This window comes from Ostrea edulis, chromosome 6 (assembly GCF_947568905.1).
Source record: "Ostrea edulis chromosome 6, xbOstEdul1.1, whole genome shotgun sequence".
NCBI lineage: Eukaryota > Metazoa > Mollusca > Bivalvia > Ostreida > Ostreidae > Ostrea > Ostrea edulis.
The window spans coordinates 21285770-21357858 of NC_079169.1; the positions used below are offsets into that span (position 1 = coordinate 21285770).

Consider the following 72089-nt stretch of genomic DNA (forward strand, 5'->3'; position numbering starts at 1 on the left):
TGGGACGTTACAGTATGACTATGAAATCACAGATGCTTGGGTTAGGACCCCTCTGAATAAGCTACATGAGTTGATTTAATTTTATTGTTATTTGCTGAAAATATTTCTAATGCATGTCAACAACGTCTTGCATATCCCTTAAGTCCAAAATAATTCAAAATAACCCTATTAAAAAAATACCCTCACTGTTATAATAACCAGTGAGGGTATTTTTTAAAGGGGCTTATTTTGAATTATTTTGGACTTTATGGGTATGCAAGACGTTGTTGACATGCATTAGAAATATTTTCAACAACAAAAATAATTAAATCAACTCATGTAGCTTATTCGGAGGGGTGGGTGGGTCCTGAGCCCAAGCACCGGTGTATGAAACATGCCAGACAGTATTCGACCTAATGAAGGAATCTGGATCGGTATATTATGAAATGTGTATTTGTTTTTAATCTTGCAATTCTTTCAGCTTCTTTAACAAGTTCTATAAAACTTATGTATCAATTTTACGCAAAAACACATAACAATCTCTCCAATTTAAGCATCATTTACTTGTAGCTTATGTACAAGTGGATTTTACCCCCTTATACGTTCAATAACGATGAGATTTTCATCAGATGACAAATCCGCGGATTCCTGGGCTCTAGAAATTTATATTTTTAAATCTGTGAAATATTGATAGAAGAAATCCACTTTATGCATTTTGATTGTCTTCACACATTTTACATGTAGTAATAAAAGGTAATTAAAATTCTGAACTTTGATGTCGAATTCAATTTCTTGGAATATTTTTCTTTTACTTCTAGTGTGATCTACATAGTGCATTAGACTTGTTGATAAACAGCTAGTAATCATGTATCACTTTACTATTATTAGTACATCCCTTATCGTATTATAATCGTATTACCGTAAAGGAGAAGGTTTCTGGAGAGCCCGAATCTGCTGCCTAATCTTAATTGTGTATCTAATCTAGATGATGAAAGGTGAAGATGACGAACAGTGACCAATCTCATAACTCCTATAAACATTACAAAATAGTTAATAACGCAGGTTAAATGAATAGCTCGCAACCACGAATTTGTTCTAGCGCCTTTGGTGTACAAAGACATATACATGGATAAATTGGACATTGATCACAGCAGCTTAACATCACATGATTGTAATATCTAGCAATCTGATCAATATTGTGTTGGGATTTTTGAAAATAATTATTACTATAATTTGGAGATAATTTGCGAATTGTATTTGCTTTACTTCAAGTCTTGATGTGTAAATGACTTTAACTTTTGATGATTGATATTTAAATTATGACTTTTCGTCACACTCTGATTCAACGAACAAGATACTGTTTTAACAATGCTTTGAATGAGCGTCCCCATTCTCCAACTGCGCACAATAACATTAACAATCCGAACTTACGGAGATTGGGTTCTGTTTTTTTAACATATTTTATCAAACGATTTTTGAATTGTAACAAAATCACGATAAACAGATTGTGACGAGTGAAGGCATTCAGAAATATGATCATGATATCCTCTGCTTTTCATCACGTCATGCAATAATAAAAAGGGATCACGTGATCATATATTAGATAGCCGTGTAAGACCATAGTCCCCTCCGCATGTTGCTGTTCGGAATTGTCATGGAATCCCTGATTGCATCCTGGTTTGTTGACAATCACAGTAATGGCATACACGAAAACAATTTACGGAGAGCCTTTTTACGATCCTGTTGCCATTGTTAGGTTACTATGTGTAGAGAGACCCAGAGAGTCTTTCACAAACTGTACATACGCAATGAGGAACAGTTGGTAATGACCGAAATTTTTATTGGGTCAAACTTTCTAAGGATATTAAATGACATCATTTGTTAAGATTCGTGGTAGGAATCGGTGAATTACCGCCTTTTCTCTGCAGGATTTTCTCATTCAGTGATTCTTCACACTTGTGGATTTCTAATGAAAACTGATTACGTAGATAGTGACCTTATGGGCGAGAACAGTTCCTCTTCAGGTACCTTTGTTATAGTTCATGGGAGACATTGGTTTTTAGTGGTAATAGTAAGACCTTAAACTTCAGACGAAATTATATCCAGTATCTAGAAGCTCTATGCACCAGGTTTTGGTCTGTTACGCGAATTGCAAAATGTAACTAGAATGATAATTTCTTATGGTAGAATATACAATGTATGTACGGGAATTAATAATAAAATATGTTACTTGAACTTGAAACCAAATGAAAATAAACATTGCCTTTTTAGTGTTGATTTATGTATTATATTATGTAAATAAATGCTAAAATTTTGTTGATTTTTTTAAGGATACATGTATTTTATTTTGTGGTTTTGTTTAAAGTTTGTAAAAGACAATGCTGTTGTCTGTTTTACTTGATCATTCAACTCTCCTGTTTAAAGACAGCATTTTGCAAATTGTATGGTTATAACGATCAAAACAGATATAGCTTGTTATTGCGTTGAATGCTTTCTAATATGTTTGATATCAATTATCAGACACCCTAATTATGACTACGGATAACTCCGTTTACCTGATAAAAGCATGGGGCTCAGGATGGGTGTGACTGGTCAACAGGGGAAACTGACTCCTCTTGGGCACCTGGTCTCACCTCTGGTGTGTTCAGGGGTCCGTGTTTATCATACTCTCTAAATATGTACTATTGATGGGATTGATCACTGTTCGTTATCTTCATTTTTCCATCTTTCACATTCATAGATCGACAAGAAAAAATGTACCAATAGCAGTAAGGGGAGAAAGAAACAATCTTATTTTTTTATTTACTTTAGGAATGGCACAGAACTCGGATCTGCTGCCCCCTATACCCCTACGGTATATACCCTATGCGGCTTTGAATAAACTTGCAGAAACATTTGACTCGCCTGCTGTGGATGGGCAGCGGACACTAGAAGGTCTCGCAGAAGCTATCTTCAAATTGAGTGGCTACGAAATTCAAGTCGATCACCACACAGTATCGGTATGTTGAAACACACAATATAGTAATACCCAGACACCTTTTTCAAAGAAAATTCTAGAATAGTCGTCAATGATATCTTCTTGTTTCTTTTCAGAGATTAAGGGATCGTTGTAAATCTGGCGAAAGCCCAACTGTGAAATTCATTGATGACTTAGCCAAATTTAAACATGCCAATCTTCGGATTCTACAAATGGCAATTTGTTCCCTTGAAACCCGTGCGGACGATGTGTTGCCGAGAGCTTTGGGAGGTAAGTAATTATTGCTGGGGGAAAATTCCTGAAGATATTTTGCATCAGGTTTTATTACATACTACATTATGATATATTCAACATGTCTTTTTTTATACAGAAATTATGCGTAGACACAGAAATGAACAGAGTCCCAGGGTAGAAATACCGTCTGACAGATGTTCACAACATGCCTGCAGTTGTAATGATTGTTATTATCCCAATAACGGAGCTTCCCTAGCACACTCTGAATACAACATTCACAATGTACAATATCGACAGTCACACTGTGACAAACCAGACTGTGCTCATAATCACAGAGGCCAGCCCAAGTACAAACGCCAAACGTCATATCCGGTTCACAATAGTCCACGAACACCGTCTCGTAACAATTTTGGAAGCCACAGTGTCTCCCAGAATATCTCAACCTTAAGTAAGATTAAAAATGATGCGGAGAAAACACAAATTACTAGAGATTTTGAATCATATACACATACAATGGAACTGTTTAGAAACGACTTCGAACCCCCTGATGATTTTAATCCTTATCCTCCAAGTGGATCTGAAGGAGATGACGAAGAAGATCAGGAAACTAATCTTTCTTTAAGAGACACACAAAGTGAAACAATCAACAGACCGAGACTGAATGAGTCAACAAGGCGAGTGCATTCAATGCCTGATGGTCCAGCAAGTCCATGTCATGTTAACAATGATCCAACACGGAGACATTCTGATCCACAACCCAAGCAAAGAGGTCCCGCGCGAAAGGACTGTGAAAGTGATGGTGACATTCCCAATATTCCAGACGCTTGCACTTGCTACAGAACTCCAATTATTCGCATAGGTAACTAATATTGATATTGACCCTCTCTCTCTCTCTCTCTCTCTCTCTCTCTCTCTGTACATTTCATTGGATGACAATTGAGAAATGGTAATTAGTTGCATTTCTATCCTTCAGGGCCAAAGACAGTCTTTGTTTCCCTAGCGGATGATTCTAAACCTCACATCAAGGAGGTACTAACCATGTGTACCAAACTCCAAGAAAAAGGTTTTGAGGTTAAATGTGATATGATGGAGTCTTTATTTACGGAACAGAACATCAACGTGAACGAATGGCTGGACCAGTGCTTCAAAAAAGCCATCTTTGTGATATTTTGCATATCTCCCAAATATCACAAATACATTCGCGCTGACAACATTGCAGAAGCTCATGCAAGTGATAACAAATTCCACACGAGATACATTTTTGATAGAGCACGAAGTGAATTCATTCGAAATAACAGTTTGAACAGACGTTTTCTACCCGTCCTATTCCGGAACTCTGGCGCGGAACAAAAACATATTCCGGATTTCTTGGGATCAACATTAAGGTACGTGTTTCCGGAAACTTTCAACCATTTAACGACATTCATGCAGAGACATGGTAAAAATGAATAATTGTGGTGGTCCGTTTTCCGGAAGGCAATAAGGAGACTGATGCTTTGCCGAAATGTGTGTAAGAATTTAAGTGATTTGGTAGTTTTGATTTACATTATTGATGTAAATATTGTAAATACACATAGATATATATATATATATATATATATAAAAAAAAAATACCACAAAGCCGATTAAGTATACTCAACTAGTTCCATCAATTCTCCATGAATAAATAAAGGATATACTTCTAAAGAATAGCAGAAACTAGTCGAGGATACTCTCTCGGCTGTGTGATATTTCTATAATACCACTAATTGTGTAGATGTTTCTATACTTACGTATATTTCTGAAATATTTGTATTACATATACATGCATATTTGTAACAGCTGTGCAGTATAAGACAATATATATAGATATATTACCGTTATTGATTTTTAAAGTTTATAATACTTTAGATACATCTTATTCTATGTCTGAATTAACTTATTAAAATTCAGGAGTTTATGAATTTTTGGTTGTTATTTTATCATCATTCTAATGACTGTAACATATTTCATGTTTAATTCTGAAAGTCGGTAGTTTACTTTTGATACTAAAATCTCAAAAAGAAGAAAGCAATCCATAGACTCTCATAGGAGGCGGGTGTGTTTTAATCGGGGTGATTTATATATAAACGTTGCAGTGGAGTGTACAATTGTATATTGTAACACGGTATTTTAGACGTGTTTACAATGACAAAACACAGGTGAAGAGACACCTTTAAGTACAACTGTACCGGATTTAAATACGATATCTCTTTTGTGAAAATTTTAGGGAGATGAGAGGAATTTAACATGCCCTCTGACATTGTTTTGCTCACTTTGTGACAATGGATCAAATTACTTCTATGACAATAGGGAGGGTATCGGTGGAAGGCGTATCGTGCGAATTTCAAATTTTTATGTTCCTTTAGAATTATTCTCTCTCTCTCTCTCTCTCTCTCTCTCTCTCTCTCTCTCTCAAATACTGATTAATATTATTACATATATCTGTGCATGATTTACAATTTTACACTTTGGTCGAGTTCAATTTATTCTGTCAAAACCATATAGATGGTTCAAGAAGTTCATTTATAAAACATATATACATTGTGCATTGCAAATATGTGCGAACAAACAGTTTGTGAAATTAATTAAAATGCGTACAATGGACCACTGTTTGGTAAAGTTATTAAAGTTAACCTATGGGCCATTGACAGTCTTAAAAAAATTTAAACAACCGTGGTTAGTAAATTGAGCTCTCTAGTCTAAACTGTTTTAGGTTGCTTTGCATATTCAGTGACTTTAACCTTGGTTTTTCTCCGATTCCCTTGTAGATGCATTACATCACCTATTTTAAATGCATCTTTTTCAATCACACAACATAGCCTGGAGACATTTTTAAGTACAATCATATCGGATTTTAAAATGTCACGATAAGGTAACACCGTATCTCATGAATATTAATTAGAGGAATATCACATGTTCTTTGACATTGTAATATGAATAAGCAGTTTGTAGACATAGTTAAAGCTGTATAATCCATGCTCATCTATTCTGTTTTTGTACAAAATTGTTTTAAAGCAGATTAGTTTTTAAATTTATTAACTTTCCCTTAATCATATGCTTGAAAACATTTGCATGTAAAAGAAAAAAGAGAGAAGAATATCTAAAAAGAAATTATAGCGGGTACCCATAAATTACATTTGCCGCTCGTAAAGGGGTTTATAAATAGCCCCACTCGCATCAATCCAAGTCTGAACTGGACACGTGACAGTCACTTGATTCGTACATTAAAATGGCCGAGTGACAGTTGTTTGTGAACACCGATTTAAAATCAAATAATTCTAGTTAAAACTGTTGATATGATATGTCGTGTAGCCTCATAAATGCGTGCGTATGGTGATATACAATGTAGCAGCGTTTTATAAGGTGAAAAAAATGTCGAAATTCGGACCATACAACTTTTAAAAAGTATCAGGTTGACCATTGATTAGTGTAAAGTTGTAACCTCACTTAAAGGTCATTGACAGTCCAAAAGATATTGAGACACTTAATATAAAGAAAATATGGATGCATGGATTTGTATACACTGTACAGTTTGGGTTTTATTTGGTTGTAATAATTATGAATATAAAATTCCTAAAAAAAAAATAAGGGACTTTTAAATTTTCCATGATATTCAAAACTAGAAATATATGTTACCTTTCCCAGGACTTTATTTAACTTAATCTCTCTGTTTTGGTCCTAATTTTTAAAACTCATGGGAATAAATTACATTCCATACGATATATTGTATTCATTTTACTTATAAAAACATAAGGTTAGTTTTCATTTTTAAAAAAGTTAGTTAGCCAGTGTCAAACAACTATATGTAAAATATAAAACAATGATCTATGGTCTATCACTTTTTCAGGTTGTTTAGTCTCTACAGGTGCGTTACCTTTGTGGCAATCTCTAGCACTTGGCAAACACAACACAAAAGGTGGCTTTCTCGCTTACCGCCGATTATTGTCCCTTATCTGTATGAAATTGTTATCTTTACCCGTGGTAGTCCAGTCTGATTTAAACAAGATGTTAGATCCGCTTGTATATATGTATGCGGGTGGATCCAATATCTAATTGTTATTAAATTGTGCGGTAGTCTAGTGGTTAGATTGTTCGCTTATCAACCGGCAGACCTGGGTTCGATCCCGGCGCTAGTCAAACGAAGACAGTGATTGTTCCTTCACTAGCGCCGCTTCAAACGTCAGACGTTAAACATAGATAGTGACTGTTTCTTCTCCAGCATTACATTAAACGTCAGGCGTTAAACATAGGTAGTGACCGTTTCTTCTCCAGCACTACATTAAACCCAAAACGTTTAACATAGATAGTGACCGTTTCTTCGCAAAGAGCCCGGCATTAGAAGTGGAAATTACGGGAATGGCTCTAAAAACGGAAGACCTTAAAAATTTACCTGTCAAATATAATCTACAATGTCCATTAACCAAGCATTTTGGATTTACTATGAAGTTCATTTTGACAATATTTTTCTAAATTTCTATAGTATTTAAACAAATTAATTGCATCCGACAATTTGGGCTTTGAGCCCTGTGATCTGGAGTAATAAATATGCTTTTGTGCTAACAAAAGAAGAAAACTTTCCAAACAACTTCCATCAATATTGCCTAGCAACAAATTCTTTTTGTGATTTTATCTTCTTTTTTTAGAACAAAAGTGTTAGCGTGATAAAGAACCCTCACAGCTATGGTCCTGGCCTCAAGACCATAAACTGAGAATATTCTCAAGTCTAAATTTCAAATCCTGCTAACTTTTGAAATAATTTTCATTAACATATCAAATTTTCAGGATATGTGATTTTTTAAAAATAAACCTGAAATTTTTTAAACATCTGTACTAGATATAAGATATACAAAGTAATAAAACTTTTGAGCACAACTGCGCTACAACTAAGTATTTACTGGTTCAATACTGATCCCATTGGTGGAAACATATTACACATCAATTACTGAACCATATCCAATTGGGGTGAAAATTAATCAACTGAAATTTTGAAAGGGTTTTGCAAGGACTATATTTTGTGGTGGAAAGTTCTAAATCTGCGTGATATTACAGTTTCTATTTCATCCAATACATCTTCTATTTTTATACTCCTATATGTGTATTTCAGTTTATAATTTATGATACAAGTAGTTGAGACTTGGAACTTGATCAAGTGTTGTAATTTATCAATTTGGTTGATATATTTTTCCAAGTACAACACCAATTCTTCAAAAGGTTTAAACTAATTTACTCGAAATTTTGTATAAAAATTTAATTTTTTGCCAATAATTAAAAAATTTGGTCTTCAACCCTCTCTTTTTTTAGTTCCATTTTGAATTTTAAGACAAGATCATGAAAATTGTGAAATTTTAGAAATTGACATTACTCCTAATATGTCTCTTTAAACTCCCAAATTCGATATCATTAATTTTTTCATATATCAAGTGTAAAATGGTCATTATTTATTTCCCTTAATTGTATTAAACTTTTTTGTTATCTGTATTGTTAGAAAACATGATTATGTATCTATTTTATGTAATGATTGATTTCTGTCGCTTATATTGTGTTGACACGAACATACATATCATTTAATTGAATGAATCTTAAGTGCAAAAAGGCCATGTTTAGAACACTGTAGCTCAATAACAAGCATTGCGACCCCAGTTTTTCTTTTCATTTTCTAATTCTTCTTCAACGTAGAAATTAAAATACACTTCCCAATAAATTGACATTACTCTAAATGCCAGGTGCGAACCTCTTTAATTCTATTCTCAGTTTATGGTCTTGGGTCCAGAGCGCTAAGCATAGATACATATTTATGCCACTTCGGCTATTGACATGTATAGCGGGTGACGTCACTACACGAGTAAACAGTTCTGGAATAAATAGTATACATTATTAAAAGGAGTTCACTATTTCATATAGGTAGATAAATTGTCGTGATAACACGGCATCGAGAGAAAAAAATCTGTCACCTTTTCAGATTTTACAAAAACGATTTTGACTTGTTATCTGATCACGGAGATTGAGAACATCGTTCTGAATTCAACAAACCATGTCGATTTAGTGATATAATTCATATGGTATTATGTGAAAAGTTCTTCTATTCAGTCTAATAAACGTATCAGCTTATATTTGATATTTTGTTTTTATTTAAGACTTCACATATCGGTGTAAACCAACTTATGTTTACACACCATTCCTCAGGACAATTTAAAAACTAGACTGTTTGATATCATAGACAGTTGCTTATCAATATAGAATTCGGAAATACACAGATCTTGTCATCAGTCATCCAGAGATTACTTTATTAAACTCCATTCGGATTCTACGCACGCGTACTCTGAAATTGTTATTAGAAAGATGCTGGAGTTCGTCATTGTCAACACCTACGTAGTCCTTTGAGAGCCTGATGGAATTCTAAAGGTCACAAATCAAATACTCTATCATTAGCTGACCTGTTTTACTTTTGCTTAGACCTTTAGATATATCTACCTTTTATATAATACAACATTACCTTTCATTCATATATCTGGTAAATCCACTCAAACCTCCTACCCTAGAACAAAAATACTAAAGTTTATTGACATTGAGTCATCAACAAGTAAACTCAAATTCACTAGATTGAATCGTCTTAATCAACTAGGTGACCTTCATACAGAGGTAAGAAGGATTGTGCAAGATTGGTTTCGTTTTATTTTACCTTGAAAATCGGATAATTATTCAATCGCCACTTTTCACAGGAACTTCAGTATATGTTCATTCATTATGCTGTATGTGACGATTTGAGAGCATTTGTTCTCTCTTTATTACTATGCCTTGAAAAGGTACATATTTATGACATAATGTAATTGATCATGAGTAATTACAAATTAATTTCGTTCGTATACTCTTTGTTTTTGGAAACTGAGATTTGTACTCAGGTTTTCTACCGTACCCATGAGATGTTTCATTGTCAGCTTTGAATCTGCAGAATTAACTTTCTCGCAAAGTCTTTCTATTATAGATGAAAGCCTTTTAATAGTAGGAACTGTGTTTAGACTAATATTGAATTGAATAGTTTGGGATTTTCCAAATCTATTGGTTGAAAATAATCTACTTATATCCTATTAAAAAAAATTAAAGTGACGTCATGGATGTTTACATTTGTTGGCTTAATTATGCATGGTCGTAAGAATAGTACTGACATCGGGCGACACATATTGTCAATGTTTATTTATGATACAATTGAAACAGTTGGTATATCGTTTTTCATATTGCTTACATTTTACTCTGAAAGTTGAATTGATACTAAATATTTCACGTTTTAACATCACGATCGGTGGCAGCTTGAAGTTACCTGGATATCATATTCTTTGAACAGTGTGTAGAACGCTAATCGATGGAAAAATCCTGGTACGAGTTGTATACATGTAGAAAGCAAATAAGGGTAAACAATGTAGGTAGCAGGGGATAGGTTCGCACTATAGACAAAGTTTTTTAAAGGGACTGATTCACGATTTTCTCCAAAATTTTGTTTTTCACTTTTGATGATCAGAATCTACTGCCAAATGTGTTTAAAAAGGTTTCACATAAAAATTTGGGTTATACGTTATCACAGAAGCTCATGTTAGAGAGTTCATTTTTTGTTTTGTAAACAAAGATTGCGGTATGTTTTTGTTTACGAAATTTTCAAAAGAAATGGTTATCAATCTAAGTTTATTATATCTTTCACATTTCAAGCATTCCTCAAGTAAAATGTATCATCTAAAAGTTAAAAATTGTGACTATGCAAAATTTAGATGCTTTGTATTACAAAATTAACATTTCACTGGTGTGTTTGTATACATGAAAATACTCGAGGTTTTGTTTACATAACACAGATTTAAGGCTAAAATATTGCTTTTATTTTTGCATTCAGAAGGTCAAAATGTTGGTCATCAACATTAAATGAGTTATATTCTTAATGTTTCACATAAAAACAGCTGAGAGAGAGAGAGAGAGAGAGAGAGAGAGAGAGAGAGAGAGAGAGTGGATGACCCCAGATGAAAGGTAGATTTTTAGAAGGACAGACAGGGTTTTTGATAGTGCACAGTGTCTAAATCCCCTTGCTCTAGTGGGGTTTGGGTGGTCCCGAATGAGAGAAAATCAAAGCGAGAAAGATTCGCCTGCTCAGAGCATGTTTTGTGTACCAGCACCAGTAGTTATAGATTATATGTAATTTAGGGTCATAATGTATTAGCAATACCAATATGAAATACAAGTATTGAAATAAAAGGGAAATATGATGTTTCATTACTCTGTTATACACTGACTTTGATGTCTACCCATATGTTACAGAACCCCCCAAAAAATGACACTTTGGATTTGGAACAAATTCTTACCATTAGAGCTCGTTACGCGAGCAGTCATGGCTGTTAAATCACTTTAAAATGATGCATGTTTATAATATAAATTTACTATGCATTAAGAGTTTTCAGGACACGGATTTGTAAATGGTGTTTTCAAATTGTTTAGATTGATTGAATTTATATTGTTTAACGTCCTTCTCGAGAATATTTCACTCATATGGAGATGTCACCACTGCCGGTGAAGGGCTACAAAATTTAGGCGCTTACGGCCTTTGAGCACAGAGGGATCGTTATCGTGCCACACCTACTGTGATATGGGGCCTCGGAGTTTGAGGTCTCATCCGAAGGACCGCCCCATTTAGTCGCCTCTTACGACAAGCAAGAGGTATTAAGGACCTAGTCTGACCCGGATCCCCGCGGGACCAAATTGTTTAGATATAATGCCGGAAATATATTACCTTCTATCTTGCTCACATGTTTATAATGAACTATCACTTTATGTTCAATAATATGAATTGTAAAAGAAGTAAATCTGCTGCTGATATTGCGGTAATGTGAAGCTTTATTCACTGCAGTATGAGAAGATCGGGGTCTGATACATTACAGGTGACGTCAATCAATGTATCCTTAGAAGTGCAGACTTGATAAGGTTTATATAGATAATTAAGGTTTTCTCAGCAGAGATCATATTATTTTTTATACATTGTAGATTTATTTCGTCAACAGTGCATGGTTTTCCCTCAACGAAAGTAGTATCTGTAATGCACCTATTAACACTGTACAGGTTAGGTTTAAGGACAGGGTACACTTTTTGACATGTTTCAGTAGTCATATATACATGTCATCTCTCAATAAGAGTGCCAGTTAGACAACTAACAAGAATAGATATGGGTTACCCCATATCCAAGATATTCGACTTTTAATTTACTTGAATTTTCACTATGCACAGCTGATCTCTAAGAAAAGACTGCACTTGTTATGAAACTGGTGTATAGTCCTTCATGTCCGTAGCAAATACCGTCACCAGTCTTTTGTCACTAGCAAACAGTGCACACACCGGTGCTTGCAAGACATATGAAAAAATGGATAGATGGCACAAATACGGTACAAAGATATTTATGTTTTTTTTGTCGAAGAAGGAAATCAAGGAAATTGGGGAATAGCAAATTTATTGTGTTTCATACCGATTGTTAAGCCGTTCTTGGTACACTGATTTTGACTGCGGATAACTTCGTTTACCTGATCAGGATATGGGGCTCACGGCGGGTGTGACCGGTCAACAGGGGATGCTTACTCCTCCTAGGCACCTGATCCCACCTCTGGTGTGTCCAGGGGTCCGTGTTTGCCCAACTATCTATTTTGTATTGCTTGTAGGAGTTATGAGATTGATCACTGTTCGTTATCTTCACCTTGCATACAGCAGAAAAGTATAGCTTTAAAAATACTACATGAGAATGCGTATACCTATTAATACAACTTATTGGGGCACATACTTTGTGCAGGCTTAATTTTTGCTAAAAATGATCATTTTTATCACAAAATTTCCCCCATCAAACCAGTCTTATTTCATAATTCTTCCCAAATGTTTCCTTTTATATTTGTATGGAAATTCAAAGCAAAGACATGAAAAAATTGAAATCTCTCGGAATAAATACAATCGTACTCTAATTTGTACCACGTAACAAATTAATGTGAACTTTAGAATGGCAAAAACAAGAAGGATTGATGTAATCTACACTTTCTCCAAATTTTGTGTATGGTATAACCTTAACAGCAAAGAAACCCTTAAAAAATAAATAGACATGTATATGTCACACTGAATACATAGCAAATATCTTCAGACTGGTGACCTTCACCTTTTAATTGTGGTCCGAATCCAAGTGTTGAGTGTTGTATACGCATTCCGTCATTCCGTCGGTGGCCGAGTGGTTAGGCCGTCAGACTCTCGACCGAAAGGTCGTGGGTTCGAGTCCTGGCCGCGGCAGGGCTGACGTTGTGTCCTTGGGAAAGGCACTTTACATGAATTTCCTCACTCCACCCAAGTGTAAAAGGGGTACCCGGCTATAGACAGTGAAAGATATTGTTAAAATGTTAGTGCTCTAGCACTTGTAACGGCAGCTTGCACTGTATGCTTCCTAGGAGGCTGAGAAAGTTCTAGATTGATATAAGGTCTGCCGGGGTAATAATGTACATTGATAATTGTAAAGCGCTTTGAGCAGCATACGCTGGATAAGGCGCTATATAAAACCAATTATTATTATTATTATTAAACAACGGGAAAACCCCACATAAATTAATGATTAACATTCTCTCTCAGAAGAAATCGTATGATAATTAACGAACACTATTCATCAAAGTAATATAATTGTTGCAATAGTATAATCAATGTGAAAAAAATTTCAATCGAAGAATGACCTATATTTCGTGAAAAGACTGAGGAGGCAGCTAGCGTAGGAATATGAACACTTCTTATATACATTTCTGGGGGGGAAAGTTATTTTTCTTAAAAACATTTGACTTTAATTTTGTTTTCTCCCACGTATTACATACTCATCGATATTCTATACATTTGTTGTAATCCTGTATCTGCTGATCATGAATGAAACTATATTTTTTCAGAGCAATTGTGTGAAGAGTACCTGAATCCAGTAATATATCTTCAATAGATAGTATGCACTGATCGAATGTATTAAAAACTGTCACCTGGGTGTGATTAGAAAACACAAACTTGCCAAGAGGTGCAGTAGCCTACGTGCGCTGTTAACAATGCTCAATGACAAACGAGAGATAACGTGCAAGATCTGGGACAGTGTGAAGTCTATACTGCGTGACTTTGCAGTCTTGGAATTCCAAAAGGTATCACAGCCTATGTATTGGTCTACAGCTCAAATTCGTTGTATAAAAAATTAAGTCGATACGTCATAAACAGTGGTGATAACTGTTAACTGTATCAATTAAACACAGCTTACAAGTATGTGTTCAATGGTAACTGTTTTAAAGATTTTTTAGGTATGTCGGACATGAGAATGTATTTCAGATTACTCTTTTTAAAAATGGCTAAAGTTGGCGCTTTTTATGATAATGTTGGTTAGGCTAGTTCTAGTTATTGTCCTCCAATGAAATCTACCTACTAGACTAATTAGAATCCCTGAGTTGCACTGTGCTATGTTCGGATGTACACCTTCGCTTAACGTGGACGTTTACCAATACTGGGCGTCAGCATAAAGGCTTTCAACATTCTACACTAGCCTAGTATATCGTTTACTTGGGCTTTTGCCATACGCAGCAGAGGATGTCTAAAGATAGGCATTGATACAGTGAACTCCCAATATAAGATATACATGGATGCAGTGGAGACCCCGATATAAGACAGACATGGATACAGTGGAAACCCCGATATAAGACAGACATGGATACAGAATAGCTTCTACGATACCACACATTTTGATATAGAGAAACCTAAGACACAAAACCACCTTCATACATACAAAAAAGAACCCTTAAGATAGGACACATATTGATGCAACAGAAAACTTAAGATACAACGGACATTGACACAAGAGACACCTTAAGATAAGACACTAGAAAATTCCTCAATAGGGCAGACATTGCTACAAGAGAAAGCCTAACACAGAAGACATTGCTACAGGAAAATAAGACACAGAAGACATTGTTACAGGAAAATAAGACACAGAAGACATTGTTAGAGGAAAATAAGACACAGAAGACATTGTTACAGGAAAATAAGACACAGAAGACATTGTTACAGGAAAATAAGACACAGAAGACATTGTTATAGGAAAATAAGACACAGAAGACATTGTTACAGGAAAATAAGGCACAGAAGACATTGTTACAGGAAAATAAGACACAGAAGACATTGTTACAGGAAAATAAGACACAGAAGACATTGTTAGAGGAAAATAAGACACAGAAGACATTGTTAGAGGAAAATAAGGCACAGAAGACATTGTTACAGGAAAATAAGGCACAGAAGACATTGTTACAGGAAAATAAGACACAGAAGACATTATTACAGGAAAATAAGACACAGAAGACATTCTTACAGGAAAATAAGACACAGAAGACATTGTTACAGGAAAATAAGACACAGAAGACATCGCAACAAGAGAAAGCTAAAGACACCACAGGCAACGCTTTGAGATACGACAAACATTGCTAATGTTGAACCAAGAAATACCACATACATTATTACTTTAGAACCCCAAAAATCTTATAGGCATTTGTATGATACACGTTGGTATTGTAGGACCTCTAAGGGTACATAATCTGTACGATAGTTATCGATACAGAAGACATGCGTTAGGGACACTTGTAATAATAAATCCTCTCAGTGTCATGATTTGAAGAAAATAACCCACAATCCTATATGTAAATACAGTACACTGTCGATTGAGCACTTCTGATACATCTACAGGAACTGAAGTGGATTTTTTTTTACCTCAACAGAAAATTCATCTTTGCCAAATTGGTAGATCATTACCCATAGTTTGAATACGTTTTTGGTTTAAGGAATGCCACGATGTTTTATTGCCCAAGGAGTTTTGATATTTCTTTCATGGATTTTAGCCCCCATGGGAAGTTGTTTTATGAGAAGAAATTAAAAACTCCTGTAGAAAATTGTTGTTCCCATGAATTATGGATGTCAATATTTAATCTATCATTTGAGAGAAGGGTATTTAACACTGTGGGTGATGGTCTACTCATTTTACAGAACATATTTACGCAATAAGGTAGACTATAAATAATACTACCGAATATTTAGTCATATCATATCTTAATATATGTATCAATGCAATGATTACAGCAGCATAGATTATTAAAGATATACCATGATACAATGTACGTTTGCATTAATGAGTAGCACTATGTACCAGGTAATCCTAAATATTTAGCACATTATCAAATAAATCTGTCAGAAGTGACATTTTTATTCCAACCATATTTATCTGAGAACATGCGAAATATTTTTATTGTGTGTACAATCACACTCAGGGGCCTCCGTGGCCGAGTGGTTAGAGCATCGCGCTCAAAATCACACGGCCTCTCACCTCCGGTCGGCGCGGGTTCGAATCCCGCTCGCGACGGTAAGTGAGAAAGTTTCCCAGTTTACTTTCGGAAGCTCGATGGTCTCTTCCCAGGTACATTGTATCTGGCTTCTCTCTTCCACCAATAAAAACTGGGCTCCACCATATAACTGAAAAATTGTTGAGTATGGCGGAAAACAGCAAAACACAAACAAACAAACAATCACACTCATTGATACAATGCATAAGAAATCATTATATATTTATATATATATATATATATAATGTATTTATAATACAGTGCAAGTACTGTTACAGAACAGTACCTGTGTTTATAGTAATCTGTTTGAGTACAGTACATGTGTCTCATATTAGTTTGTTGTTTAATTTTACATCCCGTCGAGAAATTTCCCCTCTTATTGAGACGTCACCAGTCGTAGGTGAAGCACCACATTTAGATTTATACTTAGCGCTTACAGTCGTAGCAGTAAGGGTTATTCATAGTATCAAAGCCTGTCGTGACCTCCGTTTTAAGGTATGTTGGAATTCTCATGGGCATGACTTGTGCTCCTTTATAAGCTTACCTCTTTTTACATTCTTACGAGGCAAAATTTCTTCAAAAGCTACTACATGTGAAGAAAAAATATCTTGCTGTGGCCTTTAACTCGACATAAAGATATATCGATGTTTCATCTATTAACAATAGTTATTTTCATTGGTATGTCGACTAGATATATCCCCGTAGATTCGAAATAAAAGACACCAAAGAGTTTTCCACATCAGCCTCGTACAGATATTTTATTGAACATGGATGTTGACGGCAAACTAACGACAAACGGGATGATTTCAGCTTCTCCATCGTCAACTTCCCATATACAGTATATGTATAGCAATGTGCAATTGTCACCTGCATGTGGTGTTTATGTCTCTCAATTGATTCGATACGCAAGAGCTTGTCCCGCGGATGATCAGTTTTAAATCGAGTCAGACTACTGACAAACACGTTGATGTTACAGGGTTTGAAACATCTGGTTTAAAGTCGACATTTCGTAGATTCTCTGGATGTTATAACGATCTAGTTTGCCTATACACCTTGTCATTTGGGTCAAATGCTGTCTGATGTGTTTATCTAACTCTGTTTACCTGATCAAGATATAGGGCTCACATCGGGTGTGATCGGTCATGAGAGAATGCTTACTGCTCCTAGACACCTGATCCCACTTCTGGTATATCCTGAGACAGTATTTACATGTATGTATATTATCTTAATCAGCACCCTACAGCTACAGAAACGTATAGTTCAAAAGTTTGATGTGATCTTCCGACCACCGGCGTGCACGGACAACTGACGTCGTCTTTTGTGTAGAACGCATATCCTTACAAAACAGTTTAAGACTAAGAGATGCAAGGATAAACCGTTTAAGAAAAAAGAGATAAAAATACAATTCTATTTTTGAAACTTGGAGCTGAAACACATACATAATTGCCTAGCAAATGTTCTCAGGACTTGTTTTGAAATGGAAATAATAGGACCTTTAATTTCATTCACAAAACTCTATTGGCATGCATTCAACTATTTCAGCATGCTGTAAACAACTGATTCTGGTATGAGGTGGATTTCAAAATAGACTAGTATCAAGTAACTGAGATCTATATTTAGTCAGCGCAAACATGAATCGTAGACCAGAAGGTAGGCTTGTGCAAAGCTTTGTATTTATAAGTAAATTATAGTTATGATTAAACTCTCATGTAGTCTTAGGACTTTGTTCCCCTGGGTCTTACCCAGGACAAGAATTTGAAACCCAGCAGTAAAGCTCATCTCTCATGAATTTTTTTTACCAATACATGTCATAATAATGGCTCAGTTAGTAATACTCATAAACTAAAGTTTCAGTGTTTTAATCATGTTATTAGTCTGTGGTTGCATAATTGATTGACGACTTCTCGTAAAGCTTTCGATGACAATAATGCTACCTAAATTTTCCATGTGCGATGTTTCAATTAATGGCTAAGTCAGAGAAGCAATTGCAAGTTAATCTTAACAACCAACTGGACAAATCTTTATCTCCATCTTGTAGAGTGTTCACAATAGTGTGCATAACTTTATAAAGATAAGATAAATGTAATCCTCTGGGTTGTTGGAGAATCAATACCGCCACAGGCACAGCTCAACATGTTCACAGAATTCCAGAGGAGCTTATACTCACTGTGTAACTCTACATTCTAACAGCGTTAGATGATGGATTGTATTTTGTTTAACGTCCCTCTCGAGAATTTTTCACTCATATGGAGACGTTACTATTGCTGGCAAAGGACTGCAAAATTTAGACCTATGTTTTATGCGCTTAAGGCCAATAAACAGGGGAGGGGTCTTTTTCGTGCCACACCTACTGTGACATGGGGGTTCGGTTTTTGCGGCCTCATTCAAAGGACCGTCCCATGCATAAAGTCGCCTTTTACGACAAGCATGGGGTAATAAGGACTGTGAAAGTGACGGCGACATTCCCAATATTCCAGACGCTTGCACTTGCTACAGAACTCCAATTATTCGCATAGGTAACTAATATTGATATTGACCCCCCCCCTCTCTCTCTCTCTCTCTCTCTCTCTCTCTCTCTCTCTCTCTCTCTCTCTGTATATCCCATTGGATGACAATTGAGAAATGGTAATTAGTTGCATTTCTATCCTTCAGGGCCAAACACAGTCTTTGTTTCCCTAGCGGATGATTCTAAACCTCACATCAAGGAGGTACTAACCATGTGTAATAAACTTCAAGAAAAGGGTTTTGAGGTTAAATGTGATACGATGGAATCTTTATTTACGGATCAGAACATCAACGTGAACGAATGGCTGGACTGGTGCTTCAAAAAAGCCATCTTTGTGATATTTTGCATATCTCCCAAATATTTCAAATGCATTCGCGCTGACAACATTGCAGAAGCTCATGCAAGTGATAACAAATTCCACACGAGATACATTTTTGATAGAGCACGAAGTGAATTCATTCGAAATAACAATTTGAACAGACGTTTCCTGACCGTCCTATTCCAGAACTCTGGCGCGGAACAAAGACATATTCCGGAATTCTTGGGATCAACATTAAGGTACGTGTTTCCGGAAACTTTCGACCATTTAACGAATTTCATGCAGAGACATGGTTGTAGTGTTCCGTGTTCCGGAGGGCAATAAGGAGACTGATGCTTTGCCGAAATGTGTGTAAGAATTTAAGTGATTTGGTAGTTTTTATTTACATAATTCATGTAAATATTGTAAACACACACACACACACACACACACACACACACACACACACACACACACACAGATATATATATATATATATATACCGCAAAGCCGATTGAGTATACTCGTCGACTAGTTTCATCAATTCTCCATGAATAAATGAAGGATATACTCCTAAAGAATAGCAGAAACTAGTCGAGTATACTCTCTCGGCTGTGTGATATTTTTATTATACTACTAATTGTGTAGATTTTTCTATACTTACAAATATTTCTGATTTATATTATATATACATGCATATTTGTAACAGCTGTGCAGTTTAACACAATATATATATATATATATATATATATATATACAGAGAGAGAGAGAGAGAGAGAGAGAGAGAGAGAGAGAGAGAGAGAGAGATTACCGTTATTGATTTTTAAAGTTTATATTACTTGAGATACATCTTATTCTATGTCTGAATTAACTTATTAAAATTCAGGAGTTTATGAATTTTTGGTTATTTTTATCATCATTCTAATGACTGTAACATATTTCACGTTTATTTCTAAAAGTCGATAGTTTACTTTTGATACTGAAATCTCAGAAAGAAGAAAGCAACTCAAAATATCATGGGAGGCGGTGGGTGTTTTAATCGGGGTGATTTATATATAAACGTTGCAGTAGAGTATACAATTGTATATTGTAACACGGTATTTTAGACGTGTTTACAATGACAATAGAGACACCTTTAAGTACAACTGTACCGGATTTAAATACGTCGCATCGATGTAATACGATATCTCTGTTTTGTGAATATTTTAGGGAGATGAGAGGAATTTAACATGCCCTCTGACATTGTTCTTGCTCACTTTGTGACAATGGATCAAATTAATTCTATGACAATAGGGAGTGCATCGGTGGAAGGTCTATCGTGCAAATTTCATATTTTCATGTTCATTTAGAATTATTCTCTCTCTCTCTCTCTCTCTCTCTCTCTCTCTCTCTCTCTCAGTTTAAATACTTTAATACTATTACATATACCTGTTCATTATTTACAATTTTACACTTTGGTCGAGTTCAATTTATTCTGTCAAAACCATGTAGATGGTTCAAGAAGTTCATTTATAAAACATATATACATCGTACATTGCAAATATTATACATGTACCATACGAACAAACAGTTTGTGAAAGTAATTAAAAAGCGTACGATAGACCACTGTTTGGTAAAGTTATTAAAGTTAACCCATGGGCCATTGACAGTCTAAAAGAAATTAAACAACCATGGTTAGTAAACTCTCTAGTCTAAACTGTTTTAGGTTGCTTTGCATATTCAGTGACTTTAACCTTGGTTTTTCTCTGATTCCCTTGTAGATCATTACATCACGCTATTTTAAATGCATCTTTTTCAATCACAAAACACAGCCTGGAGATATTTTTAAGTACAATCATACCGAATTTTAAAATGTCACGGTAAGGTAACGCCGTATCTCATGAATATTAATTAGAGGAATATCACATGTTCTTTGACATTGTAATATGAATAAGCAGTTTGTGGACATAGTTAAAGCTGTATAATCCATGCTCATCTATTCTGTTTTTGTACAAAATTGTTTTAAAGCAGATTAATTTTTAAAGTTATTAACTTTCCCTTAATCATATGCTTGAAAACATTTGCATGTAAAAGAAAACAGAGAGAAGAATATCTAAAAAGAAATTATAGCGGGTACCCATAAATTACATTTGCCGCTCGTAAAGGGGTTTATAAATAGCCCCACTCGCATCAAGGGAATCCCATTATGATGTAAGTGTATATAACGTAGGCGTAACTGTATAAATTTCTGATAGAGCAACGAATTCTTAAGAGGTATTTGACATTTTTATTCTAACTTGAGGCACGGTACTGTAGTAACAAAATACACAGCTTTACATATACAAGACTACCGATGATCCAAGTATGAACTGGACACGTGACAGTCACTTGATTCGTACATTAAAATGGCCGAGTGACAGTTGTTTGTGAACACCGATTTAAAATCAAATAATTCTAGTTAAAACTGTTGATATGATGTATGATATGTCGTGTAGCCTCATAAATGCGTGCGTGTGGTGATATACAATGTAGCAGCGTTTTATAAGGTGGGGAAAAAAATGTCGAAATTCGGACCATACAACTTTTAAAAAGTATCAGGTTGTATACACTGTACAGTTTGGGTTTTGTTTGGTTATAATAATTATGAACATAAAATTCTTAAAATATAAGGGACTTTTAAATTTTCCATGATATTCAAAACTAAAAATATGTTACCTTTCCCAGGACTTTATTTAACTTAATCTCCCTCTGTTTTGGTCCTAATTTTTAAAAATCATGGGAATAAATTACATTCCATACGATATATTGTATTAATTTTACTTATAAAACATAAGGTTAGTTTTCATTTTTAAAAAAGTTAGTAGCCAGTGTCAAACAACTATATGTAAAATATAAAACAATGATCTATGGTCTATCACTTTTTAAGGTTGTTTAGCCTCTACAAGTGCGTTACCTTTGTGGTAATCTCTAGCACTTGGCAAACACAACACAAAAGGTGTCTATCTCGCTTACCGCCGATTATTGTCCCTTATCTGTATGAAATTGTTATCTTTACCCGTGGTAGTCCAGTCTGATTTAAACAAGATGTTAGATCCGCTTGTATATATGTATGCGGGTGGATCCAATATCTAATTGTTATTAAATTGTGCGGTAGTCTAGTGGTTAGATTGTTTGCTTCACAACCGGCAGACCTGGGTTCGATCCCGGCGCTGGTCAAACGAAGACAGTGATTGTTCCTTCACTAGCGCCGCTTCAAACGTCAGACGTTAAACATAGATAGTGACTGTTTCTTCTCCAGCACTACATTAAACGTCAGGCGTTAAACATAGATAGTGACTGTTTCTTCTCTAGCACTACATTAAACCCTAAACGTTTAACATAGGTAGTGACCGGTTCTTCTCCAGCACTACATTAAACCCAAAACGTTAAACATAGATAGTGACTGTTTCTTCTCCAGCACTACATTAAACCCAAAACGTTTAACATAGATAGTGACCGTTTCTTCTCCAGCACTACATTAAACGTCAGGCGTTAAACATAGGTAGTGACCGGTTCTTCTCCAGCACTACATTAAACCCAAAACGTTTAACATAGATAGTGACTGTTTCTTCTCCAGCACTACATTAAACCCAAAACGTTTAACATAGATAGTGACCGTTTCTTCTCCAGCACTACATTAAACCCAAAACGTTTAACATAGATAGTGACCGTTTCTTCGCTAACAGCCCGGCATTAGAAGTGGAAATTACGGGAATGGCTCTAAAAACGGAAGACCTTAAAAATTTTACCTGTCAAATATAATCTACAATGTCCATTAACCAAGCATTTTGAATTTGCTATGAAGTTCATTTTGACAATATTTTTTCTACATTTCTATAGAATTTAAACAAATTAATTGCATCCGACAATTTGGGTTTTGAGCCCTGTGATCTGGAGTAATAAATATGCTTTTGTGCTAACAAAAGAAGAAAACTTTCCAAACAACTTCCATCAATATTGCGTAGCAACAAATTCTTTTTGTGATTTTATCTTTCTTTTTTTTTTTTTTTTTTTAGAAAAAAAGTGTTAGCGTGATAAGGAACCCTCACTGCTACGGCCCTGACCTCAAGACCATAAACTGAGAATATTCTCAAGTCTAAATTTCAAATCCAGCTAACTTTTGAAATAATTTTCATTAACATATAAAATTGTCAGTATGTGTTTGCATTTGATTTTTTAAAAATAAACCTGAAGTTTTTTAAACATCTGTGCTAGATGTAAAACTTATACGGTACCAATTTTGATGCACCAGATGCGCATTTCGACAAATAATGCTCAACCGAAATGTTTGAAATCCGAAATAACTATGAAGTTTTAGATCTAAATATAACCAAAAACAGCGTGCCAAACAAGTGGAGCCAAATTCGTCCAAGGATAAGAGCTATGCATGAGGGAGATAATCCTTAATTTTGAAATGAATTTCTAAATTTTATAACAGCAATTAAATATACATTCCTATTTTCAAGCTAGTAACGAAGTACTTAGCTACTGGGCTGTAGAGACCTTCGGGGACTAACAGTCCACCAGCAGAGGCCTCGACCCAGGGGTGATAATGTAAAACTTATACGGTACCAATTTTGATGCACCAGATGCACATTTCGACAAATAATGTCTCTTCAGTGATGCTCAACCGAAATGTTTGAATCTTAAGATATATAAAGTAATAAAACTATTGAGTACAACTGCGCAGGATGCTACAACTAAGCATTTACTGGTTCAATACTGATCACAGTGGTGCAAACATATTACACACCAATTATTGAACCATATCCAATTGAAAAAAAAATGTGTCAACTGAAATTTTGAAAGGGTTTTGCAAGGACTATATTTTGTGGTAGAAGGGTATATCAATCAAAAAGTTCTAAATCTGCTTGATGCAAGGTGAAGATAACGAACAGTGATCAATCTCATAACTCCTCTAAGCAATAAAAAAATAGATAGTTGGAAAAACACGGACACCTGGACACACCAGAGGTGGGATCAGGTGCCTAGGAGGAGTAAGGATCCCCTGTTGACCGGTCACACCCGCCGTGAGCCCTATATCCTGATTAGGTAAACGGAGTTATCCGCAGTCAAAATCAGTGTGCCAAGAACGGCTTAACAATCGGTATGAAACACGTCAGACAGAATTTGACCCAATGCGAGGTTGTACTGATGAAGTAGATCGTTGTAACGACCATATAATTTGCGAAATGCTGACTTCAATCGAGACTGTTGAAATCCCTGTACCATCAACTTGTTTGTCAGTAGCTTACCTCGATTTAAAAACTGCCTATACGCAGAAGAAGCTCAGCATATCGAATCAGTTGAGATATATAAACACCATATGCAGGTGATAATGGAATATTGCTACATAAATATGGAAAGTTGACAATGGAGAAGCTGAAACCATCCCGTTTGTCATACAGTTGAGTTGTCAGTTTGCCGTTAATGTCTACTTTCAATAAAATATCTAAGTATGAAGCAGAAGTGGACGACTCTGTGGTGTCCTTTATTTCGAGCTCACAGGGATATATCAAATCGACATAAGAATGAAAGCTATTACCTTACAGTTTCTATTTCATCCAATACATCTTCTATTTCTATACTCCTATACGTGTATTTCAGTTTTATAATTTATGATACAGGTAGTAGAGACTTGGAACTAGTTCAAATGTTGTAATTTATTAGTTTGGTTAATATATTTTTCCAAATAGAACACCGATTCTTTAAAAGGTTTAAACTAATTTACTCGAAATTTTGTATAAAAGTTTAAATATTTTTGCCAATAATTCAAAAATTTGGTCTTCAACCCCCTCTTTTTTTGTCCCATTCTAAATCTTAAGACAAGATCATGAAAATTATGTGAAATTTTAGAAATTGACATTACTCCTAATATGTCTCTTTAAACTCCCAAATTCGATATCATTAATTTTTTCATATATCAAGTGCAAAATGGTCATTATTTATTTCCCTTAATTGTATTAAACTTTTTTGTTATCTGTATTGTTAGAAAACATGATTATGTATCTATTTTATGTATTGATTGATTTATGTCGCTTATATTATGTTGACACCAACATACATATCATTTAAATGAATGAATCTTAAGTGCAAAAAGGCCATGTTTAGAGCACTGCAGCTCTATAACAAGCATTGCGACCCCAGTTTTTCTTTTCAATTTCCTAATTCTCCTTCAACGTAAAAATTAAAATACACTTCCCAAAAAATTGACATTACTCTAAATGCCAGGTGCGAACCTCTTTAATTCTATTCTCAGTTTAAGGTCTTGGGTCCAGAGCACTAAGCAGAGATACAAATTTATGACACTTTGGCTATAGACATGTATAGCGGGTGACGTCACTACACGAGTGAACAATTATGGAATAAATAGTATACATTATTAAAAGGAGTTCAATATTTCATAAAGGTAGATAAATTGTCTTGAGAACACGGCATCGAGAGAACAAAATCTGTCACCTTTTCAGATTTTACAAAAACGATTTTAACTTGTTATCTGATCACGGAGATTGAGAGCATCGTTCTGAATTCAACAAACCATGTCGATTTAGTGATATAATTCATATGGTATTATGTGAAAAGTCCTTCTATTCAGTCTAACAAACGTATCAGATGATATTTGATATTTTGTATTATTTAAGACTTCGCATACCGGCGTAAACCAACTTACGTCTACACACCATTCCTCAGGACAAATTAAACACTAGGTTTTTTGACATCATATACAGTTCCTTCATCGATAGAGAATTCGGAAATACACAGATCTTGTCATCAGTCATCCAGAGATTACTTTATTAAACTCCATTCGGATTCTACGCACATCTATGTAGTCCTTTGAGAGCCTGTTGGAATTCCAAAGGTCACAAATTATATACACTTCATTAGCTGACCAGTATTACTTTTGCTTAGACCTTCAACTCGACATTTAGAGATATTTTCACCTTGCATCTACGACCTTTTATATAATACAACATTACCTTTCATTCATATATCTGGTGAATCCACTCAAACCTCCTACCCTAGAACAAAAATACTAAAGTTTATTGATATTGAGTCATCAACAAGTAAACTCAAATTCACTAGATTGAATCGTCTTAATCAACTAGGTGACCTTCATACAGAGGTAAGAAGGATTGTGCAAAAATGGCTTCGTTTTATTTTACCTTGAAAATCAGATAATTATTCAATCGCCACTTTTCACAGGAACTTCAGTATATGTTCATTGTACATGCTGTATGTGAGGATTTGAGAGCATTTTCTCCCTCTTTATTACCGTGCCTTGAAAAGGTACATATTTATGACATAGCGTAATTGATCATGAGTAATTACAGATTAATTTCATTCATATACTCTTTGTTTGGAAACACGAGATTTGTCCACGGGTTTTCTACCGTACCCATAAGATATTTCATTTTCAGCTCTGAATCTGCAGAATTAAGTTTCTCGCAAAGTCTTTCTAATATAGATGAAAGCCTTTAACTGTAAGAACTGTGTTTTGACTTATATTGAATTGAATAGTTTGGGATTTTCCAAATCTATTGGTTGATAATAATCTACTTACATGTATATCGTAATGGAATTTTTCAAAGTGACGTCATGGATGTTTACATCTTTTTGGCCTAATTATTTATGGTCGTAAGAAGAGTACTGACATCGGGCGACACATATTGTCAATGTCTATTTATGAAAATTGAAACAGTTGGTATATCGTTATTCATATTGCTTACATTTTACTCTGAAAGTTAAATTGATACTAAAATATTTCACGTTTTAACATCACGATCGGTGGCAGCTTGAAGTCACCTGGATATCATATTCTTTGAACAGTGTGAAGAACGCTTGTCGAAGGAAAAATTCTGGTACGAGTTGTATACATGTAGAAAGCAAATAAGGGTAAACAATGTAGGTAGCAGGGGATAGGTTCGCACTATAGTCAAAGTTCTTTAAAAATAGAAATGGTTCATATTGAAGCAATGTTACATATATAAGAATGTGTAAAATAATTTTAGGATATATGTCAAGCGTAGCCGAGTGCTTAATGAAAACAAATCATTTGCAACAAGTAAGTGTCACCATGATTCCTAGCAAATAGATGGGTGCAAATACGATAGTAAGACACGTGGTCAATAGATTAAAACCTACTGAGTCCAGCAAAAGATCTGTAGCTGAGAGAAAGTGTGGATGACCCCAGATGAAAGGTAGATTTTTAGAAGGACAGACAGGGTTCTTGATAGTGCACAGTTTCTAAATCCCCTTGCTCTAGTGGGGTGGGGGTGGAGCGGATTTAACCCGAATAAGAGAAAATCAAAGCGAGAAAGAGTCGCCTGCTCAGAACATGGTTTGTGTACCAGCACCAGTAGTTATTATACCCCCCGCAACAAGTTGTGGGGGGGAGTATACTGGAATCGGGTTGTCCGTCTGTCTGTCCGTCCGTCCGTCCGTCCGTCTGTAGACGCAATGGTTTCCGGGTTCTAAAGCATTATCCTTTCCACCTACCGTCACCATAACATATATATGGACTACCCATGGGATGAAGATGTTCCCTATCGATTTTGGGGTCAAAAGGTCAAAGGTCAAGCGCACTGGACATCGAAGTAGCAATATGGTTTCCGGGCTCTAAAGCGTTATCCTTTCCACCTACAGTCATCATATCATACATATGGACTACCTATGGGATGAAGATGTTCCCTATCGATTTTGGGGTCAATCACTGGACATCGAAGTAGCAATATGGTTCGGTTTGTCATGCCATTTGTTTTTTACACACAGAAAAGAGGTAGTTTATACCTATTACCAACACCCTTTGGGAGATTGGGGTAAGCGGGGGGTATTCTTAGTGAGCATTGCTCACAGTACCTCTTGTAGATTACATGTAATTTAGGGTCATAATGTATTAGCAATACCAATATGAAATAGAAGTATTGAAATAAAAGGGAGATATGACGTTTCATTACTCTGTTATACACTGACTTTGATGTCTACCCATATGTTACAGAACCCCCCAAAAATTGACACTTTGGATTTTGAACAAGTTCTTACCATTAGAGCTTGCTACGCGAGCATTTCTGGCTGTTAAATCACTTTAAAATGATGCATGTTTATAATATAAATTTATTATGCATTAAGAGTTTTCAGGACAAGGATTTGTAAATTGTGTTTTCAAATTATTTCGATTGATTGAGTTTGTATTGTTTAACGTCCCTCTCGAGAATATTTCGCTCATATGGAGACGTCACCATTGCCGGTGAAGGGCTTCAAAATTTAGGCGCTTACGGCCTTTGAGCACGGAGGGATCTTTATCGTGCCACACCTGCTGTGACATGGGGCCTCGGTTTTTGCGGTCTCATCCGACGGACCGCCCCATTTAGTCGCCTACTGACGACCTATTCTGACCCGGATCCCCACGGGATCATAGTAGGTTAGATATAACGCCGGAAATATATTACCTTCTATCTTCCTCATATGTTTATAATGAACAATCACTTTATGTTCGATAATATGAATTGTAAAAGAAGTAAAACTGCTGTTGATATTGCGGTAATGTGTAGCTTTATTCATTCACTGCAGTATGAGAAGATCAAGGTAAGTTTTCGTATTAGGTTCGGGGTCTGATATATTACAGGTGACGTCAACCAATGTATCCTTAGAAATGCAGACTTGATAAGGTTTATATAGATAATTAAGGTTTTCTCAGCAGCAATCATATTATTTTTTATACATTGTAGATTTATTTTGTCAACAGTGCATGGTTTACCCTCAGCGAAAGTAGTATCTGTAATGCCCCTATTAACACTGTACAGGTTAGGTTTAAGGACAGGGTACACTTTTTGACATGTTTCAGTAGTCATATATACATGTCATCTCTCAATAAGAGTGCCAGCTAGACAACTAAAAACTGCCACCTGGGTGTGATTAGAAACACAAGCCTGCGAAGAGGTGCAGTGGCCTACGTGCGCTGTTAACAATGCGCAATGACAAACGAGAGATAACGAGCAAGATATGGGACTGTGTGAAGTCTATACTGCGTGACTTTGCAGTCTTGGAATTCCAGAAGGTTTCACAGCCTATATATTGGTCTACAGCTCAAATTCGTTGTATAAAAAATTAAGTCGATTCATCATAAACAATGGTGTTAACTGTTAATTGTATCAATTAAACACAGCTTACAAGTATGTGTTCAATGGTAACTGTTTTAAAGATTTTTGAGGTATGTCGGACATGAGAATGTATTTCAGAGTACCCTTTTTAAAAATGGGTAAAGTTGGCGCTTTTTATGATAATGTTGGTTAGCTAGTTCTAGTTATTGTTCTCCAATGAAATCTACCTACTAGACTAATTAAAATCCCTGAGTTGCACTGTACTTTGAACGGGTGAACACATATATTTATAAAAGTGACAGTGAAAAACGTGTGTTTGTTTTGAATTCGGGTGGGTGTTTTGGGAATCGGTAGAACGATTGGCTATTTTTGAAAAGTGTTTACGGGTGAATAGGGTGAGTCCGTGCTACGCATAAGGTAGTCACGTATAAGGTAGAATCTCGGGCGTTTACAAATCATTCGAAGTTCGCTGCTACTTTGCAACAGACTACACCCCCCCCCCCCCACCCCCACCCTCCACCCCTCCCATTATTGATGCATATCGTTTTAACTTTAAGAATTGTTGATTTACTTGTTCTATTTTCTTTTGTAGAACGGGTTTTTTGAAGTCAAATGAAAGATTGATTTTGTACATATGTATTTATTAGAAAAGTATGTTGCACTAGTGCATGCGAGTTCATCCTACATACAGATGTTTGTGTTTTATTTTATAAATGATTTAAGTTCGGTTGAACTGGTGAATAAGAACATAACTTCGTTAAACTTGGACGTTTACCAATACTGGGCGTAAGCACAAAGGCAATATATTTCAAACATTCTACACTAGCCTAGTATATCGTTTACTTGAGCTTTTGCCATAAGCAGTAAAGGATCCTTGCGGTGGATGTCTAAAGATAGGCACTGATACAGTGGAAACCCCGATACAGTTTTTTTTTGTATAAGACAGACATGGATACAGTGGAAACCCCGATATAAGATAGACATGTAAATATTCTCTTTAGAGAAGTCGAGAGACATATGCTTCATCCACTTCTCTTCGCAAGCATTCATATTTTGATTCTGTAAAACGTGTAAATGCCGGAGTCGGTGACGGTTTATGCCTCGACCGACGTTTCGACTCAGATGTGCCTGGATTTACGCAATAGACAAGTTGTTTTCAAACATTTAACAGTAATGCACAGAACTGTCACAAGGAAATCAACACTTACTTGCTTTTAATCCATTTTCAACATGTCCCCCGTCCCGGGTTTACGTTAACTGGTCTCGGGAGCTGTCACAACAGGGGACCAGTTAAGAATAAAGCAGGCTGACGTAATCAGGGTTGTGATTTAAATCCGGGACAGGGACATGCTGAAAATGGATTAGAAGCAAGTAAGTTTTGATTTCCTTGTGATAGTTTTGTGCATTGCTGTTAAATGTTTGAAAACAACTTGGGTATTGCGTAAATCCAGGCACATCTGAGTCGAAACGTCGGTCGAAGCATAAACCGTCATCGACACGTTTTCCAGAATCAAAACATGAATGCTTGCGAAGAGAAGTCGATGAAGGCTATGCCTCTCGACTTCTCTAAAGAGAATAGACATGGATACAGTGGAAACCCCGATATAATACAGACATGGATACAGTGGAAACCCCAATATAAGATAGACATGGATACAGAAGAGCTTCTACGATACCACACATTTTGATAAGGAGAAACCTAAGATACAAAAACACCTAATATTAGAATTGAACCACACTGGAATATTATGAAACTTATTTTTAATATTTGGAAGATTTTGACTAGTCTTCAAATAAAACAACCAAGCATTAAAAACATCCTTCCAAAAAACATTGCTTTTAACACGTAATTGTTCCACAATAAAACTATCTCCAAAGTCATATAATTTCTTTAAAATATCATTTCCATACATGGCCAAAAAAATATTCATCCATGGTTTCTGACAGTTGGACCTAGTAAGCCTTTTAATCCAAGAGCATTTCAATGATGTAATAAAGTTGCTTATATCAACCATCTTGATACCACCCGATTAATAGTCTTGTGTTATCACATACCTCTTAACTTTATCTACACTAGATTTCCATAGGAATTCAAAAATAATGTTGTATAAATAAGAAATTGTTTCTTTCTTTGGAGTAGGAAGTGATATAAACAAATGATTCAATTTTGGAATAAGCAAGGTTTTAATGACAGAAGCCCGCCCAACGGGAGTAAGGATCCTTCTTTCCCACTGTTCAATAAGAGCAACGATTTTTGGTATTTGAATTCCGAAATTTATATCTTCAATTTCTGTAAGGTCAACTGAAAAATTAATACCCAATAAATTAAAAGTTGTTGATCCCCAATCTAATTTCCATCTTGTATGGTGAAAAACTTGATCTGAAAATTTCTTTGAACCAATCCAAACAATTTTTGTTTTAGAAGAATTAATCCTTAGACCAGAAAAAACTGGGGGGAAATTCTATCGTATCTAGAGCTGCAAAAAGCAATTCAGGTGAACCGTCAAGGGCTAGTGAAGAATCATCTGCATATTGCGATATTTTGTGTTCTGTGTTTTCTATACATATGCCTTTTATACTTTTGTTTTGTTTAATTAATATTGCAAAAATTTCTGCACATAGAATGAATAAATAAAGTGCAATGGGATCCTCCTGCCTACATCCCCTTTGTGTATCAAACTGTTCAGATAAAAAGCCACTCTGTAAAACTGAGGCTCTGACATTTGTGTTTAAGATCTTTATCCATTGAATAAAGTTTTCCCCAAAACCAAAATAGTTTAAAACTTTATATATGAATGACCATGACATTGAATCGAAGGCCTTTTCAAAATCAATGAGAACTAGAAGGCCTGGGATATTATTTCTTTCAGTGTATGACATAATATCATAGATAAATCGAGTATTCTCCCCTATATATCTACCTTTTAGAAAACCATACTGTGTATCGGATATTATATAATCCAAAGCTTGTTTAATTCTAAAGCTGAGACAACCAGATATAATTTTGTATAATACATTTAAAAGTGTAATTGGTCGCTAGTTTTTTTTAAAAACTGTCTTGGTTTATCCCCTTTAGGTAAGCATGAAATGATTCCTAGTCTTTGCGAAATAGGGAGTTCCCTCTTATGATATATACAATTAATAGCTCTAACAACATACTATTTAATGTCATTCCAATTTTTTTTTTAAAGAATTCAGTTGTATAACCATCGCTACCAGGGGATTTGTTGTTTTTCATATTTTTTAATACTTTAAGAACCTCTGCTTCTTCAATATCATCCTCCAGTTTTTTGGTTGCATGTATATCTAACTTAGGAGAATTGTAATCTGAGATGATGCTTTCCAGGTCGACATTAATTAAGTTAAAATCATTATTAGTATATAAGGCTTCATAATATTTCTTGACACCTTCTAATATATCTGACTGTTTGTAAATTGTACCAGTATCCAACTGAATTTTTTTGATAGTTTTATTTAAATAATTTCGGGATTCTAAATTACAAAAGTATTTTGAAGGTTTTTTTCCTTCCTCTATCCAACGTGCACGAGACCTTATCATGTGACCTTGTAGCTTTTCTTTTCTAATGTTTTCAAGAGCTTCTCTCTTTTCATCTAGAATATTCAAATCAATAGGAGAGTCAGACTCTAAAATTTCAATTTCATCTAAAAGTTTCTTTTCTTTGATGTCTTTTTCTCTTTTCTTAAATGCTGAGTACAATATAGTAATTCCCCTAATTTCCATCATTAAAACCTTCAGAAATAAACTTTCATTAATACCGTTTTTGCACTGAAAATTTATATTATCTATGTTATCCAAATATTGGCTAGTAACAGATTGAATAGTTTCTTTGACCTTCATAACATATTTTTTGTCTGTTAATAAATTGTTATTAAATTTCCAATGGTCACACCCTCTTGTAAAGGGATTAAATTTTAATCCAAGAATAACAACTGAATGATCAGATCTATATCCTGGCTTTATGGTACAGTTTTCAACCAAATTTGACAAACTATCAGATATAAGAAAGTAGTCAAGGTGACTTTGTTTTAAGGGATTTTTTCCGCCATGTATAAGCTTTTTTTTATCTGGATTTAGCACTCTGTAGTAATCTAAAAGTTGTAGATCGTCCATGATTTCTAGAACTTTAGCACGTGCTTTGGGATTATTAATTCCACAATAGTTATAAGTATCCAGTGAAGGGTTTAATGTGAGGTTAAAGTCACCACATAGAATAAAATATTCATTGTCAAATTCCAAAAAAAATATTTCGTACATTTTCGTAAAATTGAGGGTTATCAGTATTAGGCCCGTATATATTAATAAGAGTTACTTTGTTCTCTTCAATTGTCATATCAAGTGCAAGTAAATTACCTTCACAATCCCTTTTTACACCATTATTTTTAAACTCAAAGTTATTATTGAACAAGATGCACACACCCATGAGTTTGACATATAAGAATTAAAAACACACTTGTATCCCCACTGTGATTCAATATATGGTTTGCATTCAGAAATAAAATGACTATCTTGTAGACATATAATAGAAAAACGCTTTTGTTTCAAGTAGTTAATAACATCTTTACGTTTAGATGGAGTTGCCAGCCCCTGACAGTTCACTGTGGCTATTGAAATATTTTCAGACAACGACATCGAAGAAAAATAAGTAAAACAACTAAACATCTAGGCATTTTCAGCAAGTAACTTACCCGTCCATCGTTTACCCATTCACACACACTAATACTCACATAATAACACAAACACATGTAAACAATTCGTATCAGTTCGATGGTCCGCAGTTGTGTTAAGTAGGGTCATAGAAATATGTCAGGGGAAAAAAGCATTAATAAACAGATCAATTTTTGACAAATTCTATACACACAACCCTTTTAATACAAAGACAATATAGTATATATAATTAAGTGTATATTGACCTCCCATACATCTTCCACCAGACCGACAGTCTCTACATCAGTTTCATATCACGTGATCAAATATCAAGATAAAATCGTACCGTGTATGTATAAATCGTTCCATTGGCACGATATCTAGATATCAATGCAAGTTGAAGTTAATATAACTTCAAAGCATATTAATTTCTTAAATTGAAAAGTGATGAGGGCAAGTTTATAGTGACTTGTAACATGTCTAATTTTTACATTGAATATGCGAGATGCAACGATTTTTGCATATACGAAGTTGAATCTAGCCTGAAAAACATGTTTTCTGTTGAAGACACAACTTGTTCCCCTAACTTACCTTTTGCACTGAAGTTCACATGTCACATAAATCAAATATCTTTCACCTAAAAACCTCGGGGTGTCGTGCCAATGATGAAATTTTTATGCACGGAAACCCTGTTTATGCAAATGATTCCATATAGGGTCGGAAAGTCTCGTTTACTTTCACTTTCGATTTACTACTTCCGGGCAGCAGTCGAAAAATGTCACTTTGTTTTGCTTTGGTTATGCTCAGATGACAGCGTTAAAATGAACCTACAGCCTATATAGATTCCCTACTTATGCAAAGAGAGGAAGAAGTGGATTTATAGATGCAGGTAAACAAGTCATAATACATATATTTTTACAGTTAAATCGCCGATTGAGAACTCAGAAGCAGTGAGCTCTACCCACGACCGGGTGATTGATCTAAAACATATTTTACTGAATATTTTCGATAATAAACAGCTGTCAAGTTGAAGGGTTTAGTTTTTGATGAGTTAGAACTAACATTACATGACACAATTATGCAGTATGTTACTTTTGATAAAGGAGACAGACTGAATGCAAAAGGGTCGGTGGGGGGGGGGGGGGGGGGGGGCAGTGGCTCATTTTCATTATGTTTTAATTAATAATGATATTGCTTATGTTTTTATTGTGACCCTCACGGAAAATGGTACCAATTTGGAAACAAAAAATCTTCAAAGACGATTGGGATCACTGAAATAACATGTTTTTACAATATTTACATTAAGAAACATAATACAGGATCTAGAAAAAGTTTTTGATACACATGTACTTCATTTCTGCATATGTGTTTGTAAACCACTATGCCTTTTGTGGCAACAAAGAAATAGTAAACATTCACCCATACATTCAGTTCTTAAATTAATTCAATTTAGATTGTGGTGTTTGAATTCTTCTTGAAAATGAAAATTTTGATAGAAGATGTTTATTTACAGTAATACTGTTTAATAATGCAGTGGTGGGACAAGAGGGGGTGGTGGTGGTGTCATCCCCCATTTGGTAGTTCATATGTAACAAATATGGGGATTTGGGTTGCAATTATGATAATTTTAATTTACACACATACCTCTTTTAGGGGGATAATATGAATTACACTTGCCCCCCCCCCCCCACCCTCCTTTGCAAATTATCTTGATCCACACCTGCAATACTTTTAATGATATTCACTTGATGTCTATGCTTGTTACAGATGCTGTTATATACATCATTTCCGTCAGAAGTATCAATGTGTTGGTGGCTGTTATGAAGAGAATGGGCCCATTTTAACAACTTCTAGGATGGGCGGTACAAGGGTTCATACCAGTGACCAATTTCCCATGATTCTTATGAAGTTGCACCTAAATCTAAGGGATTTACATTTAGCAGGCCAGAGTGCTCAATGCTGAATTTACCTCTGAAAGAATCGCAATGGATACAACAAACATAACACTGGATTTAACTTTAAAAATGAATAACTAGTCATTATCTGACAGCAACTACATTGTGCAAAATTTGTCACACAGCAAAGGCTATCACTTGTGTAGCACAATTGTTCTGAATTCTATCCTGGATCCACCTCTGATGGTGACATTATTGATCACTGAGGTGTATTGGAGATGTTGAAGCCAGATAATATATGATTATTGCTAATAAAGGATTTGATAAACTTTAATCAGGAGTGAAATTGAACATATCACCTTTTCTTTCATCAAAATCTCATTTCAGTAAGAATGAAGCACAGCTGTTACAAGACCAGGAAGAGTCAAATTCATGTGGAGTGTGCAATTGAATTTAATTAAAAACATCCATATTCTAAATCATATACCTTCACAATACAGACATATATATCTGTCCACTAAGATTTTCAACTCTGTGTGACTCTTGTACATTTGCAAATCCTCTACTGAAGGAAATAGCTGATATGAATTTCACAATTAATTAAATCTTACCTTTGGACTTAGATACTATAAATGTACAACTTCTTACTCACATTATTCTGGATTGTCAAGTTGTATTAAATGCATTCAAGTAAATGATAAAGTGAACATTTATTTAAGGTTGCTAGTCAAAGAAATTGTTACAATGGTGATTCATGCACATCTTCACACTGATCATTTGTAGCAAAAACAAAATAAAACTAATGGAAGACATTTGAATTTTCACAAGTCTGTCTAGTTGGTTATTGCAGAGAAGGCACAAAGGCTCAATCATGTATGTCAAGTATAATTCCCATAATTCATCTCGAAGGATGAGAATCACTTCCATGTTCATTGGTGTTCAAACTATGAAATCACAAGTGGTGCCTGTGAGGTAAAGCTGATGGAGAACTTGATGCCAATAACCATGACTCTCTTTGGGCTGCAGCACACCTTCCGGGTTGCACTCTGAAAATTTTACCTCCAAAAAATCAAAAAGACTGACATCCACTATGTCTATATATTTTTTCATTAAAATACCAATGCTTGATAATTCTTATTTGGACATTCAACATTTTCTTATAGCATAATAAAATTTATTTACTTATACCGCTGTTTGATAGAATTTGTAAAGAAAAACTTTATAATGATATCTGCATTTATCTAGTAAAAAATCCCCATATGTTTGCACAGGCATCCTTTGCTGTTGCAGGTAAAGGACATTTTTAAAATTTCTATATTGTCTGGAGATGCATTCATTTTTGGTGAACCTTTATATTTTGGGATCACCTGAATTTACATGTATACAAGTATTCATTACAGAATGAATATCATTTAATATTGATAGCTTGACGAGCATATATTGTATAAAGAGCTCTGGTGAGTTACCTATATTCTGATTGCCTAGGTGGATACATTTCTCTCATTGTCATAGCTTTACGAGGTGCAGACTTAGGATGCTTTATCCAGCTATGTTGTTTGCCCTTTTATATCTAAAAGATTAACAAATTAACATTGTAGTCATTGTCACACAAAACATGTAGATTATGCACACTAAAATGCAAATTGACTATCTGGACTTGTCAATATTTCATATAACATGTTCTATCAATTCAGCTGAAATTCAGATAAACCAAAATTCATAAGATAGATAATTCAGCTGAAATTCAGATAAATAAATAAAAAATCTTAGATGCCAGTCGCGGGTTTAAAGCCCCCCCCCCCCCAACGAATTTCTGGATCTGTTTCTGTATGCAGTTTTACATACCAAATGTATATACTATAATATTATAAATTACTGCAGCTACATAGTGGAAACAAAACTGACTCGTGGGACTTCCATATGTCTCTAATATGATTGGTGTCAGTAAAAAGTTCTGTTTTCATTTTATAGAAATATCTTTATGAAATAATTTAGATTAATTTCTAAATGAAACCGTAAAACGTTCAAAATCATAGAATAAAATAGGGATATATATCCATGTTATACACAACAGGAAAAAAGTTTTATTCTTTCCTAGTGCTCTAGCGTTTTCACTCGATGCAGATTAATACGGGGGGTGTTGTGTTACCACAACATCAATTAAGAATCATTCTAATCAGAACTACGCAAATATATTGCTGAGATTTTGATCGAGGACTTTCGATATCTTGAACTAAACTCTGAGATATGGGTGTATATGATGCAAACGACTGTGCAGTGCATATGATGCAGACGACTCTATAATGTCAACATACCTGTATTTTGTTGGAAAATGTCTCGTATTGACGCTTGAACAACCGCTGTAATAACTCAGAGCTCTATTTAGAACACATTTTCTAAACCCAGTTGTTATCCATCGCTCTCTCGCTTTTTGTAGTAAGCTCTATGTGGTTTTGAACGTAGCGAGTCTAGTAGATTATTGATAATGCCATCCTGACAACTGCCCGGAAGTACGATTTCACGTTATTTCTCGCGAGTCACATGACGAGACTTTCCGACCCTATTGTGAAAGTCATTATACGTGCAAATTAGGGGCGATATCAAGATCACAATATAATACGGATATTACTTTAGTATTTATGTTATATTAAGAAGAAATTGAAACTATTTCAATATCAAAGAGAATTAATATAACCCATTTGACAGAAACTTTTACACGATTGCGGTTTATTGTTTGAAAGCGGTGGTAAATAACGAAAAAAAATATTTTGACATTTCCAACCTCACAGGGACTGTAGATATGTACGTCATGACCTTCGTCATGACGTATTTTTCATTGTGACGTCATGTAATGTACCAGTGCGGTAACGTACCTTGCTTTTTACAGCACTGATATTTATGAGGAAAGCCATAATTCAGCCGCGTCCCGATCCCGGTCCTGTCGCTCATCAGATAATGGTATTTCAAACCCGATCCAAATTTAAAGTTTGTTTAACTTTCTACAGGGTAACAGGCTGTGTCCATAATATCAAACTTGTGTCGAACACCTTTCTGGTCTAACCCGAAAAATTTTCCGTTATAATACCAGGCACTCTGGATTTTCTCGTTGTTGTTGAGATCTCTTAGCAGTTGAGAGTTCATCTGTGTTAGATGATCAAACATCGTGAAGCGTTTTTTGACTTCTTCTTTCGACCTGTTTCAAATAACTGTAGTTTTTGATTCGGAGTTTTTGAATTTTGCAATTACTGGTCTGGTTTTTCCTTTCGTCCCTGGAATTCTGTGAATGGCTAAAATATCACGCAGCAGGGTCAAGGTGTCCCGAGTAAAGTTAAAACAAACATCATAAAATGTACCTCGGTGCACTTCATACTATATGACGTCACAATATAAAAGTACGTCACGACGTACAGGTCTATAGTTGTATCGCGGGGAAAATGTCATAATATTTTCTCGCTATTTATTCCCGTTATCTAGTGTTCAAGCTGTATGTGTTTTAATCTGTTTGTCAGATGATCCCCCCCCCCCCCGCAATTTCTTCGATAATATGCAAGGTGAAGATAACGAACAGTGATCAATCTCATAACTCCTACAAGCAATACAAAATAGATAGTTGGGCAAACACGGACCCCTGGACACACCAGAGGTGGGATCAGGTGCCTAGGAGGAGTAAGCATCCCCTGTTGACCGGTCACACCCGCCATGAGCCCCATATCCTGATCAGGTAAAAGGAGTTATCCGCAGTCAAAATCAGTGTGCCAAGAACGGCTTAACAATCGGTATGAAACACGTCAGACAGCATTTGACCCAATGCGAGGTTGTATTGACGAACTAGATCGTTATAACGACCAAAGAATTTGCGAAATGCTGTCTCATATATTCATATATAATATGTACACGAAAGACTGTAAAGTACTCTTTACATCACTTTGTGACCTTGATATCGCCCCCGATGTGTATAGTCATTTGGAATAAAGAAAACCAACGCATATACATATCGACTCATTACAGGTGAAAGATGACGATATTTTATTTCGACCTAGGCATATTCAGAAAGGTAACTAGTTGCAGATTTAGGATTTTGATACGGAAGGTACAATATTTTGCCTCGTTTAGATACGATTTGGATGTGAATGTGGAAAATGCCCAATATTTGAGTCGATATTATGGAAATTGCTATATTTGAGAGAATATTGTACCGATCCGTATCACTCTTTAAATGTCGACATATCAAGCCCAAGCTGCAAATGATTTGAGTGCATCTTTCACCTGTAACGAGGTGATAAACAACTAAAAGTCTAGCGGATAAAAATAGCTCTACGTCACTTGTATGACGACGTAATAGGTAAGCAAAGGATTTCCCCACGTGATACGATGTTTGTTAATGTATTGACAAACAATTTTTACTAAAAATATGCGACGCTTGAAAGAATTTTACTTATATATGAATATGCTGTTATTACTTGTTATTTTACTCGGGACACCTTAACCCCGCTATGCAGCGGGGTCGATGGTCACATTCGCTCCTTCCTTCATTATGACGCACAGTTCTTCTCGAAGGTTTTCTTGTGGTTTCTCCTTCCACCCTAGAAATTTTATATTGTTTTTCTGAAAATACTGCTGGTTGTGATTAGCGAGGGTCAACGCTGATTCCGTCAGGGATCGATATTTTTTCATCGTGCTCTGTAATGATCTTAATTCTTTAAGGTGTTCTTGAAACTTCTCTCTTATGTTTATTAAGTCCATATTCACCCAATCTTCAATTTCTTTAGTTTTCGACACAAAGTTTTTACTTTTTGGTCGACTCTGCTTTCAAATTCGTCTTTCACCTGAGCTTTCACGCTTTCAATGACTTCTTTTGTTAGTGTCTCTTTAACGTCCGAGATGATTTCTTTTTTTATTCCCTCCATTTCTGACATAATCACTGCAACTATGCTTTTGATATCGTCTTTCTTTACAATAGATTCCCTTATCTCTGTTAGGCTTTCATGAATTCTTTTTAACGCACCCGATATGTCGGCACCTGGAGACATGGGAGTCATGGTTTCTGCGTCGGAACTACTAGTCCGTTGTTGTGGCCTTTTGTCCGAGACATTTGTACTTCTTAAAGTTCTCATAGATGATGGTACCGAATCTATCGTCAATTGACTCTGTACCAACCTTTTCTCTAGAGATTTTCCGCTGCGATCTACTCGTTTCTCATTCTTTTTCTCTGTTTTCTCTTTCCCGTCCATGTTCTCCGATAGACCAGTGAGTAGATCTCTGCTCACGATGATTTTTAAACTTCAAGGAATACAAAGTCAAAACCGCAAAGAATAGCACAGAAAATGCATATTTGCCAAATTGGTAGATTATTACCCAAAGTTTGAATACGTTTTTGGTTTAAGGTATGCCAGGATGTTTTATTGCCCAAAGGGTTTTAATATTTCCTTCATGGATTTTATCTCCTATGGGAAGTTGTTTTACGAGAAGAAATTAACAACTCCTGTTGAAAACCAATGCTCCCATGAATTATAGATGTCAATATTTAATCTATCATTTGAGAGAAGCGTATTTAACACTGTGGGTGATGGTCTACTCATCGTACAGAACATATTTACGCAATAAGGTAGACCATAATTAATACTACCCAATATTTAGTCATAGCATATCTTAATATATGTATCAATGCAATGATTACAGCAGCATAGATTATTAAAGATATACCATGATACGTTTGCATTAATGAGTAGCACTATGCTCCAGGTAATCCTAAATATTTAGTACATTATCAAATATATCTGTCAGAAGTGGCATTTTTATTCCAATAACCATATTTATCTGAGAACGTGCGAAATATTTTTATTGTGTATACAATCACACTCAGGGGCCTCCGTGTCCGAGTGGTTAGAGCATCGCGCTGAAAATCACACGGCCTCTCACCACTGGTCGGCGCGGGTTCGAATCCTGCTCACGCCGGTAAGTGAGAAAGTTTCCCAGTTTACTTTCGGAAGGTCGGTGGTCTCTTCCCAGGTACATTGTATCTGGCTTCTCTCTTCCATCAATAAAAACTGGGCTCTACCAGATAACTGAAAAATTGTTGAGTATGGCGGAAAACAGTAAAACAAACAAACAAACAAGCACACTCATTGATACAATGCATAAGAAATCATTATATATATATATATATAATGTATTTATAATACAGTGCAAGTACTGTTACAGAACAGTACATGTGTTTATAGTAGTCTGTTAGAGTACAGTACATGTGTCTCATATTAGTTTGTTATTTGTTTTACATCCCGTCGAGAAATTTCCCCTCTTATTGAGACGTCACCAGTCGTAGGTGAAGCACCACATTTAGATTTATACTTAGGGCATACAGTCATAGGAGTAAGGGTAATTTATAGCATCAACGCCTGTCGTGACCTCCGTTTTAAGGTAGGTTGGAATTCTCATGGGCATGAACTGTGCTCCTTTATAAGCTTAACTCTTTTTACATTCTTACGAGGCAGAATTTCTTCAAAAGCTACTACATGTGAAGAAAAAATATCTTGCTGTGGCCTTTAACTCGACATAAAGATATATCGATGTTTCATCTATTAACAATAGTTATTTTCATTGATATGTCGACTAGATATATCCCCGTAGATTCGAAATAAAAGACACCAAAGAGTTTTCCACATCAGCCTCGTACAGATATTTTATTGAACATGGATGTTAACGGCAAACTAACGACAAACCGTACAAACGGGATGATTTCAGCTTCTCCATCGTCAACTTCCCATATATATGTATAGCAATATGCCATCATCACTTGCATATGGTGTTTATGTCTCTCAATTGATTCGATACGCAAGAGCTTGTCCAGCGTATGATCAGTTTTAAATCGAGCCATACTACTGACAAACCCGTTGATGTTACAGGGGTTTCAACAATTTGGTTTAAAGTCCACATTTCGTATATTCTCTGGATGTTATAACGATCTAGTTTGCCTATGCACCTTGTCATTTGGTCAAATGCTGTCTGATGTGTTTCATACCGATTGTTAGACTCTTCCTTACACACTGAGTTTGACTACGGATCACACCGTTTATCTTATCAAGATATAGGGCTCACATCGGGTGTGACCGGTCATCAGAGGATACTTACTCCTCCTAGACACATGATCCCACTTCTGGTATATCCTGAGACCGTATTTACATGTATGTATATTATCTTAATCAGCACCCTACAGCTACAGAAACGTATAGTTCAATAGTTTTCTATAAATCCTATAGTTAGATTTATGTCTTTGCAATTCTAATTTTATGGATTTGAGTGGACTGCAAAATTGAATTTAAGTGAAAATAGGGCCATGTATATTATCTTAATCAGCACCCTACAGCTACAAAGACGTATAGTTCAATAGTTTGATGTGATCTTCCGACAACCGGCGTGCACAGACAACTGACGTCGTCTTTTGTGTAGAACGCATGCCCTTACAAAACAGTTTAAGACTAAGAAATGCAAGGATAAACCGTTTAAGAAAAAAGAGATAAAAATACAATTCTATTTTTGAAACGTCGAGCTGAAACACATACATAATTGCCTAGCTACTGTTCCCAGGATTTGTTTTGAAATGGAAATAATGGGACCTTTAACTTCATTCACAAAACTCTATTGGCATGCATTCAACTATTTCAGCATGCTGTAAACAACTGATTCTGGTATGAGGTGGATTTCAAAATAGACTAGTATCAAGTAACTGAGATATATATTCAGTCAGCGGAAACATGAATTGCAGACCAGAAGGTAGGCTTAAGCAATGTTTTGTACCTATAAGTAAATTATAGTAATTGTTATGATTAAACTCTCATGTAGTCTTAGGACTTTGTTCCCTTGGGTCTTACCCAGGACAAGAATTTAAAACCCTGCTGTAAAGTTCATCTCTCATGAACATGTGTTTTACCAATACATGTCATAATAATGTCTCAGTTAGTAATACTCATAAACTAAAGTTTCAGGGTTATTAATCATGTTATTAGTCTGTGGTTGCATAATTGATTGACGACTTATTGTAAAGCTTTCGATGACAATAATGCTACCTAAACTTTCCATGTGTGATGTTTCAATTAATGGCTAAGTCAGAGAAGTCAGTTAATCTTAACAACCAACTGGGCATATCTTTATCTCCATCATGTAGAGTGTTCGCAATAGTGTGCATAACTTTATAAAGAAAAGATAAGATAAATGCAATCCTCTGTGTTGTTGGAGAATCAATACCGCCACAGGCACAGCTCAACATGATCACAGAATTCCAGAGGAGCTTATACTCACTGTGTAACTCTACATTCTAACAGCGTTAGATGATGGATTGTATTTTGTTTAACGTCTCTCTCGAGAATTTTTCACTCATATGGAGACGTTACCATTGCTGGCAAATGACTGCAAAATTTAGACCAATGTTTTAAGCGCTTATGGCCAATAAGCAGGGGAGGGGTCTTTTTCGTGCCACACCTGCTGTGACATGGGGCCTTGATTTTTGAGGCCTCATTCAAAGGACCGCCCCACGTAGTTGCCTTTTACGACAAGCATGGGATACTAAGGACCTACTATAACCCTGATCCTCACGGGATGCATTAGAATTTTAAATAGTTGCGTAACTACTGGCTTAGATTGGTTTGGTAAGGATAAGATGACAAATCACGAGTAGTTTTAAAATTAGTATTAAAAGGCAGTATCAAATTTTTGTGTTTGGGACCATATTGTCTTATTATTTGAACAGATTGCATGTAAACTGGCATGTTTTCCTACAGATTGTTGTAAATTTTGGGACTCTGGTTACCACTGGAACATGATTAGGATGCATGCATTTAAGTTTCATGTTATTTTTACATGTAGATGACCATTTTCCCCACTATTTCTTTATTCTCCAACGTAACTCCCAAATGAACCGTAATTATTGTACATTATATATATAGCAGGAAACGAAAATTTATTCAGCCTATACCACTATCTGAATAGTATATTATAAGATATGACAGATATATCAAATGCTATCTACCAAAAATATTTAGTGAATCTTGTGTTTTGATTATATTCTTCTTTTTCTACATGTATTTTGTAGGATGTTTTGTTATTTTACAGATTCGTGTATACTGACAGAGACAGCAACAGAATCCAGATGTTTCTGTAAAGAATGTCTACAATTCCATTCCTCTGTGTCCAGCACTGTTAGCACTGACGTGATCCGTGAACTCCAGCAAAGTGGCAGTCCCCCCAGTGTAGAGGAAGATAGACTGAATCGGTCTGATTTTGATTTTAACACTCGACACAGTCCGGATGGGGCTTCATTTCATAGTTCATTGAATCCAAACTGTACTAGTATTAAAGATGGTATGTATGCATACTAGTAAGTTTGTTTGATATAATGCACATTTTAACTAGTCAAAGCATATTTTGTTTATCATGCATTTATATCATTACAGGCAAAAGGAAACCAATCATTTATTTGACCTTTTCGTGCAAGAGCAAGAGACATACTCGCGAAATTAAAAAGCTTTGTCAAGAACTCCGAGATTCTCTGGGGTTTTCTGTAAAATGCGATAATTATGACGCTCTCAGAAAAGCGGGAGAATTAAACATTTATCAATGGCGGGACAATAACTATTCCAGAGCCGAATGGATACTCTTCTGTGTTTCACTTGAATATTCGGACACAATACGTGCAGGGGAAAGATGTCCTCATGCTGAAATATGCGAAAATGAAAAGGGAATGCTTTACATAAACAACATAGGAAGGGCAGAGTTTAAGAAAAATGGAAATGAAAAGTGTCGCATGATACCTTTACTTTTTACAAAGACTAAAGCGTCGGAATGCCATCTCCCCTGCTTTCTGGCATCTTCTCCATATTACCGGTTCCCAAAGGAAAAAGATGAATTATTTGATCAATTGAGAAAGCAAAAGTAAAAATGCCAAAAATTATCTTGTATTTTGGAATTAAAGAACTTTGAAATTTAAGTGGATTGTTTCAAATGCATCCTATAATTAGGACCAGCATAGAACATGGGGCCTATTAGTAATCACGTTGTTTTTTGTTGTGATGCGATAACTCAATTTTCAACGAAACGTTTTCAAATTTTGTACCGAAATACTTTACATTGAGAGAAAGACAACAGTAAAATCAGGGTTTTTTGTATCGCTATGTATATATATATATATATATCGTATGTCTGTGTGTACATACATGTATATTATCATAACGAAATTTGCAATGTATAAACAGATGATAGAATTCTGAATTATGGAAGAAGGATAATGAATGAATGGACATTGGCAAAATAATGGGAAACAAAACAACAGTACGATGCTGAACAAGAGTGTACGAACTCTTCACCGTGAGATTGTTTATAGCTAGTTTGCAAGGTCATGAGGGTGAAAGAGATTTTTGCCACAGGAAACGTATAATTATAAATAACCAATCGGAGTATAACAAATAAGTCACCAGAGGTCAAGCATTTGTATACATGTATATCATTTACGAGAAACAAGAAATTAAAGATTATGCAAAAACATAGAAGTGATGTTGAGTATGCAACGCTAGATTATAGATTTTTCAAGGAAATAATTGTGTTGGCTTTGAGTTTGAATTAAAAGCCAATGTCAATAGTGCTGATTTTTAAGATATGACAAATATGGTCAGGAATGTTGAAGGATGTACGGGGGTATAAATGCGAGGAACAGAGGCAGAGTTCTTCAGTAGCTGAACAGAACTTTGTCTCTGCCCTTTCATTTGTACAGGTAAGATATTAAGTATAATTGCGCATTTCTGAAATAACTTTTTACTTCTTTAGATGGCTTCGTTAATTTTTGTGTGAATGCTTATAATAATGTTTGTAATTATTATTGTATACTGTGTATTATGGATTGTAATCAATGATTATGATGATGAAATGTTTCTTTAATAAAAGAGTAGCTGAACAGAACTTTGTCTCTGTCCTTTCATTTGTACAGGGTGAACGAAATGGGCTACTCCGTTCAGCCTGAGAACACAAAGATCCCGAGGTTAACTGGTACTAAGCAAGTATTTGCATATCACGCTTTGCGCCATAGCTGACTTAAAAATACTTCTTCCCCAAACTTGTTATATGAGCTTTTACGAAGTTCAAGTCAGTTATGGGGCGAAATTGGATATGATAATATCGTGACGCTGTAACTCAGTTTTCATCGTTACAATTTCAAATTTAAACACGATTTAACAATCAAAGGAAGACACCTGTACAATTTACGATCATAAGGTCAAGGTTACAACAGTCGTTCAATTTGTAACTACTATGCTTTCATTGTGGCACGATAAGTTGAGATATTTTCAACTACATGTACATGTATATGGTAGCAAACCACGGTTCTGGGTCTTCACACGCTCTCTCATGGAGGGAGTCGATTAGAACCACACGTGGGTAACTCACGATGTTTCAACTATAGACCTTTTATATTTCATATACAAAGACAGCTGAATAGAAACTTCTACAAATTTTATTCTTTCCTTCCATCTGATTGTACTTGAATAGTTTTCAACATAAAGCTTTTGTATTCTATTACAATGTAAATTATCATTAAAAAGATTCTTATCTACATAGATTTTGAAGTCATAGGGTAAAAGGTCAAGGTTGCAGCAAACCTTCAGCCATAGCAGAAATGGACTTCACAATTGTATAAAATTCTTCAAAAGCAAACCAAATAAAAGCTAAAATATGATATTTTGCCTAAAATCCAAAATCTTAAATCCTGAGGTGGGGGTGGTGGGTTGCCCTTCACTACATGGGTTCATTACATCAGTTCCATTTACATTCTTACCATTCAATACTACTAACAGGAAAGGGGACAATAAGTCAATATACTTGGTGAAAATATCTTTCCATGTAAAGATAACGGAAACTGAACATTGTCAGGAAATATGAGGGGGACACAGATCCACCGGGCCCTCCTGGGTTCAGCTTGGTTAAGCACTGGTACATGTAATATATAAATCTGGTTCTCGACGGGACCCTTTCTGACAGAATGACTTTCTTGTTCGTTATGCAACGCTGTATTTATTCATCTCTAGGAATTCAAGACAGTAATGCATTTCTTTTCGCTTAAGGAATGGCTTCTAAATGCGATCACGTGTAAGTGACTGTTCCCTCGAATTTGAAAATTGAATATATTCGAAATTGTATACATAATTATGGCTGGGTTTTTATACATATGGCTGGGTTTTTATACAAAGTTTTTATACATATGGCTGGGTTTTTATACATATGGCTGGGTTTTCTCGTCAAATCTCCTATCCTTATTAGATTGACGATATATGCATATTTTCTAACAGACATCGTCAAAACACTACCAAAGACAAATTAAACAAAAAAATGAAATGAAGATTTAAAAAAAAAAACACCTCACAGCACACAGATGATTGTATGTAAAAAAAATTTAGGGGTTTTCTGTTTTTCTATAGAAAAAACCTGGTTCTAGATCTCATATCTCATTCTTACAATCATCTTTTTTGGAATATGATAGGTTGTGTCCAATACATTTTCGGAATTTTCTTTTTCACATTGAGGGGCAAATGGAGTTGAAAAATAACGACCAAATGCCTGGTGCTCAGTGCATTGTGTCATATGTAACTAGGAAATATTTGCTTTAATTGCGCATCAGAATACTCAACGCATCTTGATATGTGCCGCAGGAATATGAATGATTTAGGGGGTCAAGACTTCAATATGTTTTAGATATTTTTCAACAATCATGAAATAGGGTTTGGGATGTCCCCAAGGCACTTACTCAACAGAATACTCAATGCATCTTGACATATGCAGCAAAAATATTCATGGTATGGGGGTTGAAGATACCATCTGTTTTGGAAATATTTAAGCAATCATAGAATGGGGTGAGGATGTAGGTGACCCTGGGGCGCTTACGGAATAATCAATACACCGTGATAAGTACATTAAGAATATACAATTATATCCTATTGCAGTAACATTTTATGTACTACATGCATATGTAAATCAAATCATATTTTTATACATGCAAAGCTACTGATATGATTTATAATATAATTGTTTCATGTAAGCAAATCATCTTTTGACCATTGTGTTGAATTTCTTGAACATTTATTTTGTGTCATCAATTGCCATATAGGAGAGAGTGTTTCACGTTTTTATAACACCCGACAATAAAATATGTTGAAATCAATATATGATACTGGCAATGTAGCAGTGCTATTCTAGAGGTCATATTCTCACCTGACCATTACTTGCTAAATTTGATCTTGTATATTCAAGTAAATCATAAAATACATGTGACTATTGTAGCTTCTGTGCTAGTTACACAATAGCTGCAATATTAATGTAGCCCTATTCCATTTTTTTTTATTCTGACGTTTTCAGTATAGGGCTACATACAATTCCATAGGATCCCCGTAATGGTGCAAAATGATTTTATGAATAACCGATAATAAACTCCGTGTATTAGTCCCAAATGTTGTTTACATCAAAAGGAGTACCAACGTTGTGCTTGGGTATGTCTAGTAAAGGTGTTTTTCAGTAAACATCATGTACAGCATGCAAAATTCTTCGTCTGCTCCGCCATGCTTGTTATCGCAAGATCTCGTAAGTGGATCTACTAAAAAACCTAAACATTGACAATCTGCGCGAAAATGTAGTTACTCGAGCCACTCCGACAAAGAAAGGAAAATCATATGGTTGCAGAAAGAATTTACACTCTGTTGTTCGTTTTTTAACTTGATATTAAATCTAAACCTTTTTAATACCGGCGAAATAGCTTTTTCCTCCGTACTTGTCTGTTGATGTAAATGCTACCTTAGATATGGCATCTATAGATAACTTGACAATCTCAATGGAAAATTCAGTACATCAAACATGGCGCACAAATATGAATAATTATTGAGAAATTGGAATATATCGAAATTGTTGAAAACGGTTGAATATAGCCTCACAAATCGTAAGTTGCAGGTCGTAAATTTATATATTGACTAAGAAAGAGAATATCATTTTATTTACGCAAGGAGAGTCACCAAATGTTTAGAATGATCGAAAATGTTGCGGGAGTGAATCATTCCCGCATTTGCACCATTACGGAGATCCTAAGGAGTTGTAGCCCTTTCCCAGAATAAAAAAAAAATCGGAAAGGCGAACATTATTGCAGCTACATGTAGTTACACAAGTACGACGGGGATATATTTAAGGTGACTCATTACACTGACATTTTATTTAATGACACATCGCATGTTTCTAAACTTTTTTGATTTTTTCGGCAAAATTAATTCATTTCATGCCTAAAATTACTTTAGATGTGTTTTAATTGAAACAGTCTGTGTATTTTTTGAGTTTGAAAGCGATGAAATTCAAATCTTGCGATATGCATATTTTCTTCGATATTTTACGCGCCATTATCTGTGTCGTCATATGCGACCTCGAGCGAGATTTGAAAACAATTAGCCATTTCATAAACAGAGTAGATTTAATTGACAAAAAACCCCAACCAATCATCACATTAACGGCTTGTAAATAACACTGCATTAGGGTGTTTTGTACCGTTTAAGGGTACATTTGCTGTCAGTAGAGAGGATTTGGACTGTGTTTTTTTAATTTTCGAAGGAAGGTATGATGGACAAGACGTGAATATTTTTTGTCGGCACAACGACTTTGCCATAAAAAAAAATCAGTAGAATTTGTCCCTGTACTTTTTCAAACAAGCACTTGGACAAATACGTAGATAAACTGCAAGAAAATGGTTCTATCGAAGCTACGCACTGTTGCATATAGGCCTACAGCATATGCTTTCCGTTCTGCTCTCAAATTCAATAGGGGCAGGTCTGAAGGCCGGAATGGGGCGGGAATGGAGGTAGTGGTACTCAAGAAAGTTACCTATATCTCCGCTAATATTCATTATATTTTTATTCGATAAAAAAATCCCATAATCTACGGGGCAACACCTTTCAGAGTATATATAACAATTTTAAAATCTAAGATGACAAATAATAGTTCTTCAATATCCCTGCCGGAATGAGCAGTGATCGAAACAATTGGTTCCGTAATACAAGAATGGGTATCAAATATTTTACTATAAATTCTGTTATAGTTGATATTTTTTATTCGGTAAAATTTCCCATAAAGCATAGGACAAGACCATTTAGAAAATATAAAAAGAGTTGCATTTATTTGCTGGAAAGTGTTTGAAAATCCTGCCGAAATGAGAAAATATGGGGAGAAAATGGAGAGCTCATATGGAAGTCGTTGGTTTTATAAAATCATGTATCTCAAAAATGTTGCATGGTGAATTATTCGGATAACTTTCCCACAATCTGCAAGGCAAGATCTTTTAAAACATGTGAAGTTTTTGGAATTCTGTGCATGTTTAGTATGTGAAAACCCCGTCGGAACGAGCGGAGATCGTCAAAATTTCATGCCCAAATCGGCGATCGAGTCAATGTTTTTAAAGTAATAATTGATATGACGATAGGTGTGAAAAATGCAATATGTCTAATGAGAAGACGGCTTCCGGATAATGGAGATTAACGGAATAATTAAATCTTCAAAGTGAATTAGAATATACCCAAGGGGAATTAAATATCATTGTGCAGTTTTCATTGCACAGAAGCAGTGAATGAAATATCAGTGTATGTACAGGGTTTAGTTCAGGTATTGCAGAGTGATGAGGATAACGTGGATAATCACTAACAATGCATCTGAAAGTCTAAACAATGTTTTGAAATTACATGTAAATGGTAAAGAACTTCCAGTAGATGCCCTGGCGCTAAGTTTACAAGTATTGTAGTACAGATATTTTTACAATATTCAATGTGGAATGGCGGGTATTGGTCAGTACATATTATTAGATATTTTTTCTTGTATACAGATACCAAAAGATGAGATTGTAATCCCAAAGAAATTGTTAGAACCTGGTGAGATTATAGATTATGTCACTAATTTACGGGAGGGCTAAAACGTCTATTCCTATAAAAAAAATTTAGATATTAAACAACAAGAAAATGGTAACGATTGTGATTTATTTTCCATTGCAAATTTAGTGGAATTTTGTTATAATGAGAATTTTTTGAGAGCAAAACATATTTCAAAACCGAGTGTATGAGGGAACATTTAATTCAGTGTATAGAAAACGGTCATTTTACCAAATTTCCACAAAATACTAATTTTGTTTCTAATGACACTTTAAAACATAAAATTATTAAAAATTCAATGTTGTTGTCCATGTGGTTTTCCCGATTGGATGGATGCAAGGGTAGGGTGTGATTTTAAAGTGGGGAGAAAATGTTGTAATGTTTGGAAGCATTCAAAGTGTGCAAATGTTTCACCAAATTGTAATGAATGGTTGTGTACTGAACATTATCGTGAATAAAAATAAAATTTAAATACTATGTCGAGTTTTTTTTATTGCAATTTTATCATTGTTTTAATTACAGAAGAGCAAGTCCATTTCACGGTTATGAATTTCACACCTCGTAATTACATGTAGGTCAACACTTGTTGCTGAATACCGACTCTTCGATTTCGACATGAAAATGTGCCTATTTTTATCCGTTCGGCACGATTTTCTTATACTTACCATTAACAAAATGCTAAAAACCATATATATTTGAAAAGGTCTTGCCCCGTAGATTTCGGGAAATTTATCCGAATAAGATAATATAAATTGTTTTACGAGATATTACAGATTATACAATACATACCCCTTCACAACGCCTCCATTTTTTCACCACATTTACCTCATTCTGGCAGGATTTTCATGTATTAGAATAATGCCATGAATTTGTTATGTTTGAAAGTATTTGCCCCATGGATTGTAGGAAAGTTTACTGAATAAGAAAATATTAGATATTTTAGGAGATATAAAGAAATATGTGGCACTGACTACACTGGGAACACACATTTTACAACCTTCGTTCATTCCGGCAGAATTTTTATAGTCTTATCAATAATAAAATGTTAGTATCTTATCAAATTCTGAAAGGTGTTGCCCCATAGATTATGGAATTTTATACCAAATAAAAATATTATGAGTATTAGCGGAGATATAGGTATTTTTTTAGTACCACTACATCCATTCCGGCCCCATTCCGGCCTTTAGTCTTGCCCACACACTCGCATCAACTGACCTTCACCTTGTAACAACATATAGGCGGAACTTGTGCTCGCAGTTTCCACCAACTGGTAGTTTTAAAAAAGAAATTTAAAGATAAAAGATAAATGAACTTTCAATTATAAATAATAAGATATGATATTTCCCAGCTTTGAATTGAATTATTAATGCTTTCATCTTTTTTTTAGGAACGCGTGCGTAACAACAACAGCACGCCGCGCTCCCACTTCCTAAGTAACAACGTGTAGATTTAAAAAAAATAATGATTAATTAAATTGCTTGAATAAAATAATTTAAAAGTATTATGATTTTCACTATAAATTTGATATTTTTCCCCCGAAATGCACCCGTGATAATAGGCCTAGTTGTCAATGATACGTAATCGTATCATAATTTAGGCATATCTAACGCTAATTACAGTTGTTTAAAGAAATGGCATTACGAAATAGTGTTTAGACAGCGATCCCATGTAAACATTATTTACTCGCAAATGCAGATTTCATACTCGCTTTCCTCGCTACATTTGGGTCGCTATTTGTATGCACTGTCAGTTAGAAAAAAAGAAATATTAGATAAATATATTTTAAAAAGAAATTGAGATGAAATGATCAAATTTCAGATATTAGATTTTAGATTTGATCCAAACTATGTATCATTCTGGAAAAATCACAACAAATTCATATAAAATACATCAGAGCTTGTATCACTTTCTCGATGGTGAAATCATACTCGATAAGATATGTTTTAATGAGCCATTAGATAAAATTTAGGTGCCCTGACCTACCTTAAAGGTAAACACTGGCGTGTGGGTATTACAGTCTTATGACAGCATCTAGTTACATGTGTATTTAAAACAGATACAGAAAAACCACAAGTAATAAATGTATTTCTATAGTTTGTTAAAATCGGATGACGGTCTCAAACATTGCAGGAAAAAGAGGGGGAAAAAACGCATATAAACGCGGGTTATGCATTTTTTCTACAATGTTTGCGGCATGGGTTAGGCATTTTTTTTTTTGGCAATGTTTTCAACCTAAAAAATAATCCCAAATACAATGTTTGTGACGTTCAATATCCCGTTTAACACACCAAAGAAAGCATTTTATCGTTTAAATAAGGCCAAGTAATAGAGAGAAAATCGTTTTAATGAAGTTCACTACCATTTTTTAAAAAAATCTTGAACCTTGTGCTTTAGCATTCACATTAAATTCCATTCCATTGATCGTGTTTTGAAAAATGATTCGGTTTAAAACACCTAGGTCAAAATGTACTACATATGCCAAAACGAGACCGGGTAGCGGTGACCCATAACATAAATGGGGTCAGACAAAAACTTGTTCTGTTGTTATCCAGTACACAAGTGGTTACACCCGCGTGTTTGTCAACACAAGTTCTAAGAATTAATTCGTGATCGGGAGAGAATGTCAACGACAACTTATGGTAGGGATGCGCTAATTTTGAAATGGTAATAATTGTTCTATTTCTTTCCAATGCATGAATTAAACGTTGTCAATCTAATTTCAGATAATACATGTCGATGTGCAGACTGTCAAAGTTATTCGAATCATGTAGAAAATTCATCAAGTTGTTCGGGTTGTGAACTACCATCGGCTGAGTGTAAAAACGATTCATTTCACCAAACGTCAGTTCTTTACAGCACGCAATCTGACTACGTCAAATCGTCACTACTGCCCACTAAGTGGCCATCTCTTCCAGATTCACTTTTAACTCTGAATGGTCCCCAATCTAAACAGGAATATACTGTAAAACAGAAGCAGCTTTCAGCCAGTACTGGACGGATACCGCAGATGTCTTCTCTTGATGAGGGAGAAAGCGTCATATCACAAAGTTGCCCTCCTTTAATACCACACTGTAAGTACCGGTCTTTATCAAGCAAGTTTACTATAATGGTTTCATTAAAACAATTCTCGTTACAAATACATCATAATTTTAGAATACAAATACAATACAGTTGGTTCATTGTCAAACATCAGGCCCCTGAGGACATATACTGAGTACAATACAAAGAAACAAACTCTACAGTTAAAAGTTTGCACAATAATTATAGTTGAGTAGCAACTAAAGGTACCAATGGATGATGCATAAGGAACAATTAAATCAAAACTCTTCTTATATTTCTCATACAAGTATTTTATGTTGTCGTTTCAGGCACGTGTCGGGCACAGGCAAATCGTCCAATTGTTTATGTAACATTTGCAGAATCAAGCAAGAGGCACGAAAACGAAGTTGTAGAGTTATGTCTTTTGTGCAATGGAGCAGGATTTACCGTTAAGTGCGACAGTTACAGGGCGTTACAAGAAAGTGGCGAGTTGAATGTTAACCAGTGGCGAGACCAAAACTTTCGGCGCGCTGCCTGTGTCTTATTTTGCGTTTCTCCAGCTTATATTGGACTAATTAAAAATCTGGAGGAACCCCAAGCTGTCGCAGAAGAGAGTGACCACTCTAAGGGAACAGTGTATATTTATAATTTAGCTCGAGCCGAACTAGTTGACAGCTGCTGTTCGAACAAACGATTTTTCTGCGTTCTCTTTACAAACACAGGAATGAATCTGACAGTTCCTCCGTGTTTTACACCCTATTCAAAATTCAGGTTTCCTGGAGAATCACAAACTCTGATCAAAGCAATGCAAGCCCGCCATAGTCCTAATCAGGAGCTGCATTAATTAATAATGCAATTTTGTTAATAAAACACTAAACGTTTGTGAAATATTCCTTTATTGGTATGTATAAATTATAGAAAGGAGACTTTGAATGTTCTGTTTTGGACAGAACTCTTAGGGAATAGTGTTGAGTGGCAACATAGCATGATCATGTTCAACCATTTACAATATGCTAAAAATGATTTGGTCTGGCCTAGTTCTCTGTAAAAACTATTAAAATTTCGCAGAGTTCACAATGATAGCTTGCCTGATTATGTACATGGTATTGAGAAATACACAGCGACTTAACGGAAATTCCACGTTCTATATATATATCCTTGTCATCACGTTTTTGTCGCTCTAGTGTACTCTGCTAAACGTTTAAAAACGACAACACTGCAGATAGTGGTCAAAGAACAATATCATTATATCCAACGAAAATAGTTATCTTATTTGAAAGTTCATTTCTTTGTTCATAGCATAGAGACATCATTTGCAACCTGAAGAGCCATTGTGTGCCCTATCTGTAATCAACATGCAGTACTTCAAATATCAACGATACCAGAGTTATCTTCCTTGACCTGCATCAAAGCACTGTAAATAAAAACTCTAGATATAAGATTTCACACACAATACAGATATAGTTTTATTTATGGGTCTAACATATCTTGTTTTTGCTGAATACAATCATATTCATTTTATGGTCATTGCATGTATAATGATGAAAATCATTTGCAAATATAATCTGTCAGTATGTCGAATCCTGTCTGATGTGTTTCATATGCCGTTCTTTCTATGCTGATTTTGACAGATTACCTGATCGAAATATAGGGCTCATGATCACGGCGGATGTGACCGGTCATCAGGGGATGCTTCCTTCTAGACATACGATCCCCTTTCTGCTGTTTCCAGGGAGTCCTTATTTACCTTGCTCACAATTCCGTATTGTTATAGGATTTATGAAATTGATCACTGTTCGTTATCCTTACTTTTGATAAAGATGACAGACTTCTGACTTGAAGATTCATATCCAGATCGTTCTATGAAAGATCGAACAAGAAAACGTCCTAGTAGATGTTTCACTTTTATGTGCTTGTTGAATATATCCTTCACAATCTCCCTTAAAGAGGTTCGCACTTGAGATTTGGAGTAATGTCAATTTTTTTGGAAGTGTATTTTTGATTTCTACATTGAAGGAGAATTAGAAAATTAATTAGAAAAACTGGGGTCGCAACGTTTGTTATTGAACTACAGCGTTCTGAAAATGATCTTTTTGTACTTATAATCTATTCAATTAAACTTGATGTTTATGTTGGTGTCAACACAACTTAAGCAACACAAATCAATCATTACGTAAAATAGGTACATAATCATGTTTTCTAACACTACCGATAAAGAAGAAGTTTAGTACAATCAATGGAAATAAATAGTGACCTTTTTGCACTTGATATATGAAAAAATCCATGATATCAAATTTGAGAGTTTAAAAGGACATATTAGGAGCACAGGCAATTGCATCGCTTGGGGTCGAATTTACTACAGGTATATATAAAGAGTGAAGGTATAGAACTGTAAATATAGGGTACCCAAGCTAGCCGATGTAAAAACAATAAACCAAATGATATAGAATTCTACGTTGTATTCTAATATATTCATATATAATCAATCTACATTACTACTAAAGCTCATCCCGAAATTCCGTATACTTCCCAAGATATGCAGAAATGAATTCGGAAAAATGCCTATTATTTTTTGGTCGACGTTTAGCTGGGCCCTGGCACTATACGACTTAACAGAATGTTTGAGCATTGCAACAAGCTATTACATAGAATCTGCAGCATTAGATATCATTTCTAAAAAATGAATTTCTTACCCCCATTTCATAAAATGAAGTCCGTAATAGCTCCAATTGACCGAAAATTGTAAAACTGTTCTGTGTATGATCAGTTTTTAAATCGAAACAGGCTCCTGACAAAGAAGTTGATGGTGCAGGGGTTTCAACAATCTCGTTTATAGTCAGCATTTCGCAAATTCTACGATCGTTTTAACGATCTAGTTTGCCAATACAACTTATCATTTGGTCAAATGCTGTCTGACGTGTTTCATTCCGATTGTTAGTTCGTTCTTGGCACACTGATTTTGACTACATATAACTCTCTATGGAGAAGCTGGAATTCCCATTGGCACGAATTGTGCTCCAGTGTCATCTGACCTGTTTTTATATTCTTATGAAGCAGAGTTTACTCAAAATCTTCTACATGAGAAGAAAAACTCTCTTGCTGCGGCTTTCAACTCGATATTTCGATATATCGACGTTTTATCTATTAACAATATTCATTTTCATTCATATGTCGATTCGATATATCCCTGTACACTCCAGGTAAAATATACCACAGAGTTCTCCACATCTGCTTCGTACTTAGATATTTTGTATTTTGTTGAAAATGGATATTAACGGCAAACTAACAATTAAATTTTATGACAAACGGGATGATTTCAGCCTCCCCATCGCCAACTTCCCATATTTATGTAGCAATATTCCATGATAACCTGTTTATATTTCTCAGTTGATTCGATACGCAAGAGCTTGTTCTGCGTATGGCCAGTTTTAAATCGAGACAGGCTACTGACAAACAAGTTGATTGTGCAGGGGTTTCAACAGTCTCGTTCAAAGTCAGCATTTCGCAAGTTCTATGGTTGTTATAATGATCAAATGCATTTTCGATCGCCAAGGGTGACGGTCCACGGTGTTTCTCTTTTCACCTTCGGCGGATCAAGCCGACTTTTGTCGAGTCTGTGGGTCGTATATTAGGTCGTCTTTAGGTTACATCAAATTTAGTCAATCAAAAGTTTTGTAACATAAACAGTTTTTAACAAAGATGGCCGCGTCCAGTGACATTCAAGTGGAAGCCGAAATATTCAAGAAATTTCGCATTCCGTTGCTCAGACCGAATAAAAAAAACCTGGCATGAATGATGGACAGAAAAGATATTTTTGTTGGTACAAAAACAGGAAAAAAGAAATATATCATATATAAGTGCATTCGAATAATTTTCCTGGGGGCTTGCATCGTTATTATTACGCCTTTGATTTCAATTATGACCGAACAGTGCAAAAAATTAACAGTTTTAGGTTTCAGAGCTACTTACATAGGAAAAGACTTTAGTGAAACCGACGATTTAATTAATGGATACTTTGATTTTGTTTATGCTAGTCCCGAACAGCTGGTGGGAGATCTGATGTGGCGAGATGTTCTGAAATCTGAAGTTTACCAAAATAAACTAAGAGCTATAGTCGTCGATGAAGCACATACAGTCATACAATTATGTCAGAGTTGGTAACGTGCATGCAAATTAATGAATAGCATTGACTGCAACAAATTAGTAAACATTGAACTGCTGATAACTACATGGTTGATGATAAAGAGTCAATCTTACAAATCAGCCAAAAATTATTCAACCTAAACTCAATGTGCTGTCTCTCTAACAATCATATTATTATAATAATGTAAAAATTGTAAAATCCTCTTAAAGGGGTACTCTACATCGGCATAATGGCCAACTTCCTTTTAAAACATGGGTGAAAATATAAATATCTGCAATATTTGTCTATTCATTTCAAATTCCATTGCCTAGCTGAGTAGCTCAGTAGGTTAGCACGTCGACTGCTGAACTGTAGATCGTGGGTTCAAGTGCAGCAGAGGTTTTAATTAATTTTAGTTTGCTTTCTACTAAAACTGTAGTTTTGACTAAATGAAGTAAATTTGAAAGTTTTCAATTTCAAACTTTTGTTACGCATATATATCCTTCACTTTTTATCCATATCAAATTTCTCTGGTGTAGCATTCCTCCTTTAGTAGTCCGTATCTATAATTGCGCTTTCATAGATTTATTATCTTTTCTATATGATTGAATACATGATATAGGTCCAGTCTTACTTGCTGAGTCTTGGAAATAAATATGTTATGATCAATTGTTTAGGGGAGAAACTCATGACAAGAATGCAGAACCATTTAAAGAATGGTTTTCCCGAATTGGTGAACTTCGATCATTGTGTCCGAACATTCAAATGGAGGCACTTACAACAACTGCAGGTCCCACCACAGGAAAAAGATAATGAAACAACTGTGCTTCTCTTCCAATGCAGAAGCTAGTGTTGAATCCCCTGACAGATTGAACATGAAAATAACATCAAAATGTATACCTAATAATGAACAAATTGAGAATGTGTTTGCATGGTTAATTTCTACTTATACAACACGTCATGTCATCTTCTGTGAATCAATCTCTGATGTCTCAAAACTGTCAGCTAATTTTGTTAAAATATTTGGTTCAAATTGTGACTTGAAAGACATGTATCATAGTAAAACTAATGAAAAGATTAAAGATTACATTCGAGCTGACATGGCTATGGATGGCAAAATCTGATTACTTTTCCGCGCAAATTCCGTGGGCATGGGTGTAAAACGTTTTGGGTTACATAATATTCATTATGGATTACCCAGAGAAATGGACACCTTTGTGCAGCAAATAGGTCGCTGTGGTAGAGATGGATTGCAGTCAAATGAACGTATCTTATTTAAAAATCATAAGGGACACTTGAAAAGGGTGGATTGTGAACTTGTTATACTGGTGAAAGATGACAGCGAGTGCAGGCGAAACAACCTTTGCAAAGCGCATTTGATGGAAAAGACTATAATTATATTGCCCATTCATAATGACTGTGATGTTTGTGAAAAAAATGTAGTTGTGATAATGACATTTGTTCTAACACACACAAAGCTTACGAAAAAGTAGAAGAGGGGGAGAAAGTGAATTGAGAGGTATCTGAAGAAAAATAATTTAAGGAAAATAAATTAAGTTTAATCCTGTCTAAAACTCCAGGTATGCTTATTGGATCTGCACAAAAATGATCGAAGTGTCGAAAATGAAATTTAGTGGTAAATAACCATTTCATAGAATGTGTTCAGGAGTCAAAATTAAATGGTATTATTATTGATGAAACTTTGTCCTGGAAAAGTTATATAGAATCCCTTATGAGCAAGATTTCCAAGAGAAATGGCATTTTAAGAAGAATAAGATATGTATTATATATCAAACGATGCGCGGTTGAAGATTTTTAATACTTTGATTTTTCCACATTTTACATATTGTTGTACTATATGGAGCAATCCAAGAAATGCCGAAAATATGAACAAGCCTTTTACATTGAAAAGACGAGCTGCAAGGGTAATTCTTAACATCAGAAATTTGAAACACCATCTTATTTCATGTTTACACAGCTTAACTTGTTGCCTCTATCAAATTACTTTGTCTATAGAAAAGTCATTTTCGTGTATAAGGTTTTACTTGGTTTAATGCCAGATTATCTAAATGTTTTCAAATATGTATCAGAAGTTAGTCAGAGGCAAACTAGAAATTCTAATTCAAATATATTGTATATACCCAGGGCAAAAACAGAGTATTTTAGAAGATCTTTCAGCGTTTCAGGGAGCACTATGTGGAATGCCTTTAGTCTAGATATAAGACACTCAACAAGTGTAGTGTGTTTTGAGAGAAATTATCTTGGAGATCATCACCATACTTTTTAAGCTTTATTTTGTACCTATTTATCTTACATTCAGAATTAAATGCAGGACCATATTGAAAAACTAGTGTTATCGCTAAATATGTAATCCTGGATAAATAAAAGACCTTATTATTATTATCATTAGTATAGACGATAAAAAAAAATCAAGTAAAGGTTGTTTGCTTTTAAATACAAATTGTCGGTTGAATTTGACAGTGTCTTACAGTTTGAGTTAATTTATGGTTTAACTGATAACGTTATTGATGGTATTGTTGAAAAGTGCAATCAAATATTTAACCCAGATGATGTTATGAAATTGTGTCAGATATGTCATATGCATCAGCTGTTATTGTTTGTAACACTGTCAATGATATATTTAGACACTCTGAAATGTATAATGTATATACTGACTCTGAATAAAATTAGTAGCAACTTGCTTGTGATTTGAAAAAGGAGGGCATATTTTTTGCAATTGACAGTTAATTTGGTGATCAGAAATGGCCATTAGATATCTTTTACATAGCAATTCAGGTCAAAAGGTCAAAGTTTTATGATACATGGATAATACCCAAGTCAAATATCATGAGCTCCGTTTGCTTGATAGTCAGGCAAACGATTCTTAATTTCAAATAAAGTCATGAGCTTTACGGTTGTCCAATCAATTTCCTTGTATGACAATCTTTATATTGTTTGGGTCATTCTAATTAATACACTGTTAAGCATATGTCAGGTCAAAACTAGTAAAGGAGGAATAAGATACTTGTATTATCTGAAGTACTTTCTAAAGATATAACATGAATCTCAGCCTTTTATCATATTTAGATAATTTCTAAAACATACTTTGTAAAGCATCAGCTCATTCATGTAAATTGTATGTCAATATGTGACCCATATCTCCTTGACATACTACACACAGACATTGTGCTCCCTTATTATTTATTGCCCATTCACTCAATTGACAAATATAGAAATGGGTGAATTTAAAATATATTGTACATATTAAATTAAGTAAAAGTTCACTTTGGATAAATTGAAAATTGGTCAAAAAGGTTTTTCAGTTGAAATGAGTGAATGTATGAGGGATAATATGCCTGTATATAGCAAAATGATTAGATTTTCAGATTCATATTGATAAGGGGGATATTTGTTCTTCTAAAACTTCTCATTTTAACAGCCTTATGCAAATGACACGAACAAATCTAAGGTCACTTTTTTATCTCCTCAAATTATGAATGTGATGAAAGACTTGTGTAAAATAAAAGCAGTAGAACCATCATTGTTCGTGGTAACTCTTACCCATGAACTAACCTCTCTCTGAACCAGCGTTTCTAAATACAAAATCACCTTAGAAATAATTTCCCCATGAATGAGTGATTTGATACCCAAAACATTGACCCCAACTGACAATGATGATGCTATAGTACTTTTTGTAAGGCTTGAGTATTGAGAAAGGTGTAGATAACGAACAGTGATCAATCTCATAACTCCCACAAGCAATACAATATAGATAGTTGTGGAAACACGGATCCCTGGACACACCAGAGGTGGGAATCAGGTGCCTAGGAGGAGTAAGCATCGCCTGTCAACCGATCACACCCGCCGTGAACCCTATATTATGATAATGTAAACGAAGTTATAATCAGTGTGTCAAGAACAGCCTAACAATCGGTATGAAACACGTCAGACAGCATTTGATACAATGATAGGCTGCATTGGCAAACTATATAGATTATTATAACAACCATAGAATTTGCGAAATGCTGACTTAAGTGAAAATGGGTTTCTTTTTTGTGAGCCATCAATGCATTTTAAAAAATATTTTTTCATTATCAATTTGGTTTAAGTCTCCCTTGAAAGATATTCTGCATGTAATTCTGTGAAAGTCGATATATTATTTGCCAAACAAATTACAATTATAGTTAAAAGTCTTTTTCCAATGATTGAATTATTTTACTAGTATTCCAAAATTTTCAAATTGGAAAGCAATTGAAGTCGGTCATATTTTTTATCATGACAGCGAAAGAGACAAAAATGAAACACACGTGTGTTTAGTGGGATAATGGTGGATGAAATATTTGAAATTTAACAAGTAGCAAAGTGGACTTTTAAAAGAAAAAAATGATTAAAAGTTAAATTCGTAAAATCACAAATCGACTCTAGTATATTTTTTTAAATCAACGAACTCTTTTCACGAACTCCGCTACTTATTTCGAGGCATTGTTGAAATTGTTGGAAAATATGTTTTCTGGTTTCATTTTCTCCCATGTTTTATTGGAATTTAGATAAATAATAACTGCCTGTACTATACGATGGTTCATTTTATGAGTTTAGAGTTTGTCCTTGGATTATTTCCCTTTACCATATTCAAATATGAAAATGATTACCAAACTTGGAGTCATTTTCACCTATTACATTGAATTAACTTACAGGTAAATAGTATATATATTGTACTTATTTGAACATCTTTATATTAAAAAAATACAGAAAAATAGAAATAACAAATTATCTTCCATTGGTGTGTTAAGAGGAATGAAGGTCATAAATATTGCAGGGGAAAAACTTGCATACCCCACTAACACGGGCAAGTAACTGAACAAACCGTTTTCGTTTAAATGAAGTTTACTACCCTTTGAATTTCTTGAACATTATGCTTCGATTATGTTCTAGTGCATTCACATTAAATTCCATTCCATTGATAGTATCGTGAAAAAGGACTCGTATAAAACACCTAGATCAACTACGTATGCTAAAGCAGGGCCGGGTAGCGGTGACCCAAAACAGAAATGGGGTCAGACAAGAGCTTGTTCTTATTTTGTTATCCAGTTTACAAGTGGTCACACCCTGTGTTTGTCAACAAAAGTTCTAGGAATTCACGACCGGGAGAGAATGTCAACGACGACTAATGGTAAGGAAGCGCCATTTTTCGAATGTTAATAATTGTTCTATTTCTTTCTAATGCATGACTACAACGTTATCAATCTGTTTTCATGTGATACAAATATATTATAATTACAGAGTACAAATACGATACAATTGGTACCAAGGGACGATGCATTAGGAACAATCAAATTAAAACTCTTCTAATATTTCCCATACAAATTTCACAATTTAGCATTTCATGTTCTCGTTTCAGGCACGTGTCAGGCACAGGCATGTGGCCCATTTGTTTATGTAACATTTGCAGGATCAAGCAAGAGGCACGAAAAAAAAGTTTTAGATTTATGTCTTTTGTGCAAAGGAGCAGGGTTTACCGTTAGGTGCGACAGTTACAGGGTGTTACCAAAAAGTGACGAGTTCAATGTTAACCAATGGCGAGACAAAAACTTTCGTCGCGCTGCCTGTGTCTTATTTTGCATTTCTCCAGCTTATATTGGACTAATTAAAAATCTGGAGGAACCCCAAGCTGTCGCAGAAGAGAGTGACCAATCTAAGGGAGCAGTGTATATTTATAATTTAGCCCGAGCCGAACTAGTTAACAGCTGCAGTTACAACAAACGATTTTTCTGCGTTTTGTTTGCAAACCCAGGAGTGAATCTAACAGTTCCTCCATGTTTTAAATCCTGTTTAAAATTCAGGTTTCCTGGAGAATCACAAACTCTGATCAAAGCAATGCAAGCCCGCCATAGTCCTAATCAAGAGCTGCATTAAGTGATAATGCAATTTTGTTAGTAAAACACAACAAGTGTATGAAATATTCCTTTTTTGGTACATTGTATATATAAATTATAGAAAGGAGGTTCTGAATGTTCTGTGATGGACGGATCGCTTTGGCAATAATGGTAAATGGCAATTTAGCATGCTGATGTTCAACCATTTGAAATGCTAAAAATGAATTGGGCTGGCCGAGTTCCCTGTATAATCTATTAGATTTTCATAGAGTTCTTAATGATATCTTGCACGATTAAGTACATGGTATTGAGAAATACATTGCACCTTGCTGGAAAGTTCGCGTTCTAAATATATATCCTTGTCATATTTTTTCTCGGTCTAGTGAACTCCGCTGAACATATAACAACGACAGCATTGTAGGCAGTGGTGAAAGATCAATATAATCATATCCAACGAAATTACTTATTCCATTTAAAAATTATTTGTTCATATCATAGACATCATTTGTAACATGAAATGGTATCCCGTAATTATATGTACATTGGATAAACCTGTAGCTGTAATCAAACTAAACTTTAACAACTCCAGATTTATCTCCCTTGACATGCGTCAAAACTATACCTTTTGCCCGATGTTTAAATCATACATTCAAGAAGTTGTATCACGTATATGTCATTACGTTACAGTATCAATAAATGTTCATATTTCCAATATTTTTGCTTTTCATATCTTTACAAATTGTAACGATAGATATGTCCTCATAGCCAGTCACTTTACTCAATCACGATGACTGATTGATTGAATGTTGTTTAACGTACCGCTCGAGAATATTTCACTCATACAAAAATTATATGGAGACGTCACCATTGTCGGTGAAAGGGTGCACAATTTAGGCCTATGCTCGGCGCTTACGGCCTTTGAGCAGGGAGGGATCTTTATCGTGCCACACCTGCTGTGACACGGGACGTCGGTTTTTCTGGTCTTATCCGAAGGACCGCCCCATTTAGTCACCTCTTACGACAAGCAAGGGGGTACTAAGGACCTATTATAACCCCTATCCCCATGGGCTTCGATCTTTATACATTTTGTAACTGAAGTCCCTGTAATGAAAGGTGAAGATAACGAGCAGTGATCAATCTCATGACTCCTATAAGCAATACAAAACAGAGAGTTGGGCAAACACAGACCTCTGGTCAAACCAGAGGTGGGATCAGGTGCCTAGGAGGAGTAAGCATCCCCTGTCGACCGGTCACACCCGCCGTGAGCCTTATATCCTGATCAGGTAAACGGAGTTATCCGTAGTCCAAATCAGTGTGCCAAGAACGGCTTAACAATCGGTATGAAACACGTTAGACAGCATTTCCAGAAGTGCAAAATGCAATGAAATGGAAAGTGAAGTTAATGGCCTATATTTTTGCAGTTACTCTCCCTACACCGGAAGTAAGGGCGCGCTTACGATTCACGACAATGCTTTTTTAAGGGGGCAACCTATCCGACTATAGATTTATCTCTGCACGTAAAAATAACCACGTTTGTAGGTAATAATACACATGTAAGAGGAGGCAGACCCATTGTTGCTAGGAGCCTGATGATTGTTTTTGTGCTCGTTTGAGTAATTGAAGTGCAAGAAGAGGTGTAAGTTGATGTACACAAACTCTTACTTTCAAAAGATTGAATCACACGCGAAAAAATATTCTAACAAAAATAGTACACTAGACATAGCAATTCAAGATAATTAACAGGCTTTTTTATTGGCATCTAGTGTACATTTAGCAACAAGTAGTTTTGTTCAGTGTGAAACGGTAAATTGATAATGTACCGGTATGCATTGGTTGCACGTGTGTTTTAGGCATATTGTATTGCATGTTTTTGTGTGTTTTGGTTTTCGAAAATGTTGAAAAAAAATTAACAATGAAGAATTTCTGATATACTAGGGACATCATGATTGATTCTGATCTAAAGAAATCAAATACTAGGCAATATTCACAGGCACCTGAAGTGTGGATAGCTTGTATAGATCTTATGTACATACACCCCCCCCCCCCCCCTGTAGAATGAAATTATTTTATACAGAACCAAAAATGAACCCAAAATATGTTATTTCCCCACCGATCACCCTCATAAATCGTTCTGAATAGTCAGTTTGTACCTTATGTAAGCTTTTGAGATGACCACTTGTGAGATACTAATATACAAGGTACAAGATATAAGAAACAAGATGTTTTATTGACCAATCAAGGGTCCGGAAGGTATAGTTGACAAAAGAAGTATATTGTAAACATTATATCTATAGAAACTCAACAATATTGTCCACTACATAATCATAATCAGGCATCACTGTCTCTATTACTGATGGTGAAATATCATTATACTTTCTTGTAAAGGTAGATGTTAATAAATTTACATAATGTATTCATACATTTAAATGTTCTATTGCATCCAACAACAATAGATAAACTTTTAAAAAACAAATCTGCACGCACATGAAAAAATATGTTTACACATTGGTTCTTTTACTGTTTTCAAAAATAAATGTTCCAAGCAAACATAAAATGTCTTTACTTTCATTATTTAATATCCATATTAGTTTCTCAGTAGGTGTCAAAACAGAGAACATTGAGTTGATTCTTGAGATGGTTTCCATTAATTGTAACCTCTCATTGCTATATTTTGGGCAAAGAAATAAGAAATGATGTTCGTCTTCAACCTCCTGCATATCACATTGAAAGCATACTCTAAACTCAGGGGAAGTCCTGTATATCTTCCCTTTTCAATATTTAATTGATGTGCAGAAATGCAGAATTTAGTTATACTCTTCCTCTGATCGAAGTTATTAAGAATAGAGAGGTAGTGTTCTCTTCCAAAGTTGTTTTTGACAGTAAAGTAAGCTCTTAGTTTGCTATTATTTTGCTGCTCCTTTTCTCTTTTCCCATAGGTTTATAAAATAGTGTTTTATAATGTTTAACAAGTTCAAATAACTGATCCAACATTGTTCGGATAGATGCAAACCATGATGGTTTATTTTGAAGATAGAGGTTCTTTGACACTAAATATGCTTCCTTCAATAAGATAGAAGATGGATTCTGTAATGTCTCGAGTCGAAATCAGTAATTCAATATGGCTTTAATGATTTGATAATACAATGGAAATCTTCCAAGTTCAGATAGAACTGCAGAATTAGTCTACTTTCTCTGTACACCAAGATTAATCTTGCAGTATTTAATATGCCATGTTTCACATTTCAGTTTGTTAAACATTTTGTCCATAGTTACATCTTTATCTTTAAATTTGGAAACCAAAGGGTTAATTAAAAGCCCCCCCCCCCCCCCCCCCCCCATTTCCACAACCATACAGAAGAATAGGAGCAATGGTATGATCAAATAAATGAAGGTTAATATTGACGTTATGGCAGTTGGATGTAACTTTCCTCTGTAATTTTGAGCATGCCTTCAAGGCCTTTTTTATACAATTCATTTTGAGCAAAGGCAAAAGATCCTGAGTTACAGAAGTAGACCCCAAGATACTTGTAATTTTGAAAACATTCAATTCATTCCAAGAAAATGTGTCTGACAATTCCCCTCCAGGTTTGTTAAAAATAATTATTTCAGTCTTGGATGAATTAACATTAAGGCACCAGTCATTGCAATTTTTGTCTAAAATATCTAGTTTTGATTGCAAGCACTTTGAAGTGCTTGATAGCAAGATTAGATCATCAGCATACAACAAACAGTAACATAATCTATGGAGTCATCCATGTACTTAGGCAGATCATTAAGAAATATCTTAAATATGTTTGGACTTAAATTATTCCCTTGCTTGACACCTTGTTGGATTTGAAAAACATCAGTAATTTGATTGTGGATTTTAATACATGAAATACTTCTTTGATACATTTTTAACAATATTGTTAAACTTCTGACCAACTTCTATTTGAAGTTTAATTTTTATCCCTGTATGTATAACAGTATCAAAAGCCTTGTGAAAATCTACAAAACATGCCTAGTTTTCCATTATTTTTTTCATTACAATATTTATCAAAAATACTTTTTAAAATAAACATAAGAAAGCATGTTCTTGCTTTCTTGGTAAATCCTATCTGACTATCATCAATAATTTTGTTTTCTACAAGTCTAGTATATTGTTCATAACACTGTTAAAACTTTTTCTAATTACTCCCGTTACAGTAATCCCTCTATAGTTGTTGGGACCATATTGAATAATTTAACAAGACTATATAGTAATACATGCTGTCCACATGTTAACATGCTGTTGGAGATGTTATATAAACCAGGGGGCTTATTATGTTTAAGTTTAGCAATTGTTTGAGATATTTCAGATTGTTTTATAGAAAAATCTGATGCATTGAATATTTTTGTAGATTCCAACTCCTCAAGATTTTTCTAGAGAATATTTAATCTTTCTGAATAAATTTCCCTTGTTTTACTTAAATTTTGAAAGTTGTTTAGCCAGGTGTTTGAATTAATACAATTTTCTGATCTGTCTTCCCTAGAGGAGTCTCCTTCTTTTAGGTCATTGATAAGTTTCCAGTATATTTTTGGATTTTCTTCATGCAAGATTTCTAACTGAGATAGAATTGATATCTGATACTCTTTTCGTGCTTTTTTTCTTGCTTTTGTGTACTCTCTATAAAATCCCCAGTAGTGACGTCTAACTTGTGGATCTGTGGGATACTTTACCATAACTAATCAAATTCATGTGTTGTCTATGTAAACATCCTCGACCATCAGTGGTTAGATCCTTACTCTTCCATTGTAACATGTTTTTATCAGTACTACAGTTATTATAAACTGGAATAAATTGATGATCATCATCACAAATAAAATCATAATCCACTGCAGTTCTACCATTAAAGGCCCCACATAATAAGATATCTCCTTTACTTATGAGATTTTAAATATCTGTGCTAATGTTGTTTAAAATGTCAATTTCAAGTCATTGGGTGGATAATAAACAACACATATAAATAGATCTTGATCAAAGCCAAAATAGGTTTTTTCAAGTTTTAGCCACTGAAATTCAGGACTGGTATTTTGTAAGAACTTGACATGGGGGATAAGGTCCCATCTATGATTGCAAACAACTTCTCAACACATTCATTGAGTGAACTGGTTTTTAAGTCGTTTGTTAGAGAGTGTAGAATTATGATATCTGGTGATCCTTGATGTTTCATCATAATTTGTTGGTATCGTCCATTGTTGTTTTTCTTATTTTCGTAGTGTGAACTGCTGCTGACAGATTGCCCTCTTTGATGTTTCTGACATTTGAAGTTCCAACAAGTAGCACTTCTGCTTTCTATTGTATTAGGCATGGATTCTTTTCCTGATGAAGTGTACTGCCAAATTGAGATTTAAAATATTGGGATTCATCTTAATGTTTCTTCAGCATTGCAGAAAGATTTGCAACCTCTATTGACAATTTTTCAATTTCTGTATTTTTTTCATCTAATTTCCGCACCATATGATCCATTTCTGCAGCTTGACCTCGTGCTAGATTTGCTAGTTGTTTAGGTGTGGCAGAAAGCATTTCTTTTTCGTGATGAATGACCTCTTCATATTGTGTCTTTTTAGTAGACTGTTTCCTTTCTCGAATTGTAACTGATTCTTCAAACTTTTTATTTCTTCTTTCAGTTTTTTTTATTGTCCCTGTTGCAGTAATTGTCGGAGTTGATGTTTTTTTCGTTGATAGAGCTTCCAGAATTCTGTTAGTATTGTATTGGTATCCCAGGCCTATTTTTTGAAAACCTGTTGCAATTGCTTTTTCCAATCTTTCATTTGAAGCTATGAGAAGCTTAACATCATTTAAAGCTATGTTTGTGTTTGAGTCAAGGTGGTCTTTAGGGTTCTCACAGTCAACTACTTCGTTTTGTTTCCTCTAGAAGAGTTTCAGCTTGTTGCTCTGTTTGTTAGGTTAAGAACAGATTCAAAAGTTCAATAAGGATATTGAAATGACAATCTACAAAGAGTTTGTACTGGTTTCCTTGTACTCTGATCGGAACGATAAAGACTGATATTATGAATTAAAGACTCATCTGCTGTCCTTAATTCAATTTGATGCAGGTTTCTGGGTTGGTTGGATCTGACCAATTTTCTGGTGAATCTGTCCATTTGACATTTATGTCTTGTAATTTACCCAAGTTTTCATAATAGAAAACATGCAGAGCTTTGATCCATATACCTAGTCTTTCCTCGGACGTGTGGAATGTGACCATCCGAGCCGATTCTTCGTAAATGCTCGTACCCAGCTTTTCAAACAGATTTTTCTTTGCTTTACCTGTTCGACTATTAAACTTTGTTGGTAAACATGAGTTTGGATATTCCTTCAGGAAGTAGTTTGTGGGATTAAAATCTAATTTCTTGAGACATACATTTCTCATGATGTTTGGTGGGAAATGGAGTAAATTCGAGCGGTATTGCAATACCTATTCTAAATAATGTACAGGATTTATATACCAATTAGAGCTAAAATGTTGAAATTGAAGATCAATCAACTTCTGACACAATATCTGGTTTACGATATCGACGGTAAAATATCACTTTATCACATTTTTTCTTGCTGAAATGTGCTTCTTACTTCGGAATACCGAGCGCAACAAACCATGTAAACAAACAGGGGGCTGCCTACTTCGAGACCGATTCATGGGGTATAAACCAACTTTATCGAAAGAATTTCTGCAAATATCTCGTCAGGTTTATGTAGTTCTACTAATGTCTTTCGTCTAAACCCCATGCCATCCGTTTTATTTGTCGTATTCTGCCATTTATTTCATCGTACCTGAGCTTTCACGTCCATTGACGGCCTTAAAGGAGGTTTTGACATCACTTTGCGTCTCGTGTTATCTGATTGGCTCTTCAATCACCCGACCACCTCGGCCTTTTTCTTAACAATGAACGAAAATATATGAAAGAGCCATTTAAAATTTGCCAAAGGCGCATGGTGTTAAAAACGAAAATGACAAATAGGAATATCATCTCAGATTATTTCATGGTAAAAAGCTAGTTTTGATACATAACTTTATAGAATTAAT

General features: G+C 35.0%; 3 protein-coding genes and 3 long non-coding RNA genes across 9 annotated transcripts in view; 4 read left to right on the forward strand and 2 right to left on the reverse strand.

The window, feature by feature from the left end:
* LOC125683025 (uncharacterized) overlaps window positions 1–5133 on the forward strand; it is a 9262-nt gene extending 4129 nt beyond the window's left edge. Inside the window, exons 2-6 of one of the 4 annotated variants that reach the window (XM_048923715.2) lie at window positions 1–2003; window positions 2791–2978; window positions 3073–3226; window positions 3327–4049; window positions 4164–5133. The exon at window positions 1–2003 is cut by the window's left edge and continues 2205 nt beyond it. In XM_048923715.2, the coding sequence (XP_048779672.2) occupies window positions 1949–2003; window positions 2791–2978; window positions 3073–3226; window positions 3327–4049; window positions 4164–4642 (1599 nt within the window). In that variant the 5' untranslated portion in view covers window positions 1–1948 and the 3' untranslated portion in view covers window positions 4643–5133. The remainder of the gene's footprint in view (window positions 2004–2790; window positions 2979–3072; window positions 3227–3326; window positions 4050–4163) is intronic. The other 3 variants (XM_056142074.1, XM_056142072.1, XM_056142073.1) reach the window with 3 other exon arrangements.
* Window positions 5134–30103: 24970 nt separating this feature from the next.
* Window positions 30104–34865, reverse strand: LOC130047359 (uncharacterized). The gene is made up of 2 exons (XR_008796254.1): window positions 34782–34865; window positions 30104–30874 (listed from the first exon to the last, which is right to left on the reverse strand). It is a non-coding gene; the product is annotated as an uncharacterized LOC130047359 (long non-coding RNA).
* Window positions 34866–34921: 56 nt separating this feature from the next.
* On the forward strand, window positions 34922–36903 carry LOC125660894 (uncharacterized). The gene is made up of 2 exons (XR_008796251.1): window positions 34922–35079; window positions 35958–36903. It is a non-coding gene; the product is annotated as an uncharacterized LOC125660894 (long non-coding RNA).
* On the reverse strand, window positions 36523–39019 carry LOC130047358 (uncharacterized). The gene is made up of 3 exons (XR_008796253.1): window positions 38401–39019; window positions 37552–37655; window positions 36523–37131 (listed from the first exon to the last, which is right to left on the reverse strand). It is a non-coding gene; the product is annotated as an uncharacterized LOC130047358 (long non-coding RNA).
* A 15474-nt stretch (window positions 39020–54493) lies between these two features.
* Window positions 54494–55928, forward strand: LOC125683038 (uncharacterized). The gene is made up of 3 exons (XM_056142075.1): window positions 54494–54647; window positions 54732–55079; window positions 55377–55928. Exons 1-3 carry the CDS (start codon window positions 54629–54631, stop codon window positions 55889–55891), a joined length of 882 nt encoding a protein of 293 aa, XP_055998050.1. The 5' UTR covers window positions 54494–54628; the 3' UTR covers window positions 55892–55928.
* Window positions 55929–64038: 8110 nt separating this feature from the next.
* LOC125683035 (uncharacterized) lies at window positions 64039–65757 on the forward strand. The gene is made up of 2 exons (XM_048923734.2): window positions 64039–64340; window positions 64569–65757. Exons 1-2 carry the CDS (start codon window positions 64322–64324, stop codon window positions 65081–65083), a joined length of 534 nt encoding a protein of 177 aa, XP_048779691.2. The 5' UTR covers window positions 64039–64321; the 3' UTR covers window positions 65084–65757.
* The last annotated feature ends 6332 nt before the right edge of the window (window positions 65758–72089 follow it).

Coding starts and splice junctions, on each gene's coding strand:
- LOC125683038 (XM_056142075.1), top strand. Junction 55,080..55,376: donor CCCTCCTTTAATACCACACT/GTAAGTACCGGT, acceptor TTGTCGTTTCAG/GCACGTGTCGGGCACAGGCA.